The 70,361-nt window shown below is 56.6% G+C and overlaps 1 protein-coding gene across 4 annotated transcripts; it reads right to left on the bottom strand.

Moving 5' to 3' along the window:
* Positions 1-10,371: 10,371 nt before the first annotated feature.
* ACSF3 (acyl-CoA synthetase family member 3) lies at positions 10,372-68,311 on the bottom strand. Of its 4 annotated transcripts, none has more exons than XM_059903922.1 (10): positions 68,097-68,311; positions 61,318-62,017; positions 59,953-60,108; positions 46,660-46,814; positions 44,951-45,096; positions 37,494-37,606; positions 22,039-22,165; positions 14,531-14,665; positions 13,976-14,087; positions 10,372-10,714 (listed from the first exon to the last, which is right to left on the bottom strand). In XM_059903922.1, the coding sequence occupies exons 1-10, from the start codon at positions 68,294-68,296 to the stop codon at positions 10,540-10,542; spliced, it is 2,019 nt and encodes a 672-aa protein (XP_059759905.1). In that variant the 5' UTR covers positions 68,297-68,311; the 3' UTR covers positions 10,372-10,539. The 4 variants fall into 4 exon arrangements, with proteins under 4 accessions (XP_059759905.1, XP_059759906.1, XP_059759907.1 ...); XM_059903923.1 differs by lacking the exon at positions 68,097-68,311 and adding an exon at positions 67,945-68,034; XM_059903924.1 differs by lacking the exon at positions 10,372-10,714 and adding an exon at positions 21,282-21,316 and having other exon boundaries at positions 13,987-14,087.
* Positions 68,312-70,361: the final 2,050 nt, after the last annotated feature.

Raw genomic sequence — 70,361 nt, 5'->3', positions numbered from 1 at the left:
TTTTCAACTTTCTCTTGATAAAAGGGGGGCACCGAGGCTTTCAGCAGAGAAGTGAAGCTGTTATAACTTTAGAAAAAAAATGCAGTTACATTAGAACAATACCGTAATTACAGTGTAATAAGAATCATTATGGGGACTTCCCTGGCGGTCCAGTGGTTAAGAATCTGCCTTCCAATGCAGGGGACGTGGGTTCGATCCCTGGTCGGGGAACTAAGATCCCACATGCCGCGGGGTAACTAAGCCCCTGCACCACAACTAGAGAGAAGCCTGCGTGCCACAACTAAGACCTGACACAGCCAAAAATAAATAAATATTAAAAAAGAATTATGTGTAAAAGTATGCAGGTTTATATAAAATTGCACACAGATACACCCCCAATCCTAAAGGCCCGGTGTTTAGCCCCCATAGTCCTGTGAAGCAGGGGCCTCTCTCCATGTGCAGGTGAGGACACTGTGGCCTGGCAGGCGCGGCAGAGATGGCCTCCCTGAACCTGTGAAAACGTCACGTTCCTTGACAGAGGGACCCTGAGGTGGGGAGGGGGTCCTGGATTGTCTGGACCAGCCTTGTCTATTCACAGGAGCCCTTAAGAGCAGAGAACGTCCTGTCCCTTAAATGGTCAGCTGGAGCCAGAGAAATGCAGCAAGAGAGGAAACCAGAGCGATTTCAGGTGCCAGACGGACAGACATGTGGGTGCAGGGGCGGGAGGCCCACAGCCAGTGGAAATGGGGCCCTCAGTCCTACAACCCCAAGGAGCCTGAGTCTGCCAAGGACCTGGATGAGTCTGAAGAAAGTTGTCCCCTGAGCTCCAGGTAAGAGCCGGCCCAGCCGACACAGAGCCTTCACCCCCATGTGACCAGGAACAGAGGACTCGGTGGAGACCACTCAGACGACTGACCTAAAGAAACAGTGAGGGGCTTCCCTGGTGGCGCAGTGGTTAAGAATCCACCTGCCAATGCAGGGGACACGGGTTCGAGCCCTGGTCTGGGAAGATCCCACATGCCGCGGAGCAGCTAAGCCCATGCGCCACAACTACCGAGGCCGCGCACCACAACTACTGAAGCCTGTGCGCCTAGATCCCGTGCTCTGCAACGAGAAGCCACTGCCATGAGAAGCCTGCACACCGCAATGAAGACCCAACGCAGTCAAAAAAAACCCAAAAAAACAAAAAAAAACCAGTGAGATAAAGTTGTGCTGTTTCAGCCGCTAAGTCTGCAGTAACTGTTCTGGCGGTGTAGCCGGGTGTGCACCTGGGCCGCACGGCTGGCATTCAGCAGGCATTTGCTCGCTGGGCTCACTGGGATAATTGCATGACCCCACGCCCCAGCACAGCCCGCCCGGGGCTCCCATGCACACGTCCATTCTGCAAGCGAAGATCAGCTAGCGTCGTGTGGCCAGGGGACGGCCAGGTGAACGCAGCTTCTCAGGCTGCACGAAGGGGTGTCCACCTGCCCGCCCGGGGTTCAGGCTCCCGTGTCCAGGATGGGACACCGAAGGGAGGGAGCAGAATGCCTGGGGGTTCAGGAGGACTGGACAGGAAGGAGGTGACCCGGACACGAGGCACTGGCCTGGGTGGAGGACAGGTTCCTCGTAGATATGAACTGGGTGCCTGTGGTCATCCAGGTGGAGGTGCCCAGTGGGCAGCCGCAGGTAACCACAGTCAGGGGTAGCAGTGTGCTCCGGGAGGCCCAGGCACTGATCTCACCCCACATGTGGCCTGTCCCTCTGGGGCCTCATTTTACCAGGCAAGGACCCAGAGGCCAAGGTGACACGGCCAATACAGGTGAGGCCTGGCCAGGAGCCTGGGCAACCGGCTGCAGGGCCCACGCCCTTTCCAAGTTCAAGCCTGGTCTGGAGGTCAGGAGAGAGGCTGGGTGGAGGCAGACACTCCCCCCCCACTTCTGCCTCCCCTCCTCCCCACTCCCTCCCCCCCTCCTTCCGCAGTTCCCCTGTGCCAGGCCCCTTCCAGGCCCTGGGGCATCAGCCCTCATAAGTCTGCCCTCCCAGGGGAGTCAGGCACCGACAGACCCTAGTGTGACGAAGCGGCACAAGCGGGGTCCTCAGTGGAGGCAGGCAAACGGGGGGCGGGTCTGGAGGGGCCCTGAATCCCTGGCCCCCATGGCTTGCATGGAGCAGTGGGGCCCTGCAGAGGGCTTCCGGTCCCTTCAATGGGTCCCAGGGTCAGAGGGGATGGCGGGGTGGGCTGGAGCGTGGGGAGTGCAGAGCGTCACTGCCTGGGCCCTCTGGTGGCCAGGGCACAGCCAGGCGGGGCCTCCCGGGACAGCAGAGGTCTGGGCGGCTGCCGTCAGGTTTGGGGGGCTTGCCTGTTCAGCAGCCCAGTGATGGCCCCCCCCCCACAGGGAACAGTCATTCTCAAACTACGCTTCTAAAGTCTTGGGTGCTCAAAAATACGGACGGATGGACAGAGACAGAAGAGAAGCTGGGGGTACCGGCAGCCCCCACCGGCCCTGCAGCCATGAGAACTGGGAGCCGGGCTGGAGGCCCTGGGGCGGCAGGCTCCGTCCCAGCCTCCCCCAGGGCTGTCCCTGAGCTCCAAGCCCCCAGGTGCTGGGGCCGGGGTCCCTTCCTGCCCAGCAGCCCTGACACGGGGGATGGAGGGTCCCACCAGGCACCGGAGCAGCAGGAGAGCAGGGGTCCTAGCGGCTCCCGCCACGCCCGGCGGCACCAGCAGAGGGCAGTGTGGCTCCAGGGAAGGCCGGGCGGAGGCAGTGGTCTGGTCCCCCCACGTGCTGGCCCTGAGGTCTGGGGGCATGGCCTCGGCCAGGTGGCACCTTCATTGGCCAAGCCAGGCTGCCCCGCCGGAACCCCGAGTTCCTGAGGCCCGTCCAGGCCCCGGGCCACGCGAGGACCCGTGAGGTTCAGGGGAGCAGGCCTGGCCACACTGACGGGGGTTCAGGCAGGGCAGAAAACAGGTCTCTGGGCTCAGATGGTCAAGCTTTAAGGCAATTTGTAAGCATAACTGTCACCCCCAGAGGGTGGCTTTCATGGAAAAACCCACTCCAGTAAAAACCTTCACCAACATGGGCCGGGGCCAGGGCACCCAGGCACGCATGCACCCCAAGACTCCAGGGCAGGGGTGCAGGCCCCCGTCCTGCTCACTCGAGAGTCTCAGGGTGCTGAGGACCCGGAGAGGAGGCTGTGTGCGGCCGTCCCTGAGCTGGTGGGCGTGAGACCCCCGCAGGGCGTGCACACCAGCCTGGGCCTCCGTCATCACCCGCTCACCAGCGTCTTCACTCCCAGCCGGCCTGGGGGGCAGCCTGTGCCGTGGGCGCCGGCAGTAACTGGTGGAGCGGGGCATGCGGGAAGGTCGTCGGGGAGACCCGCGGGGCTGCCTGGGACCTGGCAGCTCTCGGTTTGGATTTGGGGCTCCTGGGGCTGTAGGAGAGGCCTCAGTGAGCCTGTGTCCTGCACACACATCATGTCACAGCCCTCACGTGCCACGTCACATCTGCACCCTGGTGCGCGGCCCGGGCTGGGGAGGGTCCTTGTCTGGAAGAAGCTGGGGGGATGGGCTCCAGGCAAACGAGGCCGCCCAGTGGCTGGTCCTTCCTGGCCTGGGGAGAGGGGAAGGGAGGCGGGAGGCTGTCCCCCAGCACTGCTGGCTCCTGGGGGCTGCAGGACAACCGCCCCCCTCATCTGCCTCATGGTTCTTCCCATGCGGCCCAGAGATGCCGCCAGCACAGCTGCTCCTTGGCACCTCCCCAATCAGAGTGGGTGAGAGCTGGGAGGGGTGGAGGGGTGCTGGCAGGGGAGGGGGACATGTGGGGCCCCAGGGGGGCTCCAGAAGGAACGTGTCCCCAAGCCCGCCCAGGCAGCGCAGCCCCCGCCCATTCCCCAGCCCGCCCCACTGGGCACCAGCACCATTGTCTCTCAATCAACATCAAGGGAACTGGTGACAAATTTGGGAGCAAAGAATCCCAAACAGCCGCATAAATCACATTAATGACCGTTCAGATTAGATCAGGCGCTGTAACAGACACGCTGCTGCATCTACGCTCCCCTCCACCCCGTGGGCGGGGGAAGTGCGCTCAGCGGGCACTGCCCACGCGCAGGCTCTCCTGGGCCCGCTGTGCGGCCCTCTCCAGGGATGGGCTGAGGAGGAAGATGCGGGCTGGGTGGGCTCAGGAGCCTGGGCCCTTCCTGCCGGCCTTTCTCCTCCAGACAGAGGACCTGGGCAGGACGGCCGGGGAGAGGCCTGCACAGGCCGGGGCTGGAGGCCCGGGCCTCGCCCAGCCTGCGGCCTCCTTGCTTCTTTGGGGAGAATCGCACGTTTCAGCCACTCTCCTTGGTCCTAATGCGCGGCTCTCTCCTGAAAGCTGGGAGCTTGCGTGCACCTGGCAGGTGCCCCCGAGGCCCCGACCTCCCCCGTGCCCCACTCCCGCTCCTCCCCGCCATGCTCTCCATCCAGGTTGCTGAGCTGGAACCCCGACCTTCCAGACTCGAGTGCACTCTGGCTCCCCCTCTGGCCAGTCCTCTCCCCGGTCCTGCGACCTTTCCATAAGTGCTCTGGCCCTGCTCCTGCCCCAGGCCCTCCGGGCTCTGTCCTGGGGGCGTGGGAGTGAGGCAGACACTTACTGGTGTTGAGGACAAAGAAAATCTTTCCGGCACCCGAGGAGCAGCGCCGCATCTTATGCCCAGACAGCCTGTCATTCGAGAGTGAGAAAAAGTAGAGACTCAGATACACACTCAGCGGCGGTTACTGAAACAACTACTGCAGAGAATTATTCATTAAAATGAAACCCGTTGAGCCAAGAAGTTGATAAAATGTCAGTAAATTTAATGATTGACCGTGAAAACAAAGCCTATTAATTTTTGTGTCCAAAACAAAACAAAACTGAAATGCTACAGAAACATATCAAGACGGCAGAGGAGGAACTTCCCTGGCGGTCCAGTGGTTAAGACTCCAAGCTCTCACTGCAGGGGGCGCCAGTTCGATACCTGGTCGGGGAACTAAGATCCGACATGCTTCACGGCATGACCAAAAAATAAATAAATAAAGATTTAAAAAAAAAAAAAAAAAGATGGCAGAGGGGCAGGTATTGGGAGCCTCATCCCAGCCATAGGGGAGCCCCGTGCTGCATTACTGTGAACAACTTAGACTTTATAGCAAGTATCTATACGTTTTAAGGCACTCAAAGAACAAAAATTTAGTTTATAATTTCCAAATAAGCAAAGAGAAAAGAGTAGAGAATTTTTTTTTTAATTTTTAAAGTCTTTACTGAATTTGTTACAATATTGCTTCTGTTTTATGTTTTGGGGTTTTGGCCATGAGGCACGTGGGATCTTAGCTCCCCAACCAGGGATCGAACCCGCACCCCCTGCATTGGATGGCGAAGTCTTAACCACTGGACTGCTAGGAAAGTCCCGAGAAGTTTATCAATACAATGAAAGAGAAGGCAAAACAACAAACGCCATATCCCTAAGGTGGTGGCAGAAAATGCAAATGGGGATTGTAGAAATAAGTCCAAAGACATCAATAATCACAATAAATGGACTACATTTGCTCACTAAAGGAGAGACAGAGGGACTTCCCTGGTGGCGCCGTGGTTAAGAATCCGCCTGCCAATGCAGGGGACACGGGTTCGAGCCCTGGTCCGGGAAGATCCCACATGCCGCGGAGCAACTAAGCCCGTGCGCCACAACTACTGAGCCTGCGCTCTAGAGCCCGCGAGCCACAACCACTGAGCCTGTGTGCTACAACTACTGAAGCCCATGCGCCTAGAGCCTGTGCTCCACAACTACTGAGCCTGCACTCTAGAGCCCGTGAGCCACAACTACTGAGCCCGCGCACCACAACTACTGAAGCCCGCGCGCCTAGAGCCTGTGCGCCACAACAAGAGAAGCCACCGCAATGAGAAGCCCGCGCACCGCAATGAAGAGTAGCCCCCGCTTGCCGCGACTAGAGAAAGCCCACGTGCAGCAACAAAGAGCCAATGCAGCCAAAGATAAATAAATAAAATAATTAATTATAAATAAATAAATATCAACCCCAGAAGCCGGATAGCCGTACTGATCTCAGAGAACATGTGATTTAACAGGAAAACGCAAATAACAATCCATCAGAATAGATAATAATAAGGTATAACCGGGGCCTGGGCACCTAGCACTGGAATATCAAAGGAAGAGCTGCCTCCTGAGGAAAGAAAAGCCACCGTGTAGGGGCACAGGAGGGCCCCAAATTTCAAAGCTCTGGAACCCCTTGGTCCGTGTTCTCGGGGTAGTAGCAGAGACCAGTGGGGAAACAGTGAGCAGACAACGTGCTCCAATCACCCCCGGTTTAAGAGATTAAGTCAAAGAAGAAAGGACCCAGAGTTTGGAGCCGGGTGAGGACGGGGGTGCCCAGGTGGGCGTTAGGAGAACAGCTAGGTGGAGGCCCGTGAGGGCGGGTCCAGCCAGCCACCAGGAAAGGAGAAGCTAAACAAAAGGGAAATTTAACCAGACGCACAAGCAAGATTGATAAGGGACTGTGCAAATAAATCTGAAACCTGGATGAAGTGCACGGTTTTACAGAAGATCCAGGTCATCAAATGGAAGTAACGAGTTTGAATAAACCAGTAACCAGTGAAGAGCCCAAATTGGTCACCAAAGACAGCCCGGCCCGACGAGGCTGCCGGCCCTGAGGGTCCCAGGGCCCGTCTCCCCCTCCTTCCGAGCCCTAAGTAAGATGGGCCCATTCCCACATCCAAACGCCCCCGCAAGAAGCGTGTCGGGATTCAGAGTTTTTCAGATGTTTGGCACACGGAAAGCAGCCCTTTTCCCCCTTTCCTGTTTGCCCACTTCTGTCCCCTCTACCCTTAAAAGAACCTAATTATAGGAATGAGATCACCAGGCAACTGAAACTAACTCCTGACTTGTGCTCTCCTGAATGCACACCTTGCCTTGTCTATGGCGCTGATTCTTTTCCTAGATGAAAAGAAGTAAGAATGAAGAAGTAAGCAGTTAAAGAATGACCAGCTCTCTACCCCAGCAGCCCCCTTAGCAATCCTGCAGGAGACCACACGGGCAAGAGAACATGTGAAGAGCCAGCCAGCCTGCTCGCAATGGAGAAGGAGGCAGAGCCAACCTCCTGTCACCCCCCCGTCACTCTGACTCCACCCCCGTTACCGAACGCCAGTCCCTGTGTCTGACGCACATTGACAATACCAAAGCGTCAGAGTTTGGAGCAGAGCAAGGTTTGCTGCAGGGCCGGTGGGTGGCTCATGCCCTAAAAGGCCTCCAACTCCTCGAAAGTTTTCAGCAAAGCCCTTTTATGGGAAAGGTGAGAGAGGGGCGTGGGTAGTTCTTGCAGACTTCTTGGTGTCAGATCCTTTGTTCTTGAGGTTAGGTCACGGTCAGGTCCTGTAAATCTCCACCAAACAAATGGTACTCCCTGTTCTGACAAGAAAAAGGGAAGGTCCCAAGGCTCAACTTTCACCCTCCGAGGTCCAGATCCTGGCTAAGAGAAGGGGGTCCCTGCGGGGGGGTGGTTACCCTGCCCGGGAGCGTCCGTCCAGCACCCAGCCTGGGTCTTCCCGCCACTGCCCAGGCTGAAGAGGCAGATCTCAGCTGGCGGCACCCTCAGGGCCGGGTCCCCAGACCCTGCCCAGCCGTCATCACTGAGGGAGCCAGGCGCCCAGGACCCAGCCGGCCCTCAGGCTCCTCAGGCCGCCCAAACGGGGGTGGGGTGGGGCGGGTGCCAGGTCCCACGGGCTGAGACCCATGCAGACTGCCGCTGCCACGAGGTCGCAGAGGCGGGGATGGCGGAGAGGTTCACGGCCGCCTCAAGGCCTCCGCCCGGCCAGTGGGCGGCCTTGGCGAGGGCTCTGGAGCCCTGCAGGGCACACCGCCAGCCTGTTCCCAGGCCCTCAGCTCACCCGCCAGCCGCCAGCCCGAGGCCGGAGGGCCTGGAGAGCCCCAGGGAGAAGGCCGCCATCCGCCTCTTACCTCGCTCTCCACTGGAGGACCACCACCCCGCCCACCGCCGGCCTAGCGGGCCCTCGAACCGCCGCTCTAAACAGCCCGCGTCAGCGGTCTCGCGGTAACCGTTGCCTAGTAACCAGGGTTGCGCGGTAAAGGTGCGCAGCAATGGCCGCGTGCTAAGCGCTGCGCATTATCGCACCCCTGCCCCTCTCCACTGGGGTGACACTGGGCCTGCGTGGGGGGCCAGGACGTGGACAACTCTGGGGGCCTCACGGGTGGTCCCAGCATCCGAGGGCGTCTGGGGGGCCTCAGGCACTGGCAGAGGCAGGCCCGGCTCCCGTGGGACAGCCCTGCTGTTGTGGCGTCCACGCTCCTGACCAGCCCTGGGGTGGGCTCTCTGTCCGGGGACACTGGTCCGGGCCCCCCGGAGATGCGCTGTCGTCGCCCGTGGGGCCTGGGCTGCCCCCTCCTCCTCGCCGTGCCCTCCCTGGGCTCCGCCCCCTCACAGCACCGGGTCCGGCGGGCAGCTGCCCACCTTGGCTCCCACGGGGAGCTCAGGCCTCCGTCCTCGGTCGGAGCCCTGAGGGGGCAGCAGCCTCACGTCACAGAACAGGGGGGCGGGGCGCGGGGGTGGGCGCAGAGGGCGCGTGGGCCTTGAGGTGTCGCGGTGTCAGCCCTGACATTTCCGTGGCCGTTTCAAGCCCGCCCGTCCCCCGGGGTCTCTCCTCAGCGGGCCCTCTGCGCATCCCACGTGGACGCTGAGCTCTGGTGAATAAATGCAGGCAGACGGCAGCAGAGGCCCTGAACGCCCCGCAGGTTTATGTCCGGAGGGAGGGACGTGGCAGGTGCGGACCCTCCACCGCGGGCCTTCCCCCTGCCCCCGAGGGAGCGGCGTCCGAGGAGCAGACCCTGCCAGGCGCCCTTATCTTCCCGCTGCCTCTCAACAAATCCACTCCCGCTGTGCCCAGGAGCCCCTCCAAGCGAGATCCAAGCACTACGGGTTTGACAGAGCCCAGGGTGCCCGCCCTCGGCTTTGGTTTGGGAGTTGAGCGCAGGGCAACACGGAGCCGCCAGGCTGAGGCATTTCCAGCCAAGGGAACTTTCCCAAAGCCTCGGGACCTTCAGTCATGCTGACTTAGCAGGGGGGGCTGTGCCTGTCTCCAGGGCCAGACCAGGGCCCCTGCCAGGCTGGGTTGGACCGACCGTGAGTTGCAGCGGAGGATGAACCTGGCCCGAGGGCGGCGACGCGATGGGGCGGGCAGGGGCCAGGCCACGTTCTGCGTCCCGAGGGACATGGTCTAAGAGCCTGTCAGCGTCCCAGCCTGGTCTTGTTCTTGGTCCAAGATGACTATTATTTATTTTTCGGAAAGTATTTTGTACAGACGATAGCAGAAAGCAGATGATGACGTGAACGTTTTCAGGAATCAAATTTTCAGTATTAAGACAGACACAGAGTCAAACCAGTGGGGTGAAGTAAAGCTCTGGGGACGTGGGAGCTGATTCTTCCCAGGAGCTCGTGGTCCCCAGGTCCCAGGACACGAGGACAGCAGGAGCCAGAGTGTCCAGTGCTGCCCTGAGAGTACTGGGCTGCGGGCCAGCGCCGAGGCCGGAAGGCTGGCCTGCTGCACAGGCGGGTGACCAGCGCGTGTCCAGGGCTCGGGCAGGAGGGCGCTGGGGTGGACGTTCCTCCGAGCAAACGCCGTGCCCGGGGCTGGCCTCGCGGAGTCACAGGCCACGCGCACAGGGTGGGGGAGCAGCCCTGGCCCCCACGCGCTGCCCACCAGGCCCTCGGCTCTGTCCCGGCTCCTGCCCATCCTCCCCACGACACTTGGGCCTCCAAGGGCACCTCTGCCCTTGGCCGGGGAGGGCAGGGAACCTGGGGCCGGGCAGCAGGGGCAGGTGGGGGGTCTGGGAAGGAGAGGGAGACATCCAAAGACCAAAGGGAGCAGGGGGTGTCGTGGAGGGAGCAGCACAGGGGAGGGGATGGGGGTCAAGGAGAGCAGCTGCGGGGCCTTTCGTGGTCGGCCTCTGGCTACTGAGCACTTTGGACTCTGTATGAGGTCCGTGGGACCTGGGCTGCGGCCTCGACAAGGAACACTGGCCCCAGAGCCCAATACTGGCCCCCTGGCCCGTCCCAGAGTGTGCCAACCCCTGGTCCAGGAGGTCCCCTCTGGGGGCCGAGGGTCAGGCATTCTGCCCCCCACCCTCTGGTCACATGAGCTGCGTCCCTGGCCCTGAAGGCCTAAAGAGCCTCTGCCAGGGCCACGGGTGCCGGACACCCCAGCAAGGCGCTCGTGTGGTGGGAAACGCCTTCCCCTGGACGCCCAGGACCATCGTCCGAGTCCACCAGAGACCCCCGCCCTGCGCACCATGCACATGGCGTGCAGACAGGGCCCTCCCGGTGCCGTGGGCGGGGACCGCGCAGGCCCTGGGAAGGAGTGCAGGACAGGCGTCTGCTTCTCTGTGGAGCCTTTATTGAGTTTCCAGGGAGACCTGCTTCCCCCGTGACACCTCCAGACCCGCAGGGACCTGGGGGGGGCGGGGACTGCAGAGCACACGGAGCTGTGCGGTGTGCCGTGGCCACGAGGCCGGGGCAGAGGGCACGAGGCGGTTTCCTTCCGGTCAGGTGTGGCCAGGCGGGAAGCCAGTGAGCTGGCGCCCGGTCTCGGGGGCACCCCAGTCGCGCGGGTAGAGCTGCCTGACAAGGTCTTGCTTGTTGACCTTCCCCATCTGGTTCCGCGGGATCTCCTCCACCAGCAGGAGCTCCGAGGGCACCGCGTACGGGGCCAGGAAACCGCTGCAGAGACAGGCCAGGCCTGAGTGCAGGAGCCGCGGGCGCGGGTGGCACCTCCGCAGCAGGTCGGGGCCTGGTCCTGGGCATGGAGACGCCCCTCTGCCCACTGGGGGAGAGGGTGAGCCTCACCCAGGGCCAGGCCGCCCGAGACCCCGCCCCGGAGCCCCTGAGCTGGAAAGAACTGGTCCTACCTCGCGGTCCATTCACTGCAGCCCTGGCCGGATGGCTGGGGGAGGTGGGTGGGCACCTCACAGACCCCTGGGTGCCATGACCACACACGCCGGCTGGAGCCACCCCTCCCACCCCAGAGCCTGGTGCCCAAGCAGTGGGAGTGGCCGTCTGGGTCCAGCAGCTGGCCTGCAGCCCGCACCCCCAGGAGGAGCACCGTTAGACAATGCTCCCTCCTGTGAACGGCCACGTGGTGGGCCCAGCCCCAGGCAGCTCTGGACACCGCGCCTAGGTGCCTCCTGAGCAGAGCTGCCTGCTCCTGGCTCGCGGGCCGCACACGGGGCCCCTCAATAGGGAACCAGCAGGTGCACGGGATGCTGCCCGGGGCGGTGGGGAGAGGGGCCACCCACCGTGGCCTCCTGGCCCACAAAGGCTCCACGCTCTGTGGCTGCTGCCAGTGACACAGACGGCGGGGCATCGGGCAGTGGGGCTCCGGACAGAGGCACCGCGAAGTCTGCTCGGGGCCCGCAGGAGTAGGGACAGCCTTGGCCACTCAGGACGTGTGCAGCAAGGGGCCAGCGAGGCTGGGCAGAGAAACCCCACCCCTTGGCCTCAGTAGCTGGTGCCTACGTCCATCTGCCCACAGATGGCGAGAAACGCTGTTACCTCGGGGCAGCTCTGGCGCAAATCGCCTGCTCCGGGCCAAAGGTCACGTGGAGGCTCCACCAGGGACACCCGCTCCCCGCCCCCCGCTGCACAGCACCACCTCCCAGGCGGCACCCACCTTCTCTCCACCCACCAGCGTGGAGCGGGTCAAGGGGCAGCTGTAAGGATGCAGGGCCCTGCGTGAAGAGTAGGTGAGGCGGGAGTGGAGCACGAAGGAAAAGGAAACCCCGTCTGTCTAGAATCCCAAACCCGGAGAAGGTCTCTTTCAAGGATGAAGATGAAATTAAAGGCTTCAGACACAGGAGCTAGGGGTCCCCAGCAGCTGACCCACTCCCCACACTTGAGGGTCTGTGGTGGGAGGGGCCGCCCTGGGGGGAGAGTGCCAGGCACAGGATACGTGTCATCTTCCTTATTAGTGAATCCTCCTTAAGAGATAACCGTTTGAACAAAAAGTGTTCAAGAACGTAGCGTGGGGCTTGTAACGAACACAAAAGTAAAAGGTAGGACGACAGCGCACAGGCGGGGTGGGGTCACAGCAAAGGCAGGACACACAGCTGGACGCCTAACTCACGGCCACCACGAAGCAGCAGAAGCTGCAGACGCGGAGGGACGCGCTCTAAAGCCTGCAGACCCGCGGATTCTGAGAACAAACCCTGTTCTCCTGCGAGGGGCGTCGGCTTAGCAACTGGTCTCACAGGAAACTGTCAGAGCAGCTCCCAGGCAAACTGAGGCCCTGGGCAGGAACACAGCAGGGCTGAGTGGTTTGTTACAAAGCCAGCTTCCCCATGGGAAAAGCCCTGGGGACAGCGGTGGCCTCAGCTCCACCGCTCAGCCCCGTGGGGAAGGGAGGTGGCCCGGGGGGCCAGCAGTGTCTCCCCTCCACGGTCTGATTGGACGGCAGCGCCTGCTCCATCCGGACACCGGATTTCTGAATTCTCCCCGGGGAGTAAGCCCCACGTGGGCCACTGCAACTGGAGAGTTTGGTGGGCGGGCCACGTCCCAGACCAGGAACGTGGTGCTGCCACCGAGCCCAGAGGCCACGCCAGCCCCTCCAAGTGTCACGGTGCCTGAGCTGGGGCGGGGGTGCCAGCCTCCCGCAACTCCGCTAGGAGTACAGCGCAGGGTCTGCGGGAGGGCGTAGGACAGACCTTTGTTTGGGGGTCTTGTAAGATTCAAGAATCTTCAGAAATGAAAAAAATGGCAGCGAAAGGGAAGACATTATTTAAAAAAAAAAACAAAAAACCTTTAAAAAAGACCCCCATATGGCAACGAACAGGACACAGAAAGAAAGAGCAGCTTCACTGAGCCAACGTCTGGTAAGCTCGGAGTGAGGCCCCTCCCCCATTCCCCCCCATGCGGGGGCGGCGCCGGCCCTGCGCTCTGAAAGGAAGGCCCCTGCCCTCCCTCCAGGGGGTGGGCAGCCGCGGGGTCACTGTCCAGTGACCGCCCCGTGGGAGGACACAGCCCAGGGAACTGGCCGCGTGGGGACTGCAGGCTGACCACCTGCCCCAGGCCCGCCCTGCTGGGAGCATCTCCCCAGGGACCCAAAGCCTCAGCACACAGCACAGCGCCGCCCCAGCCGGGGTCTCAGGCCCCTGCGGTGAAGGGACGACGGGAGCCCTGGGCGTGAAGGAGCAGGTTTGAGGGCCAGGAAACCTGCTCTCAGCAAAGGATGGCAGGTTCTTTCTTTTAACAAAGCAACTGTTTAACCAAAGCGGCAAAGCCAACTAGAATCTTCTTCGTGCCTTTGTGAAATTGCAAAGCTCCAACTGTGATTTTGCAAATCCAGGGGAATCTAATCGCCCAGCTGTGCTGCCCTGATAAACAAGGATTCCTCCTGTTTGTGAAATCACGTTGGATGAGCCACAAATATCTTCAGTGCAGAGGAGAAGGAGGCAAGTTGGGCAAGGGGTGTGGGGAGAGAGGGGCAGAAGGAGGGACCTCTTGGATCTAAAATAAAGGCCTTGGGGATGTAACTAACAGCTCCTTTCTGAGCTCTGGCCTGGGGCCAGCAGCGAGCACCCAGGGGCCCGTGTGATGCCCCGCGCTCAGCATGTGCTTCGGGCCCAGCAGCGCCCCCGCCCCGAGCCCGCTCAGCCCACGCCCCGGGGTCCCGTCGGGATGGCTCTGAGCTCAGCTCCTGGGAACGGACCTTCCTTGACAAGGTTCCTCCTACACCCAGGGGGGGACGCACTCGCTCACCACGGGACCCCGTCCACCTCTGACCCAGCCTCGCAAGTTTACACCTGAGTCAGGGGTCGGGGTACTACATCTGCTCCCATCGTCACGACACAGCTTCCCTGGGGCCCTTTGCGCGCGCGTATGAGTGTGTGTGTGTGTGTGTGGTGCGGGAGGCGCAGCTCCCACAGGACCACATCACCTGGCCCTCAGGCCCCAGCCTGAGACCCCGCCCCCCCGCCCGGCCCTCACCTGGCCCACTCTTTGAGCTCCCTGTGGGACAGCGAGTGTCCCTCTTGAAGGGTCACCACTGCGGTGACCCGCTGGCCCCACGTCACGTCTGGAACTCCGATCACAGCCACGTCTGTGGAGAAAGGAGAAGGTGGGGACCTCAGAAACACCGGAGGACGAGCACCGCAGGTTGCAGGGCAGCGGGCACGAGCGGGAAACGCCTGGGGCCCGCCGCCCCCAGAGAAGCCCGCCTAGCGGCCAGAGACAGGGGATACGGAGTCTCTGAGGGGCCAGGACGGCCCAGGACACCACCACTCCTGCGCACGGGGTCACGGCCTGCACCTGGCCAGCCTGGACCCACGCGGCGGGCGGGGGAGCAGGCCGACTGTGGGGGGGGGGGCGGGGAGGGGATGGGAGGGCAGGCCCTGATGGTGTGCCCCCCACTGGGTACCTGGTCCCCGTTTTGTCAACAACACACACACAGGAAGACACATCTGGACCGGTCCCGAGACAGCCCGGGTGGCCGAGTGCAGCTGTGTCAGCCAAAGGTCAGGGTCCGGGCACCCAGCCGCTCACCTGTGATGCTGGGATGGGCCAGCAGGAGCCGCTCCACCTCCAGGGCGCTGACCTTGTAGCCGCCGCTCTTGATGATGTCCACGGACGTGCGGCCGCGGATCCAGTAGCTGCCGTCCTTGAACACGGCCGTGTCACCTGGGAGAGGCTCGGGTCAGTGGGAGGCACCTGGCTCGGCCGCAGTCGGCGCTGCACACGCATGTGAGCGCCACCCTCCCCGGCACGTGTGGGCCCCGCGTCTGGGAGCGTCAGCACCTCTCTGGGACAAGGCAGCAAGCACCAGGCGGACAGCTGGGACCTCGCGTGATGCCGACGCCAGACGCCTCCGTGGCCCTGCCCCTAGGCAGGTGGCGGCGTCCCACAGGGACGGGCAGGACCCCCGTGAAACAGCCCAGGACCACGGAGGCAGGAAACAAGAGCATCAGGGCCTCCCTGGGGTCCTGGCCACAGCAGGGCCACAGCAGGCCCTTTCCCAATGGGGCTCCGGGCCATACGCAGTGTCACATGGGAATCTGGCAGGAGGGAGGGGACCCCCCCCGGGAGGGACCCCCCCACCAGCCATGCTCAGCGCCGGGGCTTCCCCACCCACTTCTCCTGGACGTGGTCCTGGCAGGAGCCCTGCCCAGCTAAGGACCCATGCGGTCCCACCTCAGGAGGCGCTAGAGACCTGGGGGGGGGGGACGAGGTCAGTGAAGGCCGGGGCCACACGCCAGACAGGGCATTGCGGTCGGGGGGGGTGGGGCTGAGTGTGAGCGTACACACACACGTGTGCACGGACATGTGAGCCTGTGCACGTGGGGACGCCCACCGCGCACTGAGAGCTGCGTTGGTGCTTCACCGTCTGCTCTCACACACCCCACGCTGCACACGGGTGATTAGCTGGAATAAATCATCAGCATTTCATGATACATCACACCGTCCAACGCAGGGGGCCCATCCGTCAGCTCGCGCTCCTGGCGACCTGCCACGCGGGGCGCCCCAGCCTATTAAACAAGACGGATGGCAGTGCCCGGCTGGCTGCGGTGGGCTGTGACGCAGCAGGAGCTGGGCCTGCAGGTGTGGGGCCTCCTGCCTGACGGGAAGCAGAAGGAACGAGAGGCACTCTGGTCCCCAGACAGAGTGATGGGGCAGGTGGCCGGCTGGCGGGAAGGGATGCAGGCGTGGAGTAACAGGCGGGCCGCAGGGACAGGACGCGGTCTGCCCCCATCCCATGAGGCCCACCGGGGTCCCTCTCCCATTCCTGCTGTGCAGCCCTGGCTCCGGCCATGTCCCCTCCGCAGTGGACAGCCATTGGGTCTCCCGACGGCTTCCCAACCACTGGACACCAGCCCCTTAAATGCACCCAATGGCCCAGCCAGGCCTCCGCTGGCCAGAGACGCAGCAGTGTTGGGGGTGGGGGTCACTGCCCTGCCCTGGTCCTGCCAGGGACACCCCCATTGCCCATACCAAGGCCAACGTGGCTTCGGGGCCTCTGGCCATGTCGCCTGCACCCTCTTTGCTCTGTGTGACACCAACTTAAGTCAGGGTGAGAGCTCGCCACGGCTGTACCCACACGCCCTATGGCAGGCCCCCCAGCCACGCCCCTCACCCCAGGGGTGCTCACAACCGCCACCCCATCTGCAGCATCTGGTTCTCCATCTGCCCGACACCCTTCTCTGTCCCTCTGCTCAGACGTCACTTCTGTGGCATCTCCAGGTGCCCACTGCCCGCGCACCAGCTCACAGTTACGGCGGCTTCCTTGCACTGTCTCCCGTCACCAGCTCTTACACTGACCCTCATCCAGCCTGATGAAGAGCAGTGAGAATTAGGGTCTCCTCTGAGAAAAGCCAGGCACCGCAGTGGTAGGGACGGTGCTGAGGACACACGGACATCGTCCCAGGGGGATGTCTGGGGGTCTGTGTGCCGAGTGAGGAAAGGCCCCACGGGAGAGCCCTGCTGCTTCCCGGGACCACCGTCAGGCAGGGTGTGCCGACAGATGTCAACACCACCCTGGACCACCCAGTGGCCTCAGTGTGATCACACACGTCCTCGTAAGAGGGGGGCAGAGGGATATTCGAGACACAGAAGACCCAGGAGAAGCCCCGTGAAGACGGAGGCAGGAGGTCCCAGCGGGTCTGTGCCCCTCGCACGTGGCTGTGCAGAAGGCCAAGGAAGACACTAGAAGGAAAACGAAGACACAACTTCCCAGAGCGGAAGCCTCGCCTGAACACACACCTTGGTTCTCTCCCTCTCGAAATAAAATCAACAGCAACTGTTGTTTTCAAAGGAGAGGGCATGATGGTGAGAAACTGGCAGCTGGAAAGCAAGCGGACAGACCCCGCGGGCTGGAGGGAGGCTGTGTGAGACGGGTTACGGCCGGGTTGCCAGGCGCCCTGCAGGAGGTGGCAGGGTGGGCCGAGCGAGGAGCAGGAGCACCGGCCCTCAGCGCACGGCCGCCGGTCCTTCTCTGGGGACGGAGGAGGGTGGACGGCGACACGGGAGCCCACGGGCCCTGAGCAGCGGTGGCTGGGCCTCCCCAGCCCCTCTTCCTGCTCTCGGCCCCCGGACCCCTGCTGGGCATCAGACGGGAGAAAATCAGCCATCAACCCCCGGAATTACAAGACGTGGTCTCCAGAGCCCCCAGGGTGCGTGGCCTGTCGATTTCAGGGCTCCCAGGGCAAAGGGAAGATTCTCTAGGACCTCAAGAGGGGAAAGGTCACGATGCACCAGGAATAACGCAGCTGCAGCCGGCAGCACGTGTGGAAGCCTGACACCAGTAAAGACAATATCTAGCCCAGACTCCCGTACCCGGCCCAGCCAGGAAGAAGACACTGGCAGACACGAGCTCGCCAGAGCTCCCCTCCCACTCGCCCAGCCTCAGGAGGCTCCTGGGGAACGTGGCCGACGAGGAGAAGGGAGGCCGGTGGGAGCTGTGCGCGGGCGTGGGTGGCAAGCACAGGGGGGTCTCCCAGGGGGACTGGGGGCCAGAACAGATGAGCCCTCCCGCCTCGGGAAACACTGCGGCTGCCACGTGGCTCAACCCTGAACGGTGTGTCCACAAGCGTCTGGCAGCCTCCAGGTGGCCAAGATGGGCACGGCTGGGGTACGAGGGCCACACGTCCTTCTTCCCAAACCGGACAGACTGCTGGAGTCTTCCAGCTGCACACGTGTGACCTTGATAAAAACAAAGACCTTCTGCCCAGAGGTCTGAGGCTGACCGGGGCAGACGCTGCGGCCAAAAGGCAGCATAGGGACCTCCCTGGCAGTCCGGTAGTTACGACTCTGCGCTCCCAGTGCAGGGGGCCCAGGTTCGATCCCTGGTTGGGGAACTAGATCCCACATGCCGCAACTAAAGATCCTGCACGCCACAACTAAGACCTGGTGCAGCAAAAAAAAAAAAACCCAGAAAAACAAACAACAACAACAACAAAAAACAAAGGGCAGCGCAGAGGCCCAGCAGGAGTGCGCAGGATGGGGACACACCGTCCGCACAGAAGCCGCTCCAGGTGGCTCGGAGACTTAACTCCAACAAAGCCAGGCATTTCAGAAGAACGTGTAGGAACAGCTCTTGATGACCACTGGGGAACAAAGGGTAAAACACACACAAAGGGACGACCACCAGACAGGACCGCGACACAGCACCAGCCTCCTGCTCACAAGGCGCCTCCACAGAGAGCCCAAGCCCCGCAGGGCGGCGGGGGCCTGCCCACTCGGCAGCCTGACCACACCACACGTCCTGGGGGGCCTGGGGGGCCCTGCCCAGGGCTCTGGTCGTACGCGGTCAGCAGACGTGAAGGGGTCGACCACCTCCAGCTACACGTGCTGTCGCACCCCTAACACGAAGCACCGGGCCCCCTCTTTTCAACACGCTGCCTGATTCCTAACTATTGTTGGTCAAAATAAAAGCACTGCTTTCGGGAGAATCACATCAGAACTCAGCGTGGCTCCGAGTGAGCTGCTGGGCAAGAGGACGGAGCTCACGCCTGGGTCCACCCTGGGGCCTTCATCACACGAGAACTGGAAAGATTTTATATTTCTCCTCTGTGTTTGTAAGGGAACGAAGCTTACTGAGGAAACACTGGCAGAGAGAAAACAAAGGAACAGATGACAATCACACAGAGACAGCAGCTAGCGTCTGTGCTTGGCAGTGCAAACCCGCATGACGGCCACACACACACACACGTGTGTGGTGCACGCCAGCAGGGGCTCCCTCAGGCCAGGATCACTCGAGTCGTGGTCGCAAAGGCACCACGAGGCACCCACAAGCCCAGCGCAGAACAAGGGACTCCAATTTCCCACTTTACAAACATCGTACGCGTCCTCCCGCACCCCGTTTCCTTTGAACGGGTTCCCAGGAGCCCTCCTGACACACAACCCGCCCGCGGGTGCCAAGCACCTGCCTCACAGCACCAAGTGTCAACTTCGGAAGAATCTCTGCCAATTTGGTGAAAGGAGACTGTTTCCACATTTGCTCTTTCACCACCAGGAAGTAAAACGTTTTCTGTATTTTTATGGCCAATTGCACTTCCTCTCGATCTGCCCGTGGCCGTGGCTCGTTTTTCCTACTGGGGCTACTGGGCTCAGGGACCCACTCCCTTGGCCCCAGTTGGCCCTCACGTTGTGCGCTCACCGACTTCTCAGTGGACCCCACGCTCCACCGAGGCTGCAGACCTCGGCCACGTGTGCACCCGGCCACAGCAGGGCTCTCTTGTTTCCTGCTGGTGAGTCTTTTTTTCTTACGTAAATAGCCTTTTATGTTTTCCCCTGATAACATCATGTGCTCATTAGAGAAGAAAAAAAAGGGAGTAAACTCAGCACCCAGATACCCCCGTTAATGTTCTGGTGGATTTTCTTACGGACCTTTTCCCCAATTACCTAAATTTCTTCTACAAGTGCGTTGATTTGTCATTAGGTGTGTGCAGTTTACTACGTCGCTTTCTAACAGTAAACGGCGTGAGGAGATCTTCTTTAGAATAAGGCAGAGGTACCGTTTCTGTTTCCTCGTGTTCAGCTACAGGCTTTCTCCCACGTCCAGAGGGCAGGAGGGGCTGTAGCGCAGGGTCAGCTCAGCCCCTGCATCCCTGTGTCCTCAGCTCCGTCCGCAGGGTCAAGGTGACGCCCTGAGCAGAGGGGGGCCCTGGCACCGCCACCTCCCTGCCCCGGCCGGCACTGGGCCCACGTGCGTGTGGAAGGTTCTCCCCAGCCTGGCGTGCTCAGGTGGGACCTGATCGGGGTCGCCACTGGAGGTGCTTCTGGATAGAGAGCTTTGGTTTCCTGCCTGAGCTGCAGCCAGGACCCCTGGGGCTGGCAAGGAGCTCCCTGGCGATGGAAGCCAGGCTTCATGCCGGGCAGGGAGGGTGGCCATGGCTGGCATGGCCGAGGGAGGCCTCTTTCCTCTCGTCCAGACACGGAAGAGAAGCCAGCTGGGTGCGGCCCCTCTCCAGCCCCGGCCAGAATCTGTGTGGCAGGAAGGGCTGGCCAGGGAAAGGGTTAAGTTTAATTCATCCTGATTTCTATTTAATATCACGCTCTCCCCGCAGGAGCGGCAGCTGTGAGCTGATTGCCGCGCTCATTATGCAGCCTGTATCGCTAATGGCCTGTGACAAAGGCACGCGGCTTCCAGGCCTCACCCCCGAGAGCCAATTAAACACACAGACTCCCTTCCTGTTTGCTGCGCATTACAATGAAATTAAACTGAATTTCAAAATCATTTTCTCCTAAAGACATCTCTTTACGATAATGAATGCATGCTATTCCTTTCAACTGAAATATTCATCACGACCAGGGACTAAAATGTTTTACCGCTGACCGCCCTGCACTTGGCAGCGCTGCCGGCCCGGCACTCAGCGAGCCCTGCTACCTGCAGAATCCACAGGGCTTTGGCCCCTGTGCTCTTAAAGAAAAAAAGTTGCAGCTCTTTAGCTGAATTTAAAAATGAAAGAGGATGGCCACAAAGAAGTCAGATTTCCAAGTCAGGACACTCGGAGGGCTACAGGAGGGACACACAAAAAAGCAAGATTAGCTCAAAAGTAGTATTTCTTAAATACTGCATTTGAAGGACAATAATAGTGGTTGGCTGCCACCAGGCTGGCCCGTATGAATGCGAAGTTTACAAAGGGAAGCCGGGGCGCGTGTGAATATGCCGCAGGGACAGGTGGCCCGGGCTCCTGGGCCCCGACCACAGAGCCCTCTGCTGGCGCCGGCCAGGGCTCCCGGCACAGGCCTCTGCTCTGGGGGGGCCTGAAAGGGAGCCCCGAGGTCCCCCAGGAGAACCCCTCATGTGCCCCTTCCCCCTCAAGCCCCACCCAGCGGAGCCCCAGCACCCTGAGGCTGCTGGGGGGTCTGCACGTGGCCGCCGGCTCTGTCCCCCGGTGACCTCAGGCCCACGATGGCGGCAGACTGGAGGTGATTTCTGCCCTCACTAACCCGCGCTGCCTGAGCCCCTGGGGAAGACACGCGCGTGGTATCGGCCGGGAGCGGTTCCCCAAGGGGTTACCAGGCCAAGGCCACACCCACCGCTCACCTCCTTTCCCACTCCCAGGTACCCCGTCACGGCCGCCCCCCCACTGCCTTTCTCTTCAGCTCTGTGGTCCACAGAAGACCTGCCAAGAGGTGCGTTTCTAATTGTGAGGCCAGCACTTGACGACAGGGGGACAGGCCTTCCTTTTCGGAAAATATCGCTTTAACACTATTATTATGAAATAATGCATCTTCAGTACGAAAGTTTTAGAAATACAGACAGGCAATAAGAAAAAGAGAAACCCCAGAACCCCACCTTCTGGCTGTCACGAGCTGCTGTTCCGGTGTGTCCTGTGTGAACACAAACCAGTGAATCAACGCAGCTGCAACCGTGAATACTCCCAGTACCTGCCGAATCGTCCACACAGACAGGACGGCTGGGACCAAGGAGGAGGGGGGCGGGGGGGACAGAAGGGGTGGGGCTCCTCAGAGCGGGCCCTGGGTGCGTGTCCGGCGAGAGGGCTCCGAGGTTGGGGGGCGGGCACCGGCCTGCCCACGCACAGACCCCGGGCTCTGTCTCCACGTGCTCCTCTAGCAGGCGACAGAGTGCAGACTTCAGGGCGGGGAGTAACGTAACGAGGGGCCCAAACCAAAGTGCAAACCAACCTCCTTCTATGAAAACGGGGGCGGGGTTACAAAGCAGGGGGCGGCAGCGGGGAGGGCGGCGCGCCGAGGAGGGTCTCGGAGGCGGAGTGCAGTGGTCACTCGGGAAGGGGAGTCCTGGCCCACGAGGGGCAGAGGGACCACCTCGTGCAGGGCTGCTGGGCCAAGGGACAGGATGGGAGCCTGGCCACAGGGCTGGGGGCTGCTAGGCCCCCTGAGGGTCATGGCCTCAGGACCTTCCTTCTAGAGGCCTCAGTGGGGCTGGGGTGCAGTGTGGGAGGTGCAGCCTTTAAGACGGGAGCACAAAGTGTACCCCACCCCATCTCTGCCCGCCAGGGAGGATTCTGGGGACGTCCCGGTGCGGTGGTACCCGGGTGGCCCTGCCGTCCCCTCTGGACCCTCCCTCCTACCTGTTTTGAACCAGCCGTCCGAGGTGAAGGCGGTTTTTGTCTCCTCTGGCTTGTCCCAGTATTCCCGGAACACAGAGGGCCCCCTGACCAGGAGCTCCCCCTCCTTCTCCTCAAACCCTGGGGTCACCTGCAACGGGAGAGAAAGGTGGGTGTCAGAGCTCGCCCCTCCAGGGCACGTCTCCACCTGCCCCCGCCCCTCCCGAGGCCCACATGCTCTCCTGAAATTAGACACTTTAGTGGGAAAGACGGCAAATGCCGCTTTCCGTGCCCACCTCGGTCACGCCGGCCGCCACCTCCGCGCCCGCCCCGGCCGGGGGGTGTCCGCCTCCCTTCCCCAGAGCTCGCTGCTGGGCCCCATTTGCCTGCCTGCCCACCTCTAAAGGCCACGCTCCCGTGAAACTCTGTCTTCAGGGTGTTTCTTGGACCGACCGCGGACACGGGAGGAGAGGGCAGTGGCCCACACCTGCCGTGGCTGCTGGACAAGCTCGGGGTCGGCAGCCTCGGGGCAGGAAGGGAGCCCACAGGGCAGCCCGTGAAGGAGGGAGAGCCGGGCGCCTAGGAGAGCGAGGCGGTCAAGGAGCAGGGATCTCAGCGTTTCCCCTGCTGGGAGCACGGCGAGGGCGGGAAGGGGGCTGGGTGTTAGAGGACTCGGAGTCGATGTCTGTGATGCCAGGAAAGGATACAGCGAGGCGGCACCACACGCCGCGGGGCCCAGTGAGCCCCTCGGGTGCACCCTCGCTGGCTCCGCGCTCACAGAGTTGGCTGACAGTGGCAGTAACTGTGACCCACGAGATCAAGTGCCATACAGGCCTGTTCAGCTCATCAGCTCCCACCTGGGACAAACTTTGCTGGGGAAAGAATATCCCCCTCTTTTAAAAACAATCAGAGCCCCTTTGAAATGTGCTGTAAAATCATCTGAGTTGTTTGTCTGAGGCCTGGACGGCAAGCTGAACGCCCCCGGGGCCGACCCTGCAGGCAGAGGGTGAGGAGAGCCTGCCCCACAGCAGCTCTGTTCCCAAGCCTTGCTGTCGACTCATCACCCTGGTTCTCAACACAGGCGTGACGTCACCCGAGGGGATCGGGCTGCATGTTCTGGACCCAGCCGAGTTCCTGCCATCAGCCTGCTCAGAGGAGGTGTTTGTGTTTTCAACTAAACTGCAGGCTTTATTTGTATTTCACCATTTTTCCCACTGCCATCCTTTATCTCCTCCACTGCCAAGGTCAGCCTGGCCACGGGGTGGCACACCTGCAGGGCAGGTATGCACGGCAAGGCAAAGGCTTTGAAAATAATCTGACACGGAAACCAACCCCCGAGATGGCAGGTTGGAACTTGCAGACTTAAGTCAACTAGATAATAGTAAAACAAAAATACCAACATCCTCCACTGGATGTGAACAAGATCCAGAGTCTCATAACACAATATTCAAAATGTCTAGGACACAATACGAAATTGCTCAGCACATGAAAAGCCAAGAAAGTGCCAACTCTTATGGAAAAAGGCCATCAGTGCAGGACAACACCAGATGGCACAGATGTTGGGAGTGCCTAAGAAAGATGTTAAAGCACATATTATCAATGTGCTCCAACAAGTAAGGGCAGAAACACTGCAAATAAGTGGGAATATAAAGTCTCAGGAGAGAAATAAAAGACATAGAGCAGAACCAAATGGAAATTTTAGAACTGAAAAACACAACAGAAATAAGAAAAATTTGCTGGATGGGCTCAATAGCAAAATGGAGATTACAAAGGAAAGAATCTGAGAATTTGAAGATAGAACAATAGAAATTACCCAATCTGAACAACAGAGAAAAAACTATTGGAAAAAATAAACAGAGTCTCAGAAGCCTACACCAATACCACAAGGGCTAACATTCATGCTATCGGATTCCCAGAAGAGAAGCTAGGGGCAGAAAGATATTTGATAAAATTTGGCTTAAAACTCTTCAAGTTTGGTGAAATACATTAATGTACAGATTCAAGAAGCTCCATGAACCCCAAACAGGACAAGCCCAAAGAAATACAAGCCCAGACACATCATAATCCAATCACTGAAAACTAAAAAGAAAGACAAAAATCTTGACAGCAGAGCATAACTTAGACACATTCAAACGACTACTGACTTCTCAGCAGAAACAATGGAGGCCAGAAAAAAGTGGAATAACATTTTTTTAAGTGTTGAAATAACTGTCAACCCAGAATTCCAAATCCAGTGAAAATAACCTTCAGGAATGAAGATAAAGTAAGGACATTCTTAGATGAAGAAAGAAGAGAATTTGTCGTCAGCAGATCTGACCTAAAAGAATTACTACAGAATGTTCAGTCAGAACAGAAATGACACCAGAATGAACCTGGAAGATCAGAAGGAAAAGCAACAGAACTGGTAAATATCTGGTTGAATAAAACTGACTATTCTTTTCCTCATGAGTACTTTAAAAATATTTTGACCATTGAAAGCAAAAATTATAACATTGTTTAATGGAGCTTACCAAATACGTAGATGTTACATATGAGAACAACAACATAAAAGGGAGACGGCAAAGTGACCCACAGAGTGGTGACAAAGATCCTCTGCTCCACCCGACTGCAGTGAGGCTCCTGAACCTCCCCTAGGCCCGTCTGTGCACTTACTATAAAATCCAGTTTTAGGGGACTTTGCTGGTGCTGCAGTGGTTAAGAATCCGCCTGCCAATGCAGGGGACACAGGTTCAAGCCCTGGTCCGGGAAGATACCACATGCCGCAGAGCAACTAAGCCCATGCGCCACAACTACTGAGCCTGCACTCTAGAGCCTGCGAGCCACAACCACTGAGGCCGTGTGCCACAACTACTGAAGCCCGCGCACCTAGAGCCCGTGCTCCGCAACAAGAGAAGACACAGCAATGAGAAGCCTGCACACTGCAACGAAGAGGAGCCCCCACTAGCGGCAACTAGAAGAAAGCCCGCGCACAGCAACGCACCCAAAAATAAATAAATAAAATAAAATAAATAAAATATTAAAAAAACCCACTAATCTCATTTCCATAAAGACAAGCAAAAAAAAAAAAAAAAAACCTTTAAAAAAAAATCCAGTTTTAGCAAGAACTCGGCTAAGTCAGTGTAGTGAGAGGCCCCCTCCGCCCTGATATCTGCTCACCCTCATATCTGACCAGGTTCCTCATCCCCCACCATCTAGCAGTTGATGTCTGACCACCTGGCTTTCAAAGATCCTGTTAGGTCGGTTTAGCCAGAATCCCCCTGACACTTGATGTTTCCTCTTAGCAAATTTCCATCCAATGACTCCACCTGCTCCTTGGCTGTGAACCCACACTTGCCGATGCTGTATTTGAAGTTGAGCTCAATCTCTCTCCCCTCCTGCAAATCCCACTGCAGTGGCTCCTACACCCATCGTGACGGTCCTGAGTCGGCCTCATCATCTTTAACATGAGTGATGATTAATTTTTCTTTGACAGTACATGTAGTAGGAGTTCTGTGTTCTTCTGGAAGTGTCAAAATGTTGAGTCTAAGTAGATTTCAAAAAGTGAAGTATGTATTTTGTAGTCTCTAGGACAACTACTAAAAAACTAGAAGACATGTGTTCAAAAACTCAACAGATAAATTAAAATGGAATACTAAAAAATTGACCCCAAAGAGGGCAGTTAGAGGGAAACCAAGCAATGAGAAACCAAGGGACAGAACAGTAAGCAAATAACAAATGAGAGGCTTAAATTCAAACATATCAATAGTCACATTAAACGCACATGGTCTAAACTTGCCAATTAGAAGACAAACTTCAGATTAGATTAAAAAACATACATGATCCAACTATGTGCTGTCTATAAGAAACTCACTTCAAATACAGTTACATGGTAGGTTAGAAGCAAAGGGATGGAACAATATATACCATGCAAACATCAATCCAAAGAAATGAAAGTGGCTATATTAATACCAAATTAAATAAACTTAACAGCAGAATGTTAGCAGCAGCATTACGTGATGATAAAAGTCAATTCACCAAGAAGGCATAGTAATTATAAGTGTGTGTTCACCAAGCAACAGATTTTCAAAATGCATGAAACAAAAAGCTGATAGGAGAGGGCTTTCCTAGTGGCACAGTGGTTAAGAATCCACCTGCCAATGCAGGGGACACGGGTCCGAGCCGGGGTCCAGGAGGATCCCACATGCCGCGGAGCAACTATGCCCGTGCACCACAACTACTGAGCCTGCGCTCTAGAGACTGTGAGCCACAACTACTGAAGCCTGCGTGCCTAGAGCCTGTGCTCCACAACAAGAGAAGCCACTGCAATGAGAAGCCCACGCACCGCAACGAAGAGTAGCCCCCGCTTGCCACAGCTAGAGAAAAGCCTGTGCGCAGCAACAAAGACCCAACGCAGCCAAAAATAAATAAATAAATAAATAAATTTATTTTTAAAAAAACTGATAGGAGAAATAGACACATAATTATAACTGGAGACTTCAACACTCCTCACTTGGTGCTAGAACTAGTAGTCAGAAAACCAGCATGGCTTTGAGAGACCTGAACACCACCATCAACCTTCTTCATCTAACTGACATTTACACCCCAACCAAAACCAGCAGAATACACACTCTGTTCAAGTGCACTAGAACAGTCACCAAGATAGACCACATTCTGGGCCATAAAACACAGCTTAACAAATTTTAAAAAACTGAAATAATATCAAGTATGTTTTCTGACAGTAGTGGAATTAAACTGGAAATCAATAACAGAAAAATTGAATAACACACTTCTAAATTATCCATGAGTCAAGAAGAAGTCTTAAGGAAAATTAGAAAATTAGAAAATATTTTGAATTGAATGAAATTAAAACACAACATATCAAAATTTCAAGGGTAAAGCTCAAGCAATGTTTAGAGGGAAGTTCATATCATTAAATGCATATATTAGAAAAAAAGAAAAAAATCTCATATCAATAACCTAAAGTTTTACCTTAAGAAACTAGAAAAAGAGAAAAATAAGCCAAAAGCAAGCAGAAGAGAAGAAGCAATTAAGATAAAAACTGAAACCAATAAAAACTGAAAAGAGGGACATTCCCGGAAGTCCAGTGGTTAAGACTCCACCTTCCAATGCAGGGATGCAGGTTCGGTCCCTGGTCAGGGGGCTAAGAGCCCGCATGCCACGGGTTGTGGCCAAAAATTAAAAAAAGAAAAAAAATTGAAAAGAGAAAAATAATGGAGAAAATTCAATGAATCCTAAAGTGAATTCTTTGAAAAAAGATTTAAAAAATGGATAATCTTCTAGCAAGAATAACAAAGAAAAAATAAATAGAAGACACAAATTATCAACATGAGTTGTGGGAAGCATATCACTTCAGACTATGCAGACATTAAAAGGTCAGTAAGGGAATAATACTGTGAAAAACTCTATACGCATGAAGTATTCAATTTCTCAAAAACCACAAGCTACCAAAACTCACCCAAGATGCAATAGATGACCTGAATAGTTCTTTAACTATTAAAGAAACTGAATTCATAGTTAAAACCTTCCAAAAGAAGAAACCCCTAGGCCCAGACGGTTTCAGTGGAAATTCTATAAAATACATAACACCAACTATATACAATCTCTTCCAGAAAGTAAAAGAGGAGGGAACACCTCCCAACTAATTTTATGATGCTTACATTACCTTGATACCCAAATCAGAAAGAATTTGCAAAAAAAGAAAACTACAGACCAAAATCCCTCATGAACAGAGCCGCAAAGATCCTCAACAAAATGTTAGTAAAGCAAATCCAGTACTGAATAAAAAGAATGACCCACCACGGCCAAGTGGGGTCTGTCCTGGAAACACTAGGGAAATCATCCATGCAGCCCACCATATCAGCAGCCTAATGAAGAAAACCCAATCAATGCAAAAAAGACATTTGAAAATATCCGAAATCCATTCATGATAAAAAACACTCTCGGACTTCCCTTGTGGCGCAGTGGTTAAGAATCTGCCTGCCAATGTAGGGGACACGGGTTCAAGCCCTGGTCCGGGAAGATCCCACATGTCGCGGATGGAGCAACTAAGCCAGTGTGCCACAACTACTGAGCCTGTGCTCTTTGCCCGTGAGCCACAACTACTGAGCCCATGTGCCACAGCTACTGAAGCCCGCATGCCTAGAGCCCGTGCTCTGCAAAAAGAGAAGCCACCGCAATGAGAAGCCAGTGCACCGCAACAACGAGTAGCCCCCGCTCGCCACAACTAGAGAAAGCCCGCACAGCAACGAAGACCCAACACAGCCAAAAATAAAATATAAATAAATAAATAAATTTATATATTAAAAAAAACCTCTCAGCATATCAAAAATAGAATGGAATCTACAAAAAGCCTATAGCTACTGTCATGGTTAATAGTGAAAGACCAAATACTTTCCCCATAAATCGGAAATAGGACAAGGACATCCAATCTCACTATTCCTATTTGGCATCATACTGGAAATCCTAGTCAGGGCAGTTAGGCAAGAAAAAGAAATAAAAGGCATACAGATTGGAAAAGAATAAATAAATCTGTTCTATTTGCAGAAAAAAATTGTGTATGTAGAAAATCTCAAGGAATTAAAAAAAAAAAATCCTCCTAAAACTGAAAAACAAATTTACCAGGATTACTACAGGATACAAAGTCAATACACTAGAATCAACTGTATTCCTATACACTAGTGATAAACAATTTGAAACAAAAAACCAAAAAATTCTATATTTACAATCGTTGAAAAGGAAGAGGAAAAGGAGGAGAAAGAGATGGAGAAAAGAAGAAATACTTAGGTATAAACCTAGCAGAACATGTTCAGGATCAGCATGCTGAAAATCTCACACATACACTCCCCCCCACACCCCCCCAAAGCAGACCTAAGTTAATGGAGGGGGGCACCATGTTCATGGATTGAAAGAGTCGTCAAGGTAAAGATGTTAATTCTTCCCAAATTGATCTATAGGTTTAATGCAACTTTGACCAAGATCCCAAAAGGATTTTTTGTAGATACGGACAAGCTATTTCTAAAATTGGTATGAGCAAGCAAAAGAACTAGAATAACCAAAAAAAAAAACAAAAAAAAACTCTGAACAAGAATAAAGTTGGTAGGGTAACACTACAATTCTGAGGCTTACTATAAAGCCACAGTAGTCAAGACTGTGGTATTGCAAAGGAACAGACACACATATCAGTGGAAGAGAATATATAATCTATATATGAACCTGCTGAAATATGTAAAATTGATTTTTGACAAAATTGCAAAGAAGAAAGGGTAGTCTTTTCAGCAAACAGTATTTGAACAACTGGATATGGAAAAAAATAAGCTCCAACTAAATTTCATATATAATGCAAAAATTCACCAAAATGCACAATAGATATAAATGTAAACTGTAAAACTATAAAACTTTCGGGAGAAAACTTTATAACCTGGAGTTAGAGATAACACCAAAAGCATGATCCATAAAAGTAAGAGAAAGGGAGAAATTAGACCTCATGAAAATTAAAAACTTCTGCTTTATGAAATACAAGACAATGTAAAGACAAGCCACAAACTGGGAGGAAATATTGGCAAATCACATATCCGACAAAGAACTCTCGAAACCCAACAGTAAGAAAGTAACTGGAGGGGAAGTGGGCAGAGCAAGAAACACCAGGAATCCAGCTCCCACCCGGACAAGTGCACTGGCAGATCTGTCTGATGTAACTATTTTTGAAACCTGGAGTCTGTTGAAGGCTTGCAACTTCCAGGGGAAGGCTTGGAGGGTAAACTGTGGGTAATTTTGGTCATTTTCAGCTCTTAGCACCATAGCAGCTACCACTCCTCCTGCCCCCGCAGGCAGCTGTGCATGTATTCCTAGAGCAGCTTGCACACAGACTGTGGAAGCCAGGGTGGGCAAAACGGACGCAGATCTTCAATAAGATTATGTCAGCAGATTTCTCATCAGAACTTTGGAAGCCAGAAGCAGTGCACCCATATATTCAAAGTGCTAAAAGAAAAAAAAGTTAACAAAGAATCCGATATCCACTAAAAATGTTCTTCAGAAGTGAGGAAGAAATTAAGACATTTCCAGATAAACAAAAGCTGAGGAAGTCTGTGACCACTAGACCTGCCCTGCAAGAAATGCTCAAATGAGTCCTGCAGGTTAAAAGAAAGCACCTAGTCAGCACACCGAAGCTGTATGGAGAAAGAAAGATCTCAACAGAAGTAAATACATGCACTATTACACATTGTTTTCTACATGATTTAGGAGACTAACACATTAAAAAAATTATCACTGTAAAAACTAGTATTACAAACTTTGGTTTGTAACTCCAAATCTTTTTTTCTACATAATTTAGGAGACTAATACATTGAAAAGAATTAATTTATGTTTTAGGGCACAGAACGTATAAAGATGTAATCTTGTGACATCAACAGCTGAAAGGGGTAAAGACAGAACTGTAAAGGAGCAGAGTTTTTGCATGTTATTAAAGTTAAGCTGGTATAAATCCAAATTAGTGTTAAAATTTTTAGAATGATAAATGTAATCCTCATGGCAACCACAAAGAAATTAGCTGGAGAAAATACACAAAAGGAAATGAGAAAGGAATTTAAACATTTCACTACAAAAAATCAACTAAACACAAAAGAAGACAGTAATGCGGGAAATTAGGGACCAAAAAAAGCTATATGGCACATAGAACACAAATAGCAGAAGTAAGTCCATCCTTATCAGTAATTACTTTAAATGGAAATGGATTAAATTCTCCAGTCTAAAGACAGATTGGTGGAATGGATAAAAACCCATGATCCAACGACAGCTGACCCTTGAACAATGTGGGGATTATGGGCAGAGACTCACCACACAGTTGAAAATCTGCGACTAACTTTATAGTCAGCCCTCTGTATCTGTGGTTCCACTTTCATGGATTCAACCAACTGTGGATCGTGTAATACTGTAGTGCATGTTTACTGGAAAAAAACCCCCACATATAAGTGGACCTGTGCAAACCCATGTTGTTCAAGGGTCAATTGTATAGCCTGCCTACAAGAAACTCACTTGAGATCCAGAGACACAGGTGGATGGGAAGTAAAAGGGTGGATCAAGATATTCCTGCAAATAGCAACCGACCAAAACAGACCAGGGTGGCGGTACTAATATCAGAGAAAATAGACTTTATTCACACACCTAAGGACAAACCATCAAAATATACGAAGCAAAAAACCTGACAGAACTGAAGGGAGAAATGGGCAGTTCTAACTGAGTTCCATTCTACCGTAGAAATCCACGTCCCTGTGTCCCCTTCCTCAGCACTCCCCAGCACTGGGTGCCCTACAGAGACCTCTTACCACAGTCACTCTTCTGCCTCAGGGCAGGCATTCTTGGTATTGCACATCACCTGTTCAAATCACTGTGTGCTTGTGTCCTGACAATACCTACTGTGTGTTAATTTACAGACACGATCACCCAACCCCGTGCTGCGTTCACTCCAGCTCCTGTTGTCTGTGGACCCTCCCTTTATTCCTCCATCATGCTGGACCCACGGCCAGGTGCATGCTGACCGCATGCGAGCAGGCGTGTACGGTGGGCAGGAAGCAGGGACCAGAGCTCATCCAGTCAGAGAGGACTTCCTGCCCACCCCCAGCACTGAGTCCTAGATTTCTGATTTCATACAGTAAGAAAGGATATTCACAGTCTTCTTCCAGGCAAGTTGCATGAAATGCAAGATACTAACTTCTGAACTCCACGGAGCATTTTTTCACGTTTAGCACCTCTGAAATTGGGCCGCGCCTCCCCACGGACGGGACATGGATTTGGTGAACAAGGATGGCCACTGTCCACGGACACTGCTCTGCCCCTTCCCGTGACACACAGACCAGCCCCCGAGCACAGGAGCTGCTGGCATGCAGGCTCTGTGGCCACAGACACGCGGAGCACAGAGTCAGGGTCTTCTGGAACCGAAACCAACTCTTTGAACTGAATCCCCTCAAGACCCCTCACCTACTCAGCACAATCCCACTCAACACTCCATCTGAGAGTGTTCTTAGGTTCATCTATACACCCATCATGGGTTCAATGCCAGAAAGACACTCCCATCCACCAATTCTAGTTTTTGTACAGATCTGCCAGGGAGTCTCTGGTCTACAGAAAGCAAGTATCAAGAAACTAAGACATGGGACTTCCCTGGCGGTCCAGTGGTTAGGACTTCACCTTCCAATACAGGGGGTGCGGGCTCAATCCCTGGTCTGGGAGCTAAGATTCCCCATGCCTCAGGGCCAAAAAACCAAAACAGAAGCAATATTGTAACAAATGCAATAAAGACTTTAAAAAATGGTCCACTTCAAAAAACAAAAATCTTTAAAATAAAGAAACTAAGACACATCACCATTTTCTTTATGCCAGAGAAAGATAAGGCATTTTTTCATTTCTTCAGGGAGGGGGAAAGCGAACCACCAATTCGAAGTTCTAATAACAAACAACCTAAAATAGTGCGTAACCGTAAACGCTGCCTTCGACTAAAATCCGTCCTGTACATCACCGGGTCACAGGCAGAGCCAGGGCGCTGCAGGTTTCTGCTGCCATGCCTCAGAAGCACTCAGAGCTACACTATCTGCCCATGGGACTGGGCGGGCAATCCCCGTACTCTGGGGACCCAGCTTGGGTGCAGGGGGCGAGGCACGCATCCAGAACCCGGACTCCCGGCGACCGCATGGCTTCAGACCACACCTGCCATCCACCCTGCAGTGAAAAGGCTGGCTGTCCTCACAGGGGACCCCGTTCGGGTGCGTAAGAACGTGTTGACCCAGGGCACCTGACACATGTACTCTTCGTTCGTGGGCCACTCCGTCGTTGGGTGGCCAGGGCCGTGCCCGAGAGCTGCCGGCGTGAGAACACGTGCTTCCTCATCTGAAAGCATCTCAGAGGCAGGAGTTGCTGGAAAGTCCCGGGTGGAACCATGACACAAGCTCCAAGGAGGAGGAGTTGAGCTGGCGGAAGGTGTGGGAGCTCAGGTGAGGGGGCAGGACCAGGGCAGGGGCGGGACCGGACACACCGCAGAGCCTGTCCCCAAAGGCCCGGCGCCTCTTGGGCCGTGGGCCCCGCTCCCAATGCGTCCTGATGGGAGGGCTGTGTAGCTCACTGCCCACTGCCCAGCCCCAGGACAGGAGCCGGTCCTCACAACACGAAGGATGAAGCCAACAGAGGAGGCGGGGTGGCTCCAGAGGGACGTTAAAAGCACATTTGGGGGCAGGCAAGAGGCACAGCGGGGCTAAGAGCTCCAGATGCTCGCCTGGCACGTCAGGGGGCCAACTGGACCCGCCTTCCCGTGTGAAAGTCCTAATTTAGGGTCCTGCCACCTCCTACCAGGCCCTTGGAAAAGAGGTAGTGGACCCACCTCACCCTAAGAGGCAGAAGCACACGGCTGACGATGGTCAGCTGCTTGCCTGAAGTGAGTGCCTTCGTGGGGACAGCATCCCACCAGTCATCGCAGGGCAGAGCGTGCCCAGGCCCCGCAGGGCCCCTGTCCCCGTCCCCACCCCCACGGTCCGCGCAGCAATCCATGGTCCATGGCAGCGACAGGGGAAGTGGCGAGAGGGAGCACGGGAGAGGCGGGGGGCGGGGGGCGCACAGGCACCCACACATCAGCCCACTGTCCGGGGCGGCAGCTTGCACGTGGCCACACGAGGTAACTGATTTTAAGGGGATAAAGGGAAGCGGTGCTCGCTGCCGCTGTCCTCCTGTCCCAGCTTGTCCCACACCCCACGTGGCTGTCTGCAACCTAGCAAGACAAGAGGATTCCACGTAAGGCCTGGTCACCTCTGCGTTACATGGCAGTGTGGCCTGTATCTGTCAATGGACCCGTCTCTGCTGGCTGGCATTTGGCTCTTACGTAAGTGAGCAAATTGAAACAATAAATAGAGACAACTACACCTCAATCACTAAATTTAAAAATTTTAAAAAAAGAGAGAGACCACACCGTGTGCTTGCAGAGTTTGCCAGCTGGGAAGAGGAACACACAAAAAGAAACATCGCGGCAAACAAAGCCCCCTACCCCATGCCCAGGGCCTCACGGGGAGACAGCAGAGGACACCGTGACGCTGGAACCACCTCACCGGGACCAGGCCATTGTGGGGAGGCCGCCCGCTCTTCCAGCCCCTGACGTCCCGCCAGACAAAGTGCAAGACGCAGGAAGCGATGGCTGCAGAGCCGCGTACGCTGGGGCACCGGAGTGCCCCCAGGCTGCCGGCCACGGACCACCCAGCGCGGCCAGGGCACCCGCACACTGGGAGGCACAGACGGGGACCCACAGCAGGAGCCCCGCCATGCTCTGCAGGGTGGGCAGGTGACCCTGACCGTAGCCAGGACAAGGGAGCATCCCCTGAGCGTCGGGCACCGGGCCTCCACAGCCTCCCTCTGCCCTTGCTCTGGGCTGCCAGGAGTGGACCGGATTCTCCCTGCTGCCTGGGAGCACCCCTTGCCCAGGCACCCTGTGCCTTCGCAGGGCTCCTGTCCGCCCTTGGGCCTCCGCTTTGCGGGGTAGACACAGGCCCGAGAGGCCCCTGGTCACCACTCCTGATTCTCGGCGGTCGGTTCCTGCCAGAGAAGCAAGAGCTCTCAGGCTTCAGAGGCGGGAGGACCCTGACCGCAGCACTGCACCGCCTGGTGGGCGCCATCGCCGCTGCTGCGTTTCCTTCCCCAGGCTCCAGCCCAGGGGGGCTCCCCACGTGCTGGCTGGAGGAGAGGAGTAAGGAAGGGAGGTGGAGAGGCCCCAGCCACAGACCCCACAGAGAGGTCGGCCCCAGAGAGGTTGTGGGCCCCGCCAGTCCTGCTGCCCCGCCGCGGGCTCCGCGCGCACGCCCGCTACGCGGCACACGTCTCCTTGGTCAATGCGCCTGCGCCGACCTTGCGCCTGCCATTCGGGTCAAAGGGCCTGTGACCATCTGGCTTAGGAGGTACTTCCAAGTTCAAGATGTGCCCTCATGACAAGCAAAGAGGACCCTGACCCCAGAGAGCCTGCAGTGGAAGGAGTCACCACGCGGCGTCATGGGGGGGGCGGGGCGGGGCTAGCGGCAGAGGGAGGGGCGCCAGGCAGCGGGAGGAGGACGGACGCTGCAGGAGCCCATGCTGGCCCGCGTGGTGCCCTGGCAGAGGGGAAGGACAAATGCACCGGGCAAGGGCGAGCGGGCTTTCTTCACACTGGTATTTTTGCAACTTTCCTGTAAGTTTGAAGTGATTTCCAATTAAATGTTAACAAAAACCTTGAGCCACATCGCCCGCAGCCCCCCTGATTTCGGAACATGAAAGAGTCCCTGCCGTCTGGACCTGCCGAGCGTGGGCGGCGATCAGAAGAGAGCTGGCGGTTTTCACTGGTGTCCCCGCAGGGACAGAGCCAGCACTTTCCAGGCCAGGCGAGCAGCCGGCGTCCTCCTCGCTGCCACCGTCAGCAAGGGGGAGTGCCTGTGAGGTCACAGAAGCCGAGAGCAGGCGCTTCCTCAGCAAGGCCTGAGCCCGGTTCTCCTGCCTTCGGGGCGCACCCCGTCCCACCTGTCCTGCGCAGCGCGGGGACCCAGGCGGAGGCTCCACGGAGGTCTCGCCCGCCTGAGTCTGGGGTCTGGCCTTGTTCCCCGCTAAGGGTCCTGGGGGCGGGCGGTGAGCAATACCCCCAGCCGGGAGGCGGCCCCTGGGCTGCCGCTCCGAACGGAGCCGGGGAAAGCGCACGGGAGGCGGGGAGTGCCCCTGTCGCGCTCCCGGCAGCGGGGGGCGGCGGCGGCGGTGGCCTCTGACCAGCTCGGGGGAGCGAGCCCAGGCCCAGGCCCACCCCAGCCCCCAGGGGCAACCGGCCTGTGATTGCGCTCTCCGCCCCGGGCCGTCATCGGCCATGGAGACGGCTCCATTCTGGACCGTGTGTCTCACTGACTCCTCCACTGAGTTGGAAACGTTCTAGAACACGCCGCCGCGAGCTCCAGGTCCCCTTACTTTCACGTTTATGGGGCCTGGCTTGTGGCCAGCGGATCGTCATCCCTGCTCTGTCTCCACTGCCCCCGAGCCCCCACGCCGTGGACCACGCGCTTCCTTCTCTGACCGTCAAGATGCTTAGGGCCAGGCTGCCACCTCCTATTTTGAGCGCGTTTCAGTGAGGAAACCCCTACAGCCCCGAGCGGGAGCCAGGTGAGCGGGTGGCTGCTTGCCCCAAGTTGTTAAACTTCGGTGTGACTGAGGAGGGAGACGCTCTCCAGCCGCACCTCCCTCTGGCAGCATCCCTGCCACATCCAGCATGACAGGAGCTCAGGCAGGGCGGTGCAGGGGCCCCCCCGCCCTCTGTGCTGCTAGTGCCTGATGGACCCACATGCCCCCGACGCTCCTCTGCTGGGGCCCTCCTCCCACGCGGGGTCCCTGGAACGACACCCCGAGCCGGCGGACTGAGCATCCAGCAGGGGGCGGCAGCCCCATTACTGCCAGGAGGGCTGGACGCCAGGGGCCTTGAGGCCGCCCTGAAAGCTGCCCACACACCGTGGACGGGAGCAAGGCTGGTGGGGAGGACCATCACATCTGGGAGGAGAGGCCGAGAGGGCGCGAGCCCAGCAAGGAGGATCCAGGTGAGAGGTTCTCGGGTAGACGGAACACATACTTCTTGATGTCATTTTTCATAAAATTACAGGAAAACCCACCCAAGTTCCACCTACGTTCTGGAGCTAAGACATTCAACAACCATCTCTTGAACGCTGCCATTTCCCACTGGAGACCGAGGCCCACAAGGGCAGGGCCTGTCCGCGGCCCCTCCCGGCACAAGTGAGAGACAGGATCACTGCTACTTTCAGCTTTTAAAACTTGTCAGGGTAACAGAAGTCAAGAGTATGGACAGCCGCTGTGGAGAAAACAGTCTCTTAAATCAAAATTCCACTTCCTACCAAAACCGAACCTCTTCTATGACCCTGATCGCTTATGACCAGCAGACCTGTGGCTGTGAAAGTCCTCACTGAAACAAGACAGCAGTCCTCTCTTCCCCTTCCCCTCCGGATCTTAGAACAACACAGAAAGCAGGGAACAGTGACTTCCCAAGTGGGGAACGTCAGTTTACAGCTTCCGTGAATTTGTCCAAATGGGCGACTGCAAGGCTGGGGGCCGGTTACACTGTCGGCGTCCACTCCAAGTGGGTGCCAGCGTCCCGCCAGCGCAGAATTTTTGACAAGATCCTGCCGACAACGATCTCTGCTTTAACTCGGGCTGTCCTAGCTGAGGCTATCAGGGCCCATCTCAACGTGGCCCAGAGGACAGAGCCCAGGAGGAGCCTGGCTGAGCGCGGGGAGCCCTTCTGGGCCTCACTCTGCACCGTCCACACAGCAGGCAACGCCCAAAACACCAGCAGCGCCCTGAGTCAAGGCCAGCCGGCGGCGCCGCAGTCCAGGGGCCGTCCCCGAGCGGTGGGGCCTCAACCTCTGCCATCGGCCTGCTGGGTGGTCGTGGCCGTGTGATGCCCACGTGCCGCCAGAGAGAACACAGGGGCTCACCTTGGTGTCCTCCTCATTTCCCTCCGCGTGGACAACGTAGGGGTAGCCGTCCTTCTGCAGGCTTTCTGACACAATGCGCACCTCGACGCCGGGCAGCGGGGTCCCCACGGAGCCTGCAAGGGGCGGGGAGGCACGAGGGAAGGAGGCGGTCAGCGGGATTCTGAAGGAGAGCGCCGCACACTGAGGTGCTCCGATCTGCCTGACGTCACGTGCACACACGGAGGTGGGGGGTCCCGCGTGGCTGTCACATGCACACGCATGGGAACCCCGCACGGACATGATGTGCGCGCACAGGGGTCCTGCCCCGTTGTCACGTGCACACACAGGGACGAAGCCCCAGGAGCCAAGAGCACAGCCTTAGGCGGGACACGCAGAGCAGCAGCCAGGGCTCCGAATGCCCTACAAGGCCTGCAGGGCACCTCGGGAGGGCCGCCCAGCACCCAGGGCGAGAGGCAAGGGCACTTCTATCTCACTGGAGCACCCGGCTGAGCGGTCAGGGCACAGATGGCCGCGGTTTGTCGCTGGGGAGGGGCTGGAGTGGGACAGATGCCAGAGGGTGAGCGGGTCCTCACGGCAGGGGTGATGTAGCCAGCATCCTGGCTCACTCGTTAGGTGCCTGTGGTTGGCTCAGTGTCTTCACCCCTGTGTGGTTATAATCAGCTTTTGAACCTGCAGAGGTGAGGGCAGGTGGTGGCCGCAGTGGAGTCCCCGCGGCCACTGTAATGAATAGCTGACGCGGGGCAGAGATTCCAGGGCCAAATGCCAAGTGTCTGAGGCTTCACTTCAAGGTCTCAGGACCTTTAACTGTTATCAATGAGGACTTGTCACAGGAGAAAAGTCCCAGGAAGCCCACTTGGCAAACTCCACGAGCTGCTTAGCACTCTGGGATCCGCACGCTCGGAAACGTCTGTGACACAGGGCTCAGCGTGCTAGATGGTGCGGCCCTGTCCTCCTCAGCCCGTCTTCTGTCTGGGGTCCTGGGGGCCACCGCCGCCTCTTCCTCCTCCTTCCTCCCCTCCTTCTCTTTTGCTTCCAAATATTTAAGAACTACAGTGAAATCCATATATGATGCAGCTGTTCATTATAAAGCCTAGGATTCAGGGGCATTCAGCACATTCACAACATTGTGCCATTATCACCTCCATCTAGCTCCAGAACTTTCCAGCAGCCCAGAAGGAAACCTGTCCCCGTCAGCTGTCACATCTCCCCCCACCCCAGCAACCACTAACCCATTCTCCGGGGACCTGCCCCCTGGATGTTGTGTATGAAAGGAACCGCCATGCATTACCCTCCTCTCTTCCTGCGGGTCATCTACTTGGGGCTGGGGGCTGCGCGAGTGCCAGGACGCTCAAGACCGGAGACAGCCTGGAAAAGGGGGTATTCCACCTCAGCTGCAGACAAGACACGAGGACCAGAGACAAGACCTAGGCTGTGAACATGAGCTGGGTCCAAGCCCTGCCCTCCTGCAGGCTCTGCAGGACCTGGGGCCAAGGCGGCCACAGTCCTGACACTGGGGATGTGTTTCCCAGTGGACCTCAGCGTCGTAGCTTCCCTCTGGATCTGTCTCCAGTGAAGAGTTTGTCTCAGCCCTGTTGTCTGCATTGCTCCTCCTTGGACCTCATGGTCTGCTAAGGACCGGCGGGGCCACAGCTCTGACTGCTTGGTTACAGACCAGGCCCGTGCATCTTGGAGATTTTTTTCCAAGGTCTTTAGATCACTCCCAATTGCTCATATTTTATGGCCAAATGTCAGCAGGATGACCTAGGTTTTAGCCCTCAGTGTGTGTGTAAAAGCCACAGAACAAAAGGTTTAAGGGAAGAAATGGGGTGATAAAGTGCAGGAGAGAAAGGCCATGTGTAAGAGGACGTCGGTCGGGCCCACTGGGCTGATGGTCCTCCTTCCTGTGTTCCCAGGCAGTGAGAGGATTTCGTGCTGTGTGAAGGAGGTATACTGTGAATTGATTTATCACTTTCTGAGACTGGTCAGGATGATTTCTTTACTATGTGCCAGAAATAAAGAGTCCCATGAACACACCTTGAGCCATCAGGCAGAATATGATGATTTCATCAGAAGGCACTTCATTAAACTAAGTACAGAATCTTAAGCACGAGCAACCACCTCGCTCAGGAGTGAAATCTGCTCTTCTTCCCTTTTCTTCTGAGCTCTCGTCCCCGCAGTGGTGTGACGCCTGCTCAGGCCCAAGCCCTCCAGACGGCGACGCCTCCTGAAGTGTGAGCCCTGGGGATCCTTGGAGTACGAAAGCCCCTCCATGTCCCTCGTTTCGTGTTTGTAAAAAGACACGTTAGTCTCCTAAACCTTCCCTGAGTTCCGGAGAGCAGACTGAGGCAGTTACTAATGAGAGAAATAGACGAACACAGAAACAAAGGAAAAGCAGTTACCTCAGAGCTCGAACAATAAATTGGTAATAAGACAGAGTCGTACCTCCTCCTCAAGAGACGTACACACTACCCTGACGCACATCTTGGAGTTGTTCTGCGTGAACTAAGGCCCCCACCCGGGTGGAGGATGGTGACTACAGGCTGAGACCCCCAGCCCTGTTGGAACCAGAAGGCTGATGACTGAGATTCCTGGGACACCACCCTGTCACCTCACCACCAACCCATCAGAAGAATGTCACACACCTGCAGCCCTCCCCGCAAATGTCGCCTTTAATAGCCCTTCCCTGAAAGCCATAAGGAGTCTGGGTCCTTTGAGCACCAGCCGCTTGTTCTCCGTGCTTGGATCCTGCACGTTCCTTCCCCACAACCCCGTGTCAGTAATTGGCTCAGTTCAGTAACACTTGCAGAAAGGAGGAAGCAGAGGCTCCATCCAGGCGCTGGGAACTCAGGGAGATGCGGGGAGATGCTGTGGGGAAGGGAACCCTACGGGATCTGCCGTGGCCTCCAGGGAGGTGAGTGGCTGCCCTCAGTCCCACAGGACTGACAGTCACAGGGGCACGTCCCCACTTACCCACAACTTCTGTACAACTTGGCTGCAAACTGGGGGTTCCCTGGGCCCCTCCTGGGATTAAACGGTTTGCTAGAGCGGCTCTCAGAACCCAACAAAACAGATCACCTCCTAGAATACCAGTTCATTACAAAGGCTACAAGGCGGGAACAGCCAGATGGAAGGGACACCTCTAGCAAGTATGTGGGTGGGTGGGAGTCTCTAAACTTGCACACTCTCCAGGCACATCACACTCCAACACCAACCCGTGTTCACCAGCCTTGTTTTGGGTTTTTATGAAAGTTCTATTATGCAGGTACAATTGATTAAATCATTGGCCATTGGTGCTTGATTCAACCTCCAGCCCCTCTCCCATGCTAAGGAAGTCAGGACTGTCCATCGTATTCAATGAGACCTGAACTGCTAAGAATGTCTATAAAGAAAACACTGACAGGGCTTCCCTGGTGGCGCAGTGGTTAAGAATCCGCCTGCCAACGCAGGGGACACAGGTTCGAGCCCTGGTCCGGGAAGATCCCACATGCAGCGAAGCAACTAAGCCGATGCACCACAACTACTGAGCCCACAAGCCACAACTACTGAAGCCCGCACGCCTAGAGCCGATGCTCTAGAGAAGCCACCGCAGTGAGAAGCCTGCGCACCACAGCGAAGAGTAGCCCCGGCTCGCTGCAACTAGAGAAAGCCCGCGTGCGGCAACGAAGACCCAACACAGCCAAAAATAAATAAAAGTAAAATAAATTTATGAAAAAAAGAAAAGAAAACGCTGACAGAATTACAGCACCACTACCACAACAGTGGCATTAAAATCTCCACACAGAGACAAACCTATGATTTGTTAAAGGGAAGTCTACAAACGGCAGAAACTGCTGTGTTAGGACAGGGCAGCTGCTCAGACCCCAGAACCCCCCGCCCCTACCCCAGTAGGTGGAACAGAGCAGGGTCAACCAGGTAGGGCCAGCCTCCTATACCCACCGGCCCCGCCCCGCCCCGCCCCGCCCAGCCCAAACCGCGTGGCGCTGCCCCTCCCACGTTGCGTGACACAGCCCCTCCCACGCCACGTGCACGCTGCCCCTCCCACGCAGGGTGGATGCGGCCCCTCCCATGCCACGTGCACATTGCCCCTCCCACACAGCGTGGACGCTGCCCCGCCCACGCAGGGTGCACGCTGCTCCTACCACACCGCGTGACGCGGTCCCTCCCACTCCACGTGCACGCTGCCCCGCCCACACCGCGACAACGTGGCTCCTCCCACACAGCGTGACGCTGCCCCTCCTACACTGCGTGCACACTGCCCCGCCCACGCCGGGAGGACGCAGCCCCTCCCACACCACGTGCACGTTGCCCCACCCACACCACGTGCATGCTCATTACCACGCTGCGTGACGCGGCCCCTCCCACGCCACGTGCACGCTGCCCTGCCCACGCCACGTGACGTGGCCCCCACGCACCACGTGGACGCGGCCCCTCCCACAGCGCGACGATGCGGCCCCTCCCACGCCACGTGACACCGCCCCCACACACCCCGTGACACCGCCCCTTCCACACCGCGACGACGTGGCTCCTCCCATGCCACGTGCACGCTGCCCCGCCCACACCACGCCGACATGGCTCCTCCCACATCGCGTGACGCTGCCCCGCCCACATCGCGTGACGCTGCCCCGCCCACGCTGGGAGGACGCGGCCCCTCCCACGCCGCGTAACGCTGCCCCTCCCACACCACGTGCACGCGGCCCCTCCCACGCTGCGTGACGCTGCCCCGCCCACCCCGTGTGACACTGCCGCGCCCATGCCACGTGCACAGTACCCGCCCACACCACGTGGACGCGCCCCTCCCACACCGCGTGATGCGGCCACTCCCACAGTGCGTGCACACTGCCGCGCCCACGCCAGGAGGACGCGGCCCCTCCCACGCTGCGTAACGCTGCCCCTCCCACACCACGTGCACGCGGCCCCTCCCACGCCACGTGCACGCTGCCCCGCCCACCCGCGACGACGTGGCTCCTCGCACAACGCGTGATGCTGCCCCGCCCACACCACGTGACATGCCCCCACACCACGTGGACGCGGCCCCGCCCACAGCGTGCCGCCGCGGCCCCGCCCACCCCGCGACGACGTGGCCCCACCCACAATGCGTGACTCTGCCCCTCCCACGCCACGTGCACGCTACCCGCCCACATTGCGTGACACTGCCTCGCCCATGCCACGTGATGCAGCCCCCCACAACATGTGGACGTGGCCCCTCCCACAGCGCGACGTGGCTCCTCCCACACCACGTGCACGCTGCCCCTCCCACACCGCGAGGACGCGGCCCCTCCCACAACGCGTGACACCGCCCCTCCCACGCCACGTGGACGCTGCCTCTCCCACGCCGCGTGACACTGCCCCGCCCACGCAGGGTGGACGCGGCCCCTCCCACGCCACGTGCACGCTGCCCCTCCCACACCGCGATGACGTGGCTCCTCCCACAGCGCGTGACGCTGCCCCTCCCACAGCGCGTGACGCAGCCCCTCCCACACTACGTGGCGCTGCCGCTCCCACACGGCATGATACGGCCCCTCCCACAGCACGGGACGGGCCCCTCCCACACCCGCAGGGTCTGAGTGCCCTCCTGGTATCCACTGGGCAACAGGCTGGCTGCAGTCAGGAGGGCAGGCTATCCTTCCGCCTCTTTTTACAACAGGTATGAGCTGTGGCCAGGTGACTTTAATTGTCCTGTGGCCCCGCCCAGCCTCGGGGCGGGTGACTGTGCCTCACTGGGTCCTGGAGCGCCTGTCCGGCAAGCCCAGCATCTGATGGCAGCCTCCTGTCAAACCATGCCAGGCCCAGCGGCTCAGGTCACCACCCGGGGCCTCAGCCGGGCAAACAGTCTCCTTCAGGCCACGTGCCCCTCCGGGCCTCCAGGGAACCTGTCATGGGCCAGGCTGGCAGGATGTGTCCCCGGACCAGCCCAGAGTCCCGGCTGGAAGGAGCCCGGCCCAGGAGTCAGGGGCACAGAGGATACAGCCTGATTGCTCCGGAAGCGGCACTCAGGGACTCACTCCCGGATTCAAGGTTGACGGCTACTTCCTTCATTGTTTCTAAACCAAAGAGCCGGCCGTGCGCCCACTGTGAGCCGCCTGCTTCACGGGCGAGAAAAGACCCCGGGCTCTTGGTTCCAGTGCCGAGAAGAGGCCACGCACAGCCACAGCAGAACCCTGAGCCTGAAGAGCTGCAGCGAATTAAGATTCGAGAATTTCTGCCCAGAAGCCTCGGGTTTAGGGCACGGGCGCAGGTCCCTCTGTCCCGGAGCCTTTGCCCCCGCCTGACAGAGGGTGTCCTGGTCCGACAGTGTGAACACCTGCTCCGTCTGTGGGACTTCTCCAAGGCCATCAGAGGGGTAAGATCAGCCCAGTATCGGGGCTGTCGTGTGGACAGTTTGCACTTCTTAGAAAGTCAAGCTCACACCCGCTTCTGACCCAGCAGTTGCACTCTGAGGCGACTGCCCACGAGACGTAAAGACACATTCACACAAAACCCTGCACACAGACCTTCATAACGGCCCGACTGGGAACTGTCCAAGACCAGACACAACCCAGCGTCCTTCGGTGGCAGACAGGTTAACACCGAAGGTGCTGCTCGGCACAGGATGTGTCTCACACTCGTCCTGCCAAGTGTGAGAAGCCGGACCCAAAGGCAGGTCCTGGAGGCTGTGCCTCTGTGTCGTTCCAGGAAACGCACAGCTACAAGGAGAGGAACCAGGGACGTGCTCGCCGGCCTGGGACGAGGAGGCGCTGACCACGAAAGGGGGAAGCTCTGGAGGTGACTCAACTTCGTCTACCTGAGTATGATGGCAGACACACTGAAAACTCACAGACCTGCCCACCAGAAGGGTGTCTTTCAGTGTCGTGCAAGACAAGCGGATGCCCAGAGGCAAGTACAGGCACACGATGACGTACGTTTATTTCCAGACGCCTACTGTGTTTTGGACAAGCTGGAGGGCACTGACCGGGAGGGCTGGAAAAGGGCCCAGGACAGAACAGGCTCACGTCTCAGGCCTCAGGCTCTGCCTGCAGGTTCCCTGTCAGGGACCCGGGACGTGAAGGCTGTTTATGTGGAATGGCCTAGAGAAGGCGGGACAGGAAAACCAAAGGGCAGGAACCCGTCTAGAGCAGCAGGCCATCCAGACGCATGCAGGTCCCCAAGCACAGGCGGGGGTCCCTCCTCCCTTGCCCCCGACACCTGCCGTCTCTCCCGCTACCACCGGCCTGTGTGGCTCAGGGCACCTGCATGGGAGACTCTGGGCCGCGGGCGACCTGGTCTGGACGGAAGCAGCCCCCGGCCCGGGAGGTGGGGAGGGGGGCGCCCTGCCAAGCACACGGCGTCTGGGTCACCTGGGAAGGACACTGCCACCCTGAGAACGTGCCCGTGGCCCAACAGGGGAGCACCCTCCGCAGACTGGCCCACCCGAGGACCCAGAGCAGAGGGAGGACACAGCTGGCGGGCGCCGCTCGTACCTGGCAGGCGAGCTGCTGTCAGGGGGTTGGACAGGGCCATGCCGATCTCCGTCATCCCGTACCTCTCCAGCAGCGTGTGGCCGGTGATGCCCTTCCACCTCTCCAGCACAGGAAGGGGCAGCGCGGCCGAGCCCGAGACCATCAACCTGCGTGGCACAACCACAGGCTCCTGAGCTCGCGGGAGCACACGGCTTCGTCAGCCCGGTGAAAGCCAACGCACCCAGCACCCCACTCACTGTCACCCTTTAACTCACGGCTAAAGCTGCAGTTCGGGCTGAAATTTAACTCTGTTCTTTGGGAAGAACCTTGGGTATATTTTAGAATGTAAATAGGTCTTCACAAGGAAGGGGTAATCACAGTAAAAGGAAAGTGATTTGAGGGTCCCTGGTGGCACGCTCTACAAACAATCACAAACGGCCCCACAAAAGAGCAGTGATAAGAATAAGGTGATGACGGCTTATCTGGTTTAGGGACAAAACGCCACCGGGTCTGAGGAGGAGGGGGAGACGGAAGCAGGCAGTCTCCAGTGAGGGGCGCACGGGGGCTCCTCCACGAACACTGCCTGGCGCTGACGGCTCACGTGACAGTGACATTGATCTGATATCTGAGAGCCTCGGCATGCACCATGTCCCAAAAGCACTGTGTGCAGGAAGGAAGGTGCTTCTGCTTCTAGTGGGGGCCGGAGCAACGACCACCCCTGTGCTCCCCCCACGGAGGTGCAGGCACAAGGACCCTCCCCACCAGGAGCCCGGCTGCTGAGGTCTGAGGGCCTGTCACCCAGAGTCACCCTGATCTCCCCTCTCTGATCTCATTCTTGCCCTTGGCTCCTGAGATCTGGATACATCGTGCTACCAATCCCACTCTTGTCCTTGTGGTTGGGCTTTGGACCCCAGCCCCACCATGGCGCCTCGTGGGAGGCCGATCCAGGGAGGTGCTGGCAGTGGCACCCTCAGAAAAGGGCTCTAGTTCCATCAAAACGTCTTTTCAGAAAAAGAGCAAAGAGTGGTTAAATGGGAGCAGAGGACAAGGTGAAATACTCGTCTTGGCTAATTGGGAATTCTCTCCCGGAAACGGAGGGCTTTCCTGAGCTCCTCTTAAGGACCAGGAATCAGACGCACAGAGGCCATGAAGCTCGTGGCTGTCCAGCGCCAACTCGCTGCACTGTTAAAGGCTGTGTCTGCCACAGACACACGTGTCACACCTCTTAGGCACACGTGTCATCATGCCTGTGAAGACCCGCCAAACTGCTCACCTCCGTGTGCTCTGCAGATGAACCGCATGACCACGAGCAGAGAGGAGCTGCAGTTGGCAGGCTCGTGGGAACACGCAGAGCAAACCCCATGCCACCGAAGGGGCCAGACAGCCACATGTCTGTCAGGGAGGGTGTCTGCAGGGGGTCGGGGAGGGGGCAGGGCTGAGAGCCAGCAGATGTGGGGTCAGAAAGGACTTCCCCATCCTCGTCCTTCAGACTCTACCGGAAGACAGGCGGACAGACGGAGACAGAGGGACAGAAAGACCCAGAGGTAGAACAGAGACACGGATACAGAATACAGGCAGCTGCGTCGGGAGCACAGATACGTAGAGAGAGACGTAGATACACATTTTAAAGCAAAGAAAAAATACTGCTTCCTAAAACTTAGTAGAACTGACTCACTAAAAATAAGTTATATTTGACTTTCTGGATGGGAAGGTGGACTCTCTTCATTTACCTGATTTTTTCTTCACAAACTGCACGCACGAAATCCTGGACATGAGGGTGGGTAAAATGTTTGTCGTAATAATCCATCAACTTGCTGTATATGGTAGGCACTGCCATAAATACATTAATCCGTGGAGTTTCAGAGCTTAAGAACTTTTCCCAAACCTAAAGAGAAAAAAGGAAGCACACAGCAAAAAGATGAGAAGACACGCATGCACAGACACGTACGGACCCTCGGTTCCAAGACGAGTGCTCTCAGCAGAGGACCCCCCTTTTCTTAAGCATCCGAGGGTCTGCAAGCGGCTCCTGTCTCAAAGGGGGTCTCACTTTGACAGGGTGACACAAGCGCGTGGACCTTCCGTGGAGTCACTGTGCAGGGGACACTGGCGTCTGGCCTCAGGGGTGGCCCGTGAGGAGGAAGCGGATCGGGGAGGAGTGGGCCCTGGGCCTGGGGACTGGCCTCGGATCTGCCGTCAGGGGAGAGGTGGCGCCTCAGGCTTTTCCAGCCACGCGGACGAGGGCGGACAAAGCTGCACGAGGGGCCAGGCAGGCCTGAGCACAGCACAGCGTCTGGCAGGCGGGCAAGCGCACACGGGGAACGGATGGCGTCTGCTGTTTTATCCGAAGAAGTCATGTGAATTCCGTATCTTACTCTGTAACAGATGTTTCTCGTTTTGATATAAAGGCGCTTCAAGTTTGTCAGCTCATGCTGAGAACGTGCTCGTGTGTTGGCCCTCACCTTGCAGAGGAGGGGCGCTCTCCGGGCAGCCGCCGCATGAGCCCACGGTCAGGGCGGGCCGGGGAGCGCGGGGTGCTCCGTGCTCAGTACACCCCACACACACAGCCTCCCCTCCAGGCGTCCAGAACGCTGCCGCCAGCCCCCGCCCGCCCCAGTGCCTGACCGCACGCTTGTAATTAGCTCCTCACCTTCGCTGCTTGACAGGGCAAAGGCACTCCTCTTTGGGGAGAAAATTACATCGTCCTTTTAAAGACAACCCCGCCCCCATTATAAAGCATGTATGAAAAGAGAAAAATGTGACCCATAACTAAGAAAAAAGTCAATAGAAGCAGACCCTCAATACGGATGTTGGAACTATCATACAAGGAATTTAAATTAATAAATAGGTTAAGAAATTCAGAAAAGATGAATGAAATGGGGGATGATCGAGGATTTCATCAGAGAAGTGGAACTGCAAGAGAACCATTATAAGCTGGAAAGTACATTATGTGAAACTAGGAATTCACTGGATACACTGAACAGACTAGATGCAGCAAAGACAGCAATCAGTGGAAATGATCTAAACGGAAGTACAGACAGGAAAGAGGAGAAAGAGAAGAGTGTCACCACGTGTGGGACAAGATGACACTCTGACCTGTCAGGAAAGACAGAAGTGCTCGGTCAGTGGAGACACATCCACGTCCACACATGGGAAGACTCAGTGTTGCTAAGATGGCAGCTCTCCCCAAACCCCAGCAAGCTCTGTTTTCCGGAAATTGACAAGCTGACCCCACAGTTTACAGGGAAAGGCAGAGGACTCGGAAGAGTCAGAACACACGTGAGAAGGAGGCAGGAAGGTGGAGGACGCACACTTCCTGACCCAAAACCCACTCCAAATCACCAGCATTCACTGCCGTGTGAAGCTGGTGTAAGATCAGACACACAGACGAACGGAGCAGATGCCCAGAAACAAATCAATATGATGATGGCCAACTGAGTGTGACAGAGGAGCCAAGTCACTTCAACAGGATCATCTTTCCAACAAACAGCGCTGGGACAACTGAATAGCCACGTCCAAAGAGATGAATTGTAGACCCTTACCTCACCACACCTAAGAATCAGTCCAAAGTGGATCAGAGACCTAAACGTATCAGCTAAAACTATAAAACTTTCAGGAAAAAACATAGGTGAAAATCTTCATGACCTTTGGTTAGGCAAAGATTTCTTAGATACGACAGCAAAAACGATCTATGAAATTAAAAAACTGATAAAATGGATTTCATCAAAATTAAAAGCATGCGTGCTTCAGAAAATATCATTAAGAAAATGAAAAGACAAGCCAAAATGGGAGAAAATATCTGCAAACCATCTATGTGATAAAGGACTAGTATCCAGAATATATAAACTCAATAATAAGAAGACAAATAACCCAATTTAAAAATGGGCAAAACATCCGAATAGACAGTTCACCAAAGAAGATACATGGACGCAAATAAGACCATGAGAAAACACTCACTGTCCTCAGTGATTAGGGAAATGCAAATTTAAACTACAATGAGATACCACGTCATATCCACTACAATGACCATAATAATGGTTTTAAAAACCAGTAAAACAAATGTTGGTGAGGATGTGGGGAAACGAGCCCTCACGCACTGCTGATGAGAAAGGGGACAGAACAGCCACTGTGGGAAAGTTGGGCAGTTTCTTAAAATGTTAACAATAAACTTATCGTACACCCCAGCAATTCTAATCCTACTTATCTACACAAGGTAAATGAAACGTGTCCACGCCAGGATTTGTATGTAAATGTCCACAGCAAAAACTGGAACTGACCCAAATGCCCAATAAATGATAAATGGGTGTACCAAACGTGGCCTGGCCACGTGATGAAGCAGTACTCAGGGACCAAAGTGACAAACTACTAATACACATGCTACAACATGGACAGAACTCAAAGACGTTCTACAGAGTGAAAGAAGCCAGGCCCAAAAGACCACATGTTCTATGATTCCATTTATATGCCAGGCCCAGAAAAGGAAACTCTGTAGAGACGGAGGACAGACGGTGGTTGCCAGGGGCTGCGTGTGGGAATAGGGACTGAGATAATAGTTGAACAAACCCTATAAATTTATGTAAAATCACATCGTTCACGATAGGTGAATTTTATGGTATGTGAATTACATCTCAATAGAGCTATTTTTAAAAAAGGACAATGCAATGAAAACATTTTCAGTGAAACAAAGCTGAGAGAATTTGTCTTCAAAGCTGCACTACAGGGCTTCCCTGGTGGCGCAGTGGTTAAGAATCCACCTGCCAATGCAGGGGACACAGGTTCAAGCCCTGGTCCGGGAAGATCCCACATGCCGCAGAGCAACTAAGCCCGTGCGCCACAGCTACTGAGCCCGCGTGCCTAGAGCCCGTGTTCCTCAACAGGAGAAGCCACCGCAATGAGAAGCCCGCACACCGCAACGAAGAGTAGCCCCCACTCGCCACAACTAGAGGAAGCCTGCACGCAGCAACGAAGACCCAATGCAGCCAAAAATAAATAAAATAAAATAAATAAATTGTTTTTTAAAGCTGCACTATAAGAACTATCAAAAGAATTCTTCAGGATTAAGGGAAACGATCCAAGAGGGAAACACAGATCTGGAGGAAGAAATGAAGAGCACCAGAAAAGCAAATATATGGGTAATTTAAAAAAATTTTAAGGACCCCTGACTGTTTAAAGCAACAGTAGTAGCAGTGTATCATGAAGATGAAGGAAGGGAATAATAAAAAAACAGAAGGAACAGGAATATAAAGCACAGGTGCATTAGAGAAAAATCAACACAGTTGGTTCTTAGAAAAGATAGTAAAACTGATAGGCCTCTAAAACAAGAGTGATCAAGAAAAAGGAATGAAAACATAAACTACCAATATCAGATATTTAAAGGAGACATCACTACAGATCCTAAAGATATCACAAGGATAATGAAGAGAAATTATAAACTACCCTATGCCAATAAATTTGACAATTTTGATGAAATGGACAATTATTTTTTTTAAAAGTACCAAAACTGACACAAGAAACAAAATAGAAAATATTCTAAGTCCTACATCTATTAAAGAAACTGAATCCTTAATTAAAAACCTTCCCAGAAAGGTTGGCCCAGATGGCTTCAATGGAATTGTATCAAACGCTGAAGGAAAGAATACTTTCAGCCACACACAAACTTCCAAAGAACAGATAAGGGGGGGAGGGGTGGCTGCCACACTCCTTTCACAAATGAGCAAAACTCCAATACAGAAGCCTAACAAGGATGTCATAAGAAAACTACAGACCTGTGTTCCTCGTAAACACAGAAGCAAAACCGTTAACAAAGTATTAGCAAATCAAACCTAGCAGTATATGAAAAGGATAATATATCATGGCCGAGAAAGTTTACTAAAGGACTGTAAGATTAGGAAATTAGAAATATTAAAAACTTTAATCAGTATAACTAACCACATTAACAGAATAAAGAGGGAGACAAATAAAGGGGGTAACTCTATACAATCAATTCAAGAGGTAAAGAAAACCCATTTGATAATATTCAACCCACCCTATAATTAAACTCTCATAAAACAAGGGATAGGAATGTCCTCAAGCTAATATACGGTATCTGCAAAATACCACAAGTAACATCATACTTAATAGTGAAATATTAATGTTTCTCCAAGATTGAGAATAAGTCAATGATGTCCACCATTACCACTTCCAAATTAGACTCATCAAAATTTAAAATTCTCTTTATCAAAAGACTATTAAAAAAGTGAAATGAGAAACCAGAGACGGGGGAAAGATTCACAACACGTATTTCTGACAAAGGCCTTTTATCCATAATATATACAGAACACCTACTGATTAGTTATAAAAAGACAACCCAATTTAAAAATGGACAAAAGGCTTGAAGAGGCATTTCATAAAAAGAAAATCTCTGAATGACCAGTAAGCGTATGAAAAGTGCTCAACACGATCAGTCATCAGAGAAATGCAAATCTTGTAAGGCCAGTGAGGTAGCAGCATTACACACCCACTAGGATGGCCGAAACCTAGAAAGCCGGACCCAGTTGCTAAAGGGTGGGGCACGCTGCAGACAGGAGCATAGAACGGATAAGCACTTGGGAAAGGGTTGGGAGTTTCTTAAAACATTTCACATACGTGATCCTGTGACCCACTAATTCTAACCCTGGGTATTTACCCAGAAGAAATGAAAATGTACATCTGCAAAAAGACATATGAGAATGTTCCCAGCAGTTTCATTCATAAAGCCAAAACTGGGAAAAGCCAGATGCCCATCAACAGGAGAAGGGATGACAACTGTGGGTCCTTGGTGATGGAAGGAACTCGCCGCTTACACACGCAGCAGAGATAAACCTCAAAGGATGCCCAGTGGAAGAAGGGAAACACAAAGCCTACAAATGCTGATGCCATTACGTGCAAATTTCAAGAACAGGTCAGCTAACTTATAGTAACAAAGATCAGAAGAGGTGGTTGCCTGCAGGGGGGTGACTGGGGGTTGTCATGAAAGAACTTCTGGGGCAATGGGAATGTTTTCTTTCCCAGCCTGGGTGTGGGTTATACAAGTGTAGTCATCAAAACATACTACACTGTACACTTAGATCTGTGCATTTCACTTCATGGAAACTAAAACTCAATAAAAGGAAACAAAAGTACACTCACTGAGATGGCTAGAATTAACAAGACTGACCACAGGAAGTGTGGGTAATGATCTGGGGTAACTAGGACCCTCACACATTGCTGCTGGGGTTATAAAACATGCACCCGCTCTGCAGAACTCTTTGGCAGTTTCAACCATAATTAAATATACATCCAGCCCAGTGGGTGTCCAGCACCAGCAGGTACAGATCCAAGAGAAATGTCCACAGAAAGATCTTTATGCAAATGTTTATAGCAGCTTTATTCAAAATATCCCCAAACTTGAAACAATCCAACCTCCTTCAACAGAAGAATGGATAAATTGTGGCACTTTCATACAAAGGAATGCAACACAGCAACACAAAAAGAACAAATTACAATTGATGGAACTCAAGAATAAATCTTAAAATAGTACGATTAACTAAAAAGCACAAAAGGACACATACTATCGGGTCCACATATATGAAGAACACGTGAAACTCAGCTATGGTGCACCCCCTGACTAGGAGAGGACACTGTGGGCCATGTAAACGTGCTCTGTCTTTATCTGCGTGGTGACCGTCACACAGACGCATACTCAGTTTACATACATTTTACTGTATGTAATTTACGCCTCAATTAAATAGAAGAAGCGTGACAACGTTCCCCACTTTACAAACCCCGGTGAGCTGACAGCTCTAGGCTACGAGCACCAGCAGTGCTGACGTCAGAAGGAGAGAGACGACTGGGCGTCACGCGCCCTGCTGGACAGAGACACACGCTGGCTGTGACGTCTCCTCCCCGCCAGAGCAAAGCAACACCCGGAGCCTCGTCACACCTCTAGACCTAACCACCAGTTTTCAGCAAGTATAAGGCATAGCGAAACAGGTTAAACGACACCACAGGGATGTAATCCGCAAGATCAGACTGTGGGGAAGCCTACAGGACACACAGCCTAATTTCATAAACAAAAACTGCGAGGAAAAGACTGAGGAGAAACTGAGGAAGTAAAACCATGCGCACGAACAGTGGTCCAGCCGCTGAGAGCAAAGTGCCTGCGAGAATCCCCGGGGGACAGAGACCTCCTGATAGGCCTTCCCGCCCAGCTGTGGCTGTGACCTTGACCAGGCCCTGCGGCTTTCCTGCTACCTTCTCACACCACCGTGTCACTCTGGACTGAATCCCTCAGGCCCCTTCCAAGCTCTGACACGCAGATTTGCCGGAAATCCTGTGGGGCGTCCTGCTTCCCGCTGGCTTGTTAAAGAAACTCCGTCCGCCAGGTCCGCGCCGGGGGCCAGGCCGCTCCCCGAGGTGGAGGGCAGTGCCCTCGCTGCCACCTGGCACCGGGAAAGGCATGGGTCCTTGGAGGACACACCGGACACCACTCGGGCATCTCCCGGGAGCGCGGGTATCCCGATCTGGCTGACCAGGAACAGCCTCGAGCCCCCGTTCCTTCTCACCCACGGCGGCAGCATCTAGAGGTTAGCGGCTGTGCTTCCACTGGTGCGCAGACCCCGCCGCTACCCGGCCTGGCGAGTCCCGACAGCACCCTCACGGCAGCCGGGTCCTCCTCCCGCTCACCAGGGCTCGCCCGTCACCACAAGCATGAGGCCAAGACGGCACAGAACAGCACAGACCGCACCACGTGCCCGGTGAGGCGCAGGGCCCGGGCTCAGAGGAAGCGGGGACAGGCTGGGTGAGGCGGCCGTCACTCTGGGAACCTGCGGTCCCGGCCAGGTCTCTGGCGGCCGCACACGTGGTCCCCACCCAGGCTTCCCACCGGAGGCTGAAGGAAGGACAGAGCTCACACTCGGCTGAATGAAGGGGGAGGAGCGGCCCTAAGGTCATCAACTCAGACACTGGACCCCTGGCACACAGACGACATCTGCCCCAGGGGCTGCGTCCTGAGAACTGTGCAGCCGGGAAGGCCTGGCCACTCTGAGAATTCACCCACACTGGCAAAGGGAAGAGCAGCGCCCCCACCGCGCCGCGTCCCCGTTGTTTCAACGTCCATACACTTCAGAAGTTGAAGGTCGGGAGATGCCCTCAAAAGCCTCTCTAGGGCCCGCATTTGACCAGTGAAAACACTCCTGCGGCAGCCAGGCTGCAGAGCCCAGCGCGATGTGATCAGCTCCCCAGCGGGCGGCACACGGGAGCCCACAGCGGAGGCAGCAGAGCGGGGGTCCGGGGCCTCTCCACGCACCAGCTCCCCGACCTCACCCTGCAGAGCGTCCGGGACTGGAGCCTGGGGCGAGACCCCCAGCAGGACTGCCCTGCCCGGCAAAAGCCAGGACAGGGTTGGCGCACAGCTGCCACAGGCGCCTCCTTAGCTTGAAGCAACGGCCAGGGGTTAAGCCATCACCCGTTTCTGGCAATTCTAACAACCCACGGGAGGGCTCTTACTCTGTTTTTAAGGTGCTCTGGCCAAAATCCGGCAATGACAGAGGACACTCCATAATGAAAGGCTGGAGACAGGAGAACAGATGCCTGTTTGTCCCGTTCCTTGGGCCTGTGTGTGAGGCCCCGCCCTAGTGGCCCCAGGCTGTGGGTCAGATCTGAGACGCACTTGAGCTTAAGAGCTCTGCTCCCCTCCCCCAACTCCGCCTGCAAACACCTCCACCCACTTCAGCAAGACGCAGATTTCTCAAAGCCCAGAATGAACGACCTCTGCGGCCACAGGTGTGCCAGGCAGCAGGCTTCACATGGGCACCGGAGTCCCGAGCAGGGCACTGGTCTCTACAGAGTGCCCTGGCAGTGGCCCCAGCGGCCTGCACTGCCGAGCCGAAAGCAGCGCCACGTGCCGGGGTCTGCGCCCTCCTGCCTCACCTGCCGGGCCCCACCGTGACTCAGTGCCTTCTCCGAGAGCCACCGTGATCCCGAGAAGTTGCCGGAGCACGTTATCTGCAACAAGGGATCGATCGCGGCCAGGCAGCCTAATCAACAACCAGACTTCATTCCCCGGGGCTGATGGCGGACAGCCCGCCACCAGTCTTCCTGCCGTCCCGAGTCACCGCCACCTCATCACTCAGCCTCGCGGGATGCAGACAGCCCCTCACCCCACTGTTCACAGAAGGACTTGAAGCCGCCAGGAGCTGAGACCGTGTCAACACCAGTGCAGGTTTCTGGGCCCCGCACCGCTTTACACTCATTTCTTTGTTTTTTGTTTTCAATGAATGGTAACACTCTTTTTTTTTTCTTTCTTTTTAAATATATTTACGTATTTGGCTGCGCTGGGTCTTAGTTGCGGCAGGCGGGATCTTCGTTGCCCCATGTGGGATCTTTACTTGTGGCAGGTGGGATCTAGTTTCCCGACCAGGGATCGAACCCAGGCCCCCTGCATTGGGAGCGAGGAGTCTTAGCTGCTGGACCACCAGGGAAGTCCCTACACGCATTTCTCAAAAACAAGCTTAGACAAGCCCCGATATTTAATAATGCTAAAGGTGGGGTTTTCCTATCAATAGTATAAGTAGAGTCACAAAACTCTGAAACTCAGGGCTGTGTCTTTTATCAGCCACAGCAAATGTGTTTGACTCTTCAGCCCTGCTGCATGGTTCTGAGAAACCCCAAGTCAGTGCCTAGGATCGGGAAGGTCTGAGCTGACTGTCCCGGCGAGCTGCCCTGCAGCCTCTGGTCTCCAGCCCCCGGGCAGGAGACAGGCAGCGTCCCAGGGTCTCGCTCTCAGAGGTGCAGGCTGAGTAGTGACAGCGAGGGGCCACTGGAGTGACGGGAGACAGCTGGAGGCCAAAGAAAATAAACGGAACCTGGTGGCCTGGGAGCAGGTGGGAATCCCTGAGGTTTGTTTCCCTGTTGAGTGCTTCCTTGTCCAAAATCCGCTCTCGTTTTCACAGTATCTAAGCTACACAGGTACATGTTGAACAGAGCTAATCCCATTAAGCTTTACACCAGCAAGACCTCTCGGGAGGGTGAACACCAAGGCCGACAGGTGGAGCTGCCCACACCCCGAGGATGATATTCCACATGGAACCCCCGGCTCAGGGACACTGACAAGCCCACCCACGTAACCCGCCACCTGCGGCCACGGGCAGTGGCAGATGGAGCGGAGCTGTGAGCACAGGAGGCCCCATCCGCCGTCCTGGTCTTTTTTTTTTTTTTAATTTAATTTTTGGCCACGTTGGGTCTTCGTTGCTGCGCGCGGGCTTTCTCTAGTTGCGGCGAGCAGGGGCTACTCTTCGTTGCGGTGCGTGGGCTTCTCACTGCAGTGGTTTCTCTTGTTGTGGAGCACGGGCTCTAGGTGCACAGCGTTCAGTAGTTGCAGCGCATGGGCTCAGTAGTTGTGGCGCACGGGCTCTAGAGCACAGGCTCAGTAGTTGTGGTGCACGGGCTTAGTTGCTCTGTGGCATGTGGGATCTTCCTGGATCAGGGCTCGAACCCGTGTCCCCTGCATTGGCAGGCGGATTCCTAACCACTGCGCCCCCAGGGAAGCCCCCCGTCCTGGTCTTTATACGCGTCTACAAACCCAAAGTGTGCAGAGCAGTCTGTCCCTTTAGGGGAACCTTGTGGCGGGTGTTTCAGTGGAATGTTGTCACGTTTACCTGCTTATGCTCTGACTCCTGAGGAGCTGATACAGTAAAGTTTTCAGTAAACAAATAACCACTCCCCTAAGTGACTTTCAGGGACGCTCCCCCCAGAGGCCTGTTCACAAGTCCAGACGATCACGATGACAAAAGCCGAGGGGCTTCCCTGGTGGCGCAGTGGTTGAGAATCTGCCTGCTAATGCAGGGGACACGGGTTCGAGCCCTGGTCTGGGAAGATCCCACATGCCACGGAGCAGCTGGGCCCGTGAGCCACAACTATTGAGCCTGCGCGTCTGGAGCCTGTGCCCCGCAACGGGAGGGGCCGCTATAGTGAAAGGCCCGCGCACCGCGATGAAGAGCGGTCCCCGCACCGCGATGAAGAGTGGCCCCCACTTGCCGCAACTAGAGAAAGCCCTCGCACGAACCGAAGACCCAACACAGCCAAAAATAAATAATAAATTAATAAATAAAGTAGCTATAAAATTAAAAAAAAAAAAAAAAAAAGCCGAGGGGGAGCCTGTGGAGAGGGTTCAAGGAGCCAGCGTCCCCTCATGGCCCATGGGGCCCGTGAGTGACGACCGTCCATTCATCCACAACAGCTCTGAGCCACCTGCCCTAGGCCCTGGGGCAGGCCCTAAACAGAAGGAAAACCATGCCCTCGGAGGTGACATTCTAGGGGGAGAGAAATGAAGACCCACAGCAGAGTCTACGTGGCTTGGAGGTGGTAAGTGCTACACTGAACAGTAGTGCAGATTAGGCCAGGACGGGGGCCAAGATGCACAGAGACTGAGCCTGCAGGCCCAGGGTGGTGGAGGTAGGGTGGGGAGGAGAAGGTGGCGGTGGAAGAGGCCAGCAGGGGCCGGGGCCCCCCTCCTGGACGAGGCAGCCACACTTCCTGCTCTTTCTTTACCTCCTGGGTCTGTGCTTCGGGGAAGGAAAGGCCTGCTCAGTCTGCAGGCCAGCAGCCTGCCTGCACCCCTGCCTCGCCCACCAGGCACTCACGTGGATCAGGAACGAGGAAGTCCCGGAGCTGGGACTGTAGCCAGCCGGTCAGCCGCTGCGGCTCAGCCTGTCTGGGTCCCTGATCTAAGCTCGGGGTGGGGGCACCTCTCCCTCCTCCTGTCTTCGTGGCGCCCTGCAGGGAGGCCCTCCAAGTGAATGAAGAATTGTGGGGGAGGGCAATTTGCATTCTTTGGAGACCCCAGGGCACTCCTGCATTCCTGCTGCACAAGCCCAGGCAGTCACAAAACCTCCCCGGGGACTAGGGGACGAGCTGGCTGTCCCCACTTGCCCTTATCAGTCACTCCCGATAGCCTCAGGGCCCCCCGTTCTCCCCCTCCCCACTGCCCAGTCAGTTCGGTCAGAGCCCCCTCGGGAAGCCGCGTGTGCCGGGCCGGACCGACCCCTGTGGAGAGTCACTGGGACTTGTGTTAAGAGGCAGACAGCCCTCTGTAGACCCCGCTGTCTAAATCCTGAGGCCCTGCAGCTGAAAACCAAACAGCAGGATGGGGGCGGAGCTGCGGCAGTGGGCGGAGGAGGGGGCTGGCTGCTGGGCAGGGTCTGAACGGGCTGCCCTGGCCCTCGGGCTGCCACCTCCACTGTTCGGCTCGCCGGTCTGTGCACAGCGCCCACGCCGGGTTTTCAGCTACGTTCTCCTCTAAACCCAACAGCATCACCTGTCAGCACACAGGCTCCCCAGCTTCCCTGATGCTGGTCCGCACGCAGCACCCTTGCAAACAGGAGGAGAAAGGGTCCCTGCTTCTCCCTGCTTTGCGTTGCTGGCATTGGGCTCAGTGCCCACCCTGTGCCGGGCTCATCGCTCCTCCGTTAAAGGACGAGACGGAAGGTCAGGGAGGTGCGGGGCTCGCCCGGGGCCGGCCTGTCTGTAGCACCTCGTCCTCTCAGTCTGACCTGGCACCAGCACGGATGTGGATTAAGGCTCCAGGCGGGACGTGAGGACGGGCCGGAGACGATCTAGCTAGAGCTGCCTCTTTCTGGTGGGGACAGAGGAGGCCGACTTCAGTGAACGATGGATTCTGCAGACCAGGGACCCCAGGCCTCAGGGACCCCTCGTGAGGAAATTCACGCCGGAATAAAGTGACTAAACAACAAGCTCTGTGCTGCGGGCCGAGCCTGGGCACTTCTCCAGAGACCTCACTAGGCGGCCCTGCTGCGCAGAGGTCTCCAAGCCACTCCTCTCCTGGGGCTGCAGACCTGCAGGACAGCAGCCCGCACAGGAGCCCCGCCCCCACAGGAGCCCCGCCCCCACAGGAGCCCCACCCCACCAGGAGCCCCGCCCCCACCTGGAGCCCCGCCCCCACAGGAACCCCGCCCCCACCTGGGGCCCAGCCCCCATCTGAAGTCCAGCGCCCACAGGAGCCCCGCCCAGGTGCTTCCTGGGCTCTCCCACTTGGCAGTCTCATGCTGTCTAGGTTATAGCGTGAGTCAGTGACAGTGCAGGGCCTCGCTCAAGCCCTGTGCTTCCCGGCGGCCCCACGGCGATGTGTCACTGCGGCAGCCTCTCCGTGCAGTCAGCCCATCACCACCTCAGAGCCCTGCCTTCACCTGCCCCGGGCACCTGCCCCACCTGTACATGGGACACGGAGGCTGGGATGGGACTGCTGCACAGCAGCTCGCCACGTGCCGGGGGCAGGGGCAGCGTCTGGCCAGGTCTCTCCCCTCCTTCTGCACTCTGCTCTGCAGGGCCCGCTCTGCCCCGCCTCGTATCCACTCGGCCTCCCTCCCCCGCTGACCCGACGGCAGCGCTGGGAAAGAACCACCTGCTGAAAAGAGGGACCGGTGGGGAGACTGACACGGAGCCCCCAGCTGGGCCATCCACTTGGGACCCTGAAAGCCAGCAGTCAGCTGAATAACAGCCCCAAGACATCCACGTGCTTATCCCTGTGGATGTGCCACCTCACGTGGCAACGGGGACTCTGCAGGTGTAATGAAGTCAAGGGTCTGGAGATGGTGCGGTTGCCCTGGACACTGGGTGGGCCCGACATGGTCACAGGGTCCTTACGTAGAGGGAGATCTGGCCACAGAAGAGGCGGCGGTCACGAGAATACAGAAGCAGAGGTTGGGGTGATGCAGCCACAAGGCAGGGCACACAGGCACCTCCAGCAGCTGCAAGAGGCAGGAGCAGATTCTGCCCCGCAGCCTCCAGAGAGAATCAGGCCTGCGGCGCCTGGCCCTTAGCCCCGCGAGCCTCATCTTGGACTTGGACTTCCAGAACTGAGAGTATACACCTGGTGCTGTGCGAAGCCCCAGTGGGGACCCTCTGCTCCAGCAGCAACAGGAAACTCGCCGCTGGGACTCTGCACCCCAGAGAAGGGACCTAGCCCGGGGAGGCCCAGAGCCCGCGACGCCGAGAGCCCGGCCCCGACTCACCAGCTGAGCGCTGAACTCGGGCAGCATCACGCAGGTGGCGCCCACCCAGAGCGGACACAGCAGCTTGTTGACCACGCCGTGGACGTGGTGCAGCGGGAGGACGTGGAGGATCACATCGTCCTTCGTCCAGGCCCACTTGCGGACCAGCCCCGTCACCTGCAGGACGACAGCACAGCCTCAGAGCAGGAGGGCGCACACAGGCGGCCTCCCCAGCCGAGACGAGGGGGAGGAGACGGCCGCTGCCCCGCCCCACCCTTGACGGCATGGCGAGGAGATTGTAACGAAACGACCTGGGGTCTGACCGGGGGGCCGTCTGTCTACCACTTACCCTCCTGCTAGAGAACAGGGCCGCATGCAGTCAGGGGCTTCAGCCAGTTTGAAAGGGCCTTTGATTTGGGGTCAAAGGCCTCTGCAGACTCTGGGCAGCTCTCCTCTCAGGCGGCTCCGACAGGCCCTGGGACTCTGGCCTCACCAGAGTCCAGGCTTGAATCCGGCTGTCTGTCTGAGCCACGCCGATTCTGGCACCACCCTCGCCCCGGCTTAGCCAAAAAATCCCCAATCACTGCCGAGCCTGTCCTGGTGCGTGCCGCGGTGACGGCCATGTGCAAACACAAGTGAGATGCCCACCCCGCAGAGATACGGGTCCAGAGATGGCCTCTCTAGACAAAAAGCACGTCTCCTCCTCGGAGACAGACACAACGTATAATCACGCCTTGCCTGCAGCCGGCCCGACTCAGTTCATGCTGATTTATGGACTGAATTAGCCTGAGTCGATGGCGTTGACCTCTGACCTCCCTCTTTGTGGGTCTGAACTTCTCTCTTATTTTCCCACTCCTGCTGTGTAAGAGTCTTCATTGTACGTGCAAATGCTTTTTGGAAGCAAGAAGAGTATAAACTGCAGATAAATACAGCGGCTGGGGAGTTTCACAAAAATGGTAACTGAGGCCACAGAACACAAAGTAACACCTAAGATGTGGCACACGTGAGTTCCTGCTTTCTTGTTTCCCAAATAAGCCGCAGTTCTAGGTGCGGATGGCACATTCTGGATATTCGCTTTGTGGCTGGTTTCTTTTAAAACCTCAGTGTCACATGCAGTGGCCCGTTCTATGCTCCACACGCCACGGCCCTGGAGGAGCCCGAGGGGGCCTGTAAACCCCCCGGCACCTGGGCACTGCACCCCCCTACACGGCCAGTGGGGCTGCTGGTCACACGGCCCCGGGGTGGGATGGTGAGAGCTGTGACTGGCCCTACAGAGTGAACAGAAGGCCACCTGGGAAGGCACTTACACCTGCCGCGGCTGCTGCTGGGACTGGCCTGCTGGGACACAGCACACACCTCCCGACTGGCGGCCCCAAGAGCACTCACCACGGCCCTGATGTTGTGATGGGTGCTCAGGACGCCCTTGGGTCTCCCCGTGGTCCCGCTGGTGTAGATGATCATGGCGCCCCGGTCTCTCCAGTCCCACTCTGGCACCCGGCCTTCCCCGGGGTCCTCGGCTGCCCCGTGGTAGACTGCGGGCGGGAGAGGCAGGAGCGGGACCCCCAGCTTCTGGACCACCGGGCTCAGGAGCTCCACGTGCTCCGGGCCGGCGAGGACCACGGAGCTGCGCGAGTCCTGGATGAAATACTCCAGCTGGGCCCGGGGGTGCTTCCTGCAGAGGGGGACGGCGATGCCGCCGCTCATCCACGTGGCCCACTGCGCCACCACGAAGGAGACGTCGTTTCCGCACAGGAGGGAGACCCTCTCCTCCCGGAGGTCCCCGTCGGCACGCCCACGGAGCCGGCAGATCTCCCGGGACAGGCAGAGGCTGCGTGAGTAGAGGTCCTTGTACGTGTGGCTGCCGTGCTGGTCGACGAGGGCGAGCCTGTCCCCGAAGCCCAGGGCGCGGTGGAAGCCCAGGGCGCTGCTGTCGGAGCGCGCGGCTGGGGCCGTGTGCAGGGCGCCGCGTCGTCTGCACCTCCGCGGGGCTGGCCACCAACACGGCCCGGGCCAGGCCCAGGCCAGGCGCCGGAGGGACATCCCCACGCGGGGCAGCATCGCAGCAGCAGACGCCAGCTGCCGGTACCTGGCAGGAAGAGAGGGCACCGTGGTCACTGCCCTGTCCTGCCGGACCCCCACGGCGGCCAGGAGAGGTGGCCTCACTTCCAGTCGTGGGGGGACATCCCGAGACCAGAAACGCTAACGATCTCACAACACATACCTTTGGAACTTAAAATGACCAAAGTTTCAGCTTTTTATTCAACCTCATTGTTTTAAAGGTTTTAAAAACATGCAAGATTCTAAAACAATGAACTAAACTAGGTGAAGCCAAGGAGAAACAAACAGAACTCAATGCACTTCAGGTAAATTCTGAATAATGGTTTTCAAAAACCTGAACCCGGAGAAATACTAGCCGAGAAAAGTAAGTAACGAGGGCCCTTGAACAGCACAGTTTGCACGACGCGGGTCCACTTACGCGTGGATTGTTTTCACTAATCTGCACTGCGGCACTTACACGAGTGTGAATACGGAGGGCGGGGACGTGCAGGAAGGGCCGGCTGTGAAGTTACTGGGATTTTCGGCTGTGGGGTCGCCCCTAACGCCCACCCGACCCCTGCCTGGTTCAAGGGTCGACTGTGTTCCCTCCCCGCCAGCAGCGGGGCCCAGAGATTCCAGCGAGCAGAGCACAGACACTGGGCTCGCTTCTGCTCTGGAACACGTGCCAAGCCATGGACTCCTAGGAACTTGTCTAAAATAGAGCAGAGACTCAAATAGGGCAGGTTCACACGTCTGCAAAGCGTCACTCTGTTTTTTAAGCTAAAACATAACTCTTCCCTCTCTTCCCCACAGCCTAACTACTAAACAATGACCAAAACAGTCCGCCAGAAGGAGAGCTGCCCAGGAAGGCCATGACCCACGACATGCACCTGGAATTCTCCAGCGTGCTCAAGAGGAGGAGGCCTGGGAAAGGGTGGCCGGGCGCACCCTCTCCACGCTGCCGCCCCTCCACTCGAGAGGTCAGGAGCTCTCCTGCCCCCCAGGACCACGGAAGATGGTTCCTTCCCAGCGCCAGGGCGGCCAGCAAGGTCCACAGACCACCACCTGCCCTGGCTCGGCGTCTCCACTGCCGTGCCCTCCCCGCCGTAGCCTCTGCCGCCTCTGCTCCGCCTGGGTGCTCTCAGCCAGAGCAGCGGCCCTGACGGGGAGCTGATGGATGGACCAGCTCTCCCGGTCGCTCCTGAAGGATTTTTAATGAGTATTATTTGATAACACAATATATTACGGTGTGTTTTCACGTTCGACCACCCTGTTCAATAAGCAAGGCAAGCACTGTTAACCCTATCTCACCCACGAGAAAATTCTAAGTCCCCCCGCTCCTAAATCACAGCCAGGAGCCCAGCCGGAACCTTCCCACCCCCAGCCATCGTTCCTCACCAGAGTCACCACGCCAGAGGCCCACGGCCGCCCTGGCCCACGACAGCACAAGGAAATGACCTGATGCGGGCTCTGCCGTGGCGGGGGGGCGTGTCTCTCCCTGTTACTGGGGAGGGGGCCGGGGGGGTGGGCGGATGTCACAGGGACCCTAGAGGGCACTTCTGAGTGTCAGAGGCTGATGAGGACGCCTCCAAGGGGCTGTCCAGCAACATCATAAAAGGAAACTTGTAACTCTCGTTCCCGTTGCAATGGGCCCAGCCAAGCGGGGCAGGTGGGGGCTGGGGGACGGGCAGCCCCGCACCTGCGGCCGGGAGGCGGCTTCTCCGGGCTCGGCGCATCCTCTCCCTCACAAGCCTCACTCTTCCCTCTCCTTCGTTAACTCGCTACAGGGGAAAACGAATGTGCTATGTTTGTTACATGTACCAAACAGTTTTGGTCTCTGTTGTTAATTTAAAAAGCAGACTACACACAACACTTTATAACTACCTCACAAAACAAACAGCCCACAGCAGTAAAGGTCGGGACTGAGCTCTCCCCTGTCCTGAGATCCTCCGCGTGCTGGCTGCCCCCGGTGGCAAGGGCTCTGACACAAGGTCACCCAGCCTCCCGGCCCAGCAGGCAGAAACCCGGCACCGGGGAGATGCCCGCCTGCCCGGCCCTCCTGCCTGCAGGGGCCTCGGCGGCCCCGTCTCCTCCCCAGCGGCTGCTCTGAGGTCCTGTGGAAACGCTCCCGAAAGCTCCAGGCCTCCACCACCGGCAGGCTCTCCAGGACACGTGGCCCACACCCCTTCCAGATGAAGGAGGCCAGAGTGTCTTGTGACATCCTGGGCTCTGCCCTCTACGCAAGGTTCAGAGGCGGGCTCGCAGTTGGTTTCACACCTCTGGATTTCTGTTACTATAAAGAAACCTGACAAATTGTAAGAAAACGGCTGGGCTTGACCAGAGAAAATAAGAAATGTGATAAGCATGTGAGATGTGCCAGTTTCAGAAAGAAAATGAGCTAGTGAAAAGCAAACCAGGGCGCTTTAAGCGCTTCCTCTTCTCACTTCTAGCAAATTCATCTCTATTTGCTTTACAGGCAGGAGAAACTAAAACAAAGACAATCTATAAACAGAAAACCTACCGCACAACGTTTCTGGGTTACGGCCCGAGGCCGGACTCTTGTTGGTGACCACGCAAGAGGGATGTTCGGGGGTGCCCGCTGAAGTGACGGCATTTTCGGAGGACAGACAGACGGCCAGCCAGGAGGGGCTGCTGCTCCCACCCCTCTGCCTGGCGGGCCTCACAGGGCTTCACAGGCAACGTCACAGCTGCTGCCAGCGAGACCCACCGGCTCAGCCTTCCTCTGTCCAGACACCCCATGAGGGGCCTAGGGAGGGCAAGCTTTCTGCCTGCTCCCCCTGGGGCCCCAGGGACTGTACCACACTGACGGGGGCCAGTCAGCGAGAAGCTGGGGTCTGAGAACTTGAAATGGAAAACTGGAAGACAGGCTGACGCCCACTTTCCCTCCCTCCCTGGCCGGGGGCTGGAGGGCTAGCTCACTTCTGACTCCACAGCAGCGAACCCACAGTGGGCTGGGGACGGATGCGGGGGGCGGGGGGCGGAGCAGCACCTCCAAGGAAAACAGAGAGGTGAAGCCCCCTGCCCAAGGCCGCAGAGTAACCGGAGAAGCCGCATCCAGAGCCAGGCCCGGCTGGCTGCAGCACACCAACCCACTCTGAGACACCACAGGTGGCGAGGAAGGCCCTGGGCAGAGAAGGCCAAGTCCGTGCTGGGAGCTGCCCCAAGAGACACCACACATTAACTGGCCGGCACCCCCAGCCTAGTGACGGCTCAGCCATCCAAGAGGACACTCAGCAGTCCCTTCTAGATGCGACATGAAAATAGGAAATGCAAGCCCTCTGTTCCCACGGTTTTGTTTTTTAAATGTATCCTAAGGAAATAATCAGCGATGTACATAAAGGTTCACTATGGGGTGTTCACTGCACGGTTATTTCTCATATTGAAAAACTGGGGCTAAGCCGGCTGGTCCGGAAGGTCTGAGGAGGCCAGGGCGCACACATGCGTGTGGGGCTGGGCCACGGCCCGACTGCACAAAAGCTGCTCGGGGGAGGGACGTCCCAGCCAGAGACAGGAAGGTGAACCTCCAGGTGGACACAAGGCGGCAGGGCCGCAGGTGGCTTTTGTTTTCTTCTTAGCGCTTCTCAATTTTCTCCAGATTTTCTGCAATAAGCACGTATGACTTTTGTAATCAGATTTTAAAAGTCTAATAAATGACATTTATATTTTCAAATGGAGATATTTCAACCTCAGCATTAACATTTTCTTTGGTACAAAAAAAGAGGAAAAAAAAAGAGGAAAATATTAAAATTATTTGTTCTGGATGGTGATCTACAGGGTGTCTGTAATTTTCTATAGCTCTTCAATTTCTCAAAATGACAGAGGCAAATAAAAATGAGGTAACAGTCTTCTTCTCTCAATGAAACCTAGTGGTTCACGGAAGGCTCATGGGGACAATGAAGAAGTCCTCACAGAAGCAGCTGGAACGCCCGCTGTGCCGGCACTCAGAGCACCGCAGGGCTGGTGTCCGGCAGCAGTGACCTGGCCCCAGTGTCCCAGTGCTGGGAGGTGGCAAGACCGCCTGGCTCCGCGTGGGGACGGGTGTCCCGAGGCAGGGTGGGGCAGGCGGCTGGAGCTCGGGGGACGGGGAGCCTGCCAGGTGACCTGCAGGGAAGGAGGCTCAGGGACACGTAGCTGTGCTCACACGGGGGCGTCTGTGGAACAGACGCTGAGTAGGGGCCCTGCCTGCTCACCACGGAGCCTCACAACCAAAATGACTTTCAATTGGGTAAATACTGCCAGAGTGACCTCCAGAGAAGCTGCACTAATTTTTTCTCCCACCAAACATGTGGGAACTTGGGGCCACCCCTTCAAAACAGCTTTTATGTGCTCCTGAAACCACTCATCATCAAGCCATTCAATACAGAGCTAAAAATCTCCAAGGTCAAGGGGAGCAAGGCCCTGCCTTGAACAAGCAGAAAGAATCAGGTCAGGTCAGATGACTGTGTCCTGAGCAGGTCCAGGTGCAGAAAGACCAGCAGCTACCTCAGGAAAAGAGGCCACGCCTTCCAACCACCGGCCCCCTTGGTCACGGGGCCCCCCACCACTGCCGGTGGCACAGCCTGGAGTGATGTTGCCACCCAATAAATGCAATTTGGCCACGGATTTTTCTCTGTCTCGATTAACCAACGTCACGAGGCCAGCATCACCGTGCAGCAACGTGAAAAAATCCCAGCCAAGAGCACGGAAACCCGAATTCTGGTGAACCAGATGCCTTCTCCCGGGAAGGCCACGCCACGCTCAGCTCCCTCCAGGAGGCCAGAGCCCAGGCAGAGACCCAGCAGCGGCCACTCGGTGCTCTGACCATCAGGTTCCCGGGTCAGACCACTGAGGTGCACGGCCCTGTCAGGACACACACCCAACACCAGGAAGATGACATCTGTCACGTCCTAACCAGTGTGCTAGTTGAGAGCACAGATTCTAGAGTCAAAACAGACCCAGACTGGAACACTCACTGGTGTTTCCGAGTTCTCCTCCGCCGTCTAAGCCTTCGGTTCCTGTGAGAACCTCCCAGCACACACACATAGTGGGAAGCAAACGGCCCAGCCATCCTCAGCACCGTGCTCACCACGGAGCCACGTGACAAAAACTACTCGATAAGAATGATACTTGCATTCAAATGAAGGCGGCTGGTTTCGAAATGAATAAAATGGCACCTGATGGATGAGCGCCACCTGCCCCCAACCCTGCCCGCTGTCTGCAGACTTGGTGAAGGTGCGCGGTGGGAGAGGGGACCACACTCTCCCTCTGGTGCCGGACACTTGTTTCAGCATACTGCCTGCGGTTTGGGGGGCTGTTTTCAAAGTTACGTTTTAAACTAACAGACATTCACACTGCATTCAAATCAAAAAACCAAAAGGGAAAAACAAACGCTTAAACCCATATCCATATTAGGACGTAAAATACTATTTTAAAGATGCCATCTGGAGGGATGAAGCTTACAATCTCGGGCCGTGGCTTAATCCACAGATGCCGTCTGCCTTGAACAGTGGGTCTGGGACATGGGGTGGGGGCACAGTAGGGACTGAGGAAAGCTCGCTAGACTCGCTGGGCTTTCACGTTTCACATCAGAACCTCCGGGGGCCCCCTGAAGCCTGCTGGGGATGTCTGTGCTCCTGGGCCCAGCACCGGTGCCCCCTACCCCCAACTGTCCCTGCCTAGGTCTCCAGACAAACATGCCCCTCCTCTGGATGGAAGCCTACAAACTCCCCAAACACGGGATTCCTGTTCCCACCTCTAATTGTCATCCTTCCCCCTTTTGGCAAACTCCTAATCATCCTTCAAAGCCGGGCCGAGTATCACCTCCTCTTTAGTGCACAAAGCAAAGAAAGAAAGTGGGGGGGGAGGGGTGGTGCTTCAAGGAGGATTCCTGCGGCCCAATGAGGCCGGAAATGGATTTGTTTCCGACACGACAGATCAAGTTCCCTCCAACTATGGCTGAACGTGGACTTGACTCACCCCCACACCCCGGGGGCCTGGACGTCGCCGCCAGCGCCGCGGAAGGGCAGGCAGGGTCCCCACGTGACGCAGCCCCTGCGAGGGAGGGGGCGGGGCGGGGCGGGACGCGGGGTTGGGGAGCGGGGGGTGAGGGGTGAGGGGGCGGGCTCTACCTCCGCAGGCCGGGCTCGCGCTCCTCCTCCTTGCCGGGTCGGAACCGGAACCGGAACCGTGGCTGCGCGCGCACCCCGCGTCCGGCGCCCAAGCGCGTCCCCCGGCGCGGCACCGCGCCGCGGGTTCCGGGCGCGAACGTTCCCCACGACCGGTTGTCGCGGCCCCGGGGCACGGGCGGCTGCGTGTTAACCGCTCCCATCCCGAAGCGGATTGGGAACCGGGCGCCTCAGGTGTTCTAACTCCCTGTTGGGCGGAGCCGGGCACAAGTCCACTCGGCCGAAACGTGAGGTTTCTCTGAAGTAACACATCAACCACGGACACACGGTTCGAGCCAGCGCGTTTCCCGCCCGCCTCCCGGGGCGCCGCGGGCCGGGCCGAACCCAGGCTGGGCCGCCGCTCCCCCCCCCCGCCCCGCCCCGCCCCGCCCCGCCCCGGTGTCGGCCGTGAACCTCCTGAGGGCTGAGGACGCGGAGCCCGAGGGAAGAGGGGCCGGGAATCTCCCAGGAGCAGCAAAACGACTGAGATGGAAAAAAGATGGGAAGATCCCTGGGCCCTCCGTTCGGTCCAGTAAGAAAAGTATAATAGTTTCAGGAAGGGACCGCAGACAAGACAGAGGGAGGGAAATCATCGAAGAAATTCAAGAAAATCAGCAGAACTTTCCTGTTGGAGTGAGTGGCAGGGGCCCACAGCACTTGGCAAACAGCGGGGTTGCTCCCGAGCGTGTGGGTGGGGACGATCCTAATCGCCCACCTGACCAGACATCCACCGGAACGTGGGCTCTTCTCTGCTATGGTCTGAATGTGTGTCCTCCAAAAATTCGTTGTTGAAGCCCTGGCTCCGCCAATGTGATGGTGTTAGAAGGGGGGCCTTCCGGAGGTGATGAGGTAATAAGGGCAGAGATTCCATGAATGGGATTAGTGTTCTTAGAAAAGAGACCCCACAAGGCTCCCCCCCTCCCCAGGTGAGGACACAGTGAGAAGACGTGGTCCATGAACCAGAACGGGGGCCCTCACCAGACACCGACTCTGTTGATCTTGGATTCCCAGCCTCCAGAACTGTGAGAACTCAAGCCCCCCGCTCTGTGGCATCCGTGACAGCAGCCCGGACGGACTTCGGCTCACCCCTGAGGTCCGTCAGCGCTCCCATCCCATCCATCACTCCTGGGCTCAGTCGTGGAGACTCCCCTCCTTGCTTCCTGCCTTACCTCACATCCAGTCCTGCTGGTTTCTCCTTCAGCATCTTTCAGAAACCAGCCACTTCCCACCATCACCACTGCAACCAGGGGGCGGTGGGGAAGGTGCTGGGAAACCCTGGTCTCACACCCTGATTACTAAAATAGCCTCCTCCTGGCTTCCCTGCTTGCACCTCCCTGCCCCATCAGTCTGTCCCCAGCACAGCAGCTGGGTGGCCCAGTGACCACTCTTGTCACATCCTAGCATCCTGGACTCTGGGGTCCCCCACCTGGCAGACGGGAGCAGTCATCCTGAGGAAGATGAAACGGGGGGAATAACTGGTGTGTTTGCTCTATTGAGAGGAGATCTGAACCACTGAGGGAGAGTTTGGGGCTAGAAGAAGGATAAATACCTAGAAAACTGATCAAGAGGAAGATAGGCGAGGGACTTTCCTAGTGGTCCAGTGCATAAGACTCTGCGCTCCCAACGCAGGGGGCCCGGGTTCCATCCTTGGTTGGGGAACTAGATCCCGCATGCCGCAACTAAGAGTTTGTATGCCGCGACTAAAGATCCCACATGCTGCAACTAAGACCCTGTGCAGCCTAAATAAATACATAAAATTTTTTTTTAAATTTTATGTATTTATTTATTTTTGGCTGTGTTGGGTCTTCGTTTCTGTGCGAGGGCTTTCTCTAGTTGCGGCAAGTGGGGGCCACTCTTGATCGCGGTGCGCGGGCCTCTCACTGTCGCGGCCTCTCTTGTTGCGGAGCACAGGCTCCAGACGCACAGGGTCAGTAGTTGTGGCTCACGGGCCTAGTTGCTCCGCGGCATGTGGGATCTTCCCAGACCAGGGCTCGAACCCGTGTCCCCTGCATTAGTAGGCAGATTCTCAACCACTGTGCCACCAGGGAAGCCCAATACATAAATATTTTTTAAAAAAGAGAAAAATAGGCGATAATTAAATACTGGGAAAACAGCAGCAAAGTATCGCGTGGTTCTAGGAGGCTTGGCTCAGACAAGCATTTACAGCATTGCAATAATGTAAACACTTAACAGTGCAGACATTGACGTTGGTCTAACGAATTTAGGCAG

The sequence above is a fragment of the Balaenoptera ricei genome, chromosome 19, assembly GCF_028023285.1.
Source record: "Balaenoptera ricei isolate mBalRic1 chromosome 19, mBalRic1.hap2, whole genome shotgun sequence".
In the NCBI taxonomy this organism is placed as follows: domain Eukaryota; kingdom Metazoa; phylum Chordata; class Mammalia; order Artiodactyla; family Balaenopteridae; genus Balaenoptera; species Balaenoptera ricei.
This window is presented reverse-complemented; position numbering and strand designations above follow the sequence as displayed.

Bases quoted from the DNA above. Each gene is read 5' to 3' on its own strand.
- ACSF3 (XM_059903922.1), bottom strand. From the start codon at position 68,296: ATGGGAGCGGTTAACACGCAGCCGCCCGTGCCCCGGGGCCGCGACAAC. The intron at 60,109-61,317 runs GTGAGTGCTCTT...GTCGTCCTGCAG, and splicing joins ATCACAACATCAGGGCCGTG to GTGACGGGGCTGGTCCGCAA. The intron at 14,088-14,530 runs GTGAGCGGCTGG...CTTTCTCCACAG, and splicing joins GGCCCATCCCAGCATCACAG to ACGTGGCTGTGATCGGAGTT.